This window comes from Taurulus bubalis, assembly GCF_910589615.1.
Source record: "Taurulus bubalis genome assembly, chromosome: 4".
Classification (NCBI taxonomy): domain Eukaryota; kingdom Metazoa; phylum Chordata; class Actinopteri; order Perciformes; family Cottidae; genus Taurulus; species Taurulus bubalis.
In genome coordinates this window covers 32,006,847-32,077,605 of record NC_136592.1, presented here as the reverse complement: position 1 = coordinate 32,077,605, position 70,759 = coordinate 32,006,847, and the positions used below count along the sequence as shown (strand labels likewise).

At 43.7% G+C, this 70,759-nt stretch overlaps 6 protein-coding genes across 6 annotated transcripts in view; 5 read left to right on the top strand and 1 right to left on the bottom strand.

The window, feature by feature from the left end:
• The window catches only part of LOC306735300 (alcohol dehydrogenase 1-like), a 5,471-nt gene extending 4,274 nt beyond the window's left edge, over positions 1-1,197 (top strand). Inside the window, exons 7-9 of the mRNA XM_079216759.1 lie at positions 1-34; positions 320-458; positions 552-1,197. The exon at positions 1-34 is cut by the window's left edge and continues 99 nt beyond it. Coding sequence (XP_079072885.1) covers positions 1-34; positions 320-458; positions 552-585 — 207 coding nt within the window. The 3' untranslated portion in view covers positions 586-1,197. The remainder of the gene's footprint in view (positions 35-319; positions 459-551) is intronic.
• Positions 1,198-4,732: 3,535 nt separating this feature from the next.
• LOC306735303 (alcohol dehydrogenase 1-like) lies at positions 4,733-9,978 on the top strand. The gene is made up of 9 exons (XM_079216762.1): positions 4,733-4,765; positions 5,551-5,652; positions 7,007-7,148; positions 8,161-8,248; positions 8,515-8,731; positions 8,916-9,176; positions 9,408-9,540; positions 9,631-9,769; positions 9,873-9,978. The coding sequence occupies exons 1-9, from the start codon at positions 4,748-4,750 to the stop codon at positions 9,904-9,906; spliced, it is 1,134 nt and encodes a 377-aa protein (XP_079072888.1). The 5' UTR covers positions 4,733-4,747; the 3' UTR covers positions 9,907-9,978.
• A 9,038-nt stretch (positions 9,979-19,016) lies between these two features.
• LOC306735299 (alcohol dehydrogenase 1-like) lies at positions 19,017-26,755 on the top strand. Its single transcript, XM_079216758.1, has 9 exons — positions 19,017-19,064; positions 21,822-21,923; positions 22,535-22,676; positions 23,202-23,289; positions 24,268-24,487; positions 25,628-25,888; positions 25,962-26,094; positions 26,233-26,371; positions 26,481-26,755. Exons 1-9 carry the CDS (start codon positions 19,047-19,049, stop codon positions 26,512-26,514), a joined length of 1,137 nt encoding a protein of 378 aa, XP_079072884.1. The 5' UTR covers positions 19,017-19,046; the 3' UTR covers positions 26,515-26,755.
• A 1,745-nt stretch (positions 26,756-28,500) lies between these two features.
• On the top strand, positions 28,501-32,756 carry LOC306735302 (alcohol dehydrogenase class-3 chain L). The gene is made up of 8 exons (XM_079216761.1): positions 28,501-28,625; positions 29,098-29,239; positions 29,335-29,422; positions 29,531-29,750; positions 30,316-30,576; positions 30,791-30,926; positions 32,053-32,574; positions 32,665-32,756. The coding sequence occupies exons 1-7, from the start codon at positions 28,575-28,577 to the stop codon at positions 32,193-32,195; spliced, it is 1,041 nt and encodes a 346-aa protein (XP_079072887.1). The 5' UTR covers positions 28,501-28,574; the 3' UTR covers positions 32,196-32,574; positions 32,665-32,756.
• A 2,991-nt stretch (positions 32,757-35,747) lies between these two features.
• metap1 (methionyl aminopeptidase 1) lies at positions 35,748-44,550 on the bottom strand. The gene is made up of 11 exons (XM_079216724.1): positions 44,413-44,550; positions 43,152-43,203; positions 42,829-42,938; positions 42,169-42,229; positions 38,900-38,991; positions 38,733-38,816; positions 38,125-38,263; positions 37,307-37,438; positions 36,678-36,821; positions 36,507-36,572; positions 35,748-36,117 (listed from the first exon to the last, which is right to left on the bottom strand). The coding sequence occupies exons 1-11, from the start codon at positions 44,527-44,529 to the stop codon at positions 35,951-35,953; spliced, it is 1,164 nt and encodes a 387-aa protein (XP_079072850.1). The 5' UTR covers positions 44,530-44,550; the 3' UTR covers positions 35,748-35,950.
• A 122-nt stretch (positions 44,551-44,672) lies between these two features.
• On the top strand, positions 44,673-52,996 carry eif4eb (eukaryotic translation initiation factor 4eb; the record flags this gene model as incomplete). The annotated part of the gene is made up of 7 exons (XM_079217117.1): positions 44,673-44,690; positions 45,801-45,904; positions 48,742-48,837; positions 48,984-49,047; positions 50,476-50,589; positions 52,075-52,214; positions 52,298-52,996. 7 exons carry the CDS (start codon positions 44,673-44,675, stop codon positions 52,410-52,412), a joined length of 651 nt encoding a protein of 216 aa, XP_079073243.1. The 3' UTR covers positions 52,413-52,996.
• Positions 52,997-70,759: the final 17,763 nt, after the last annotated feature.

The following is a 70,759-nucleotide window of genomic DNA, read 5'->3' as shown; positions in this document are numbered from 1 at the left end:
TCTGGACGCACATGGAAGGGCTCTCTGTTTGGAGGTGAGATGCCTGTCAGATATTGTCACAGGATCAGGTTATTATTTCTGATTGGTAGTCATCTTCAAAAAGGCGGATCTTAAAAGAATAATCGTAGTATGAGCAACCATAGAGATTTGACCTCATATGGGTCTCAGATAAGCAGCTTTTTCTCTTTGACGGCAACCAGCGTTATGTCTCTTATCTATGGCCTATTAGTAGTGGTGCAGTGACGGTAAAGGGCATGTATTTTTAAGATAATACTCCATTTGCTCTTATCTTAAAAAGTGTGTGCTCCCTGTGGTTCAGGATTTAAGGGTAAGGATGGTGTACCTATGATGGTCAAAGCCTACCTGGACAAGAAGGTGAAGGTGGATGAGTTCATCACTCACAACATGGCTTTGGACCAGGTCAACGACGCCATTGAGCTGATGAAGCACGGCAAATGGTAGATAGACGTACACTCCCACACTTTCTCCGCTCTTCAGGATTTACTAACCGATTGGACAGGGTCTGAATGTTGTTTATCTTTGCTCCGCAGCATCCGGACGGTCCTGCGTGTCTCCACACAATAAGACCACTGCATCGCTTCCAGCCACGCAAAAAAACAAACATTTCATGGCTGGCAGCTATGTTTTACCGGATCTCAACACTGTATACTAATATATGCACCTAATAAAGAGATCGATCAAATAATGCACAGTGTGCGTGTGCCTGACTTTGAACACTCAACACTATTAAAACTGGATTTCTTGCCAATTGTGAGAATCATGTTGATAATATAAATCCTTATATTCTGCAGATATTTTCCATTACTCTTCATGCCTATTAAAGTTCAGGTCAGCGAGGTTAGTATAACACAGCTATGCAGCTGGAGTTGGTTGTGTCTATGAAAGGTCCAGTTCTCAAGGGAAGTCAGTCACACGCCTGCGCACTTCAACACTCACACCTGTTTATCAGTATGTTGACATTAGTGAAGCAGACGGGTCGTTGCACGGTCCAGCCTTGTGAGAAAAGATGAGAACATGGGATTCTCCTCCTCTTGACAGGATAGAGCCAATCAGATGTTAGGACGAGGCGAGACGAACCTGTGACGATAACCTGTGTATGAAAGGCCCCACTTCCGTTTGGGGGGCAGTTGTTCTTGACCCAACCTGCGTGTTGCTGTACCACTCACTGCTTTTGCAATTGCAGCGCTGAGTACTTTGCTTGTGATCATTTAGTAAATAAATATAGAGAACGAGAGAAGGTGTTGAACTGAGTTCTTCTGGAGGCTACACCAGGCATCCAATAATTAGCACGCATTAACAATGTGCAGACAAGGACACCAGATCAGTGGTTACCATGTTGCTGTTCTTTGTCAGTCAAAATAGTTTTAGGTCAGATTTAGTCAGACTAGTAAAAGTTCAAATAAAATGTGTACATATCTGCAGCAACTGCATCCTATCATAGCAGAGTAGAGGGTCACACTACCTCAGACAGCCACCTGCTGCACCACGCAGACTTTGGACAAGTACGTTAATAATCTCTAGCAATTATTGATCCACTCCTTTAGAAAAGTGAGGTATGGTTACTTTTATCCTGAATCGGCATATTCACATGTCCATTGCACTCATGTACTGTATATATATATATTTATATACATATATACATGAGTGTATGTATATATGCATGTATATGTGTATGTATACATATGTGTATATGTACATATGTGTGTATGTATATTTAGATATATAGACAAAATGTATATACATTATCATTAAAAGTTGTTTTCATGTTGAAAGAAACAAACAATGTTTATGTGACAAAAAAACCCCGCTTTTCTCCTTTCATAGTACAATAACTTGTGATCTTTCACTGTCATATAACCGAGTTAGAAAGTTCAGTTTACTTAGTGTCTTCAGTTGAAAAAGTTGGGAAATTATCTTTCAGAGTAAAGTACAAACGAATAGTTTGAACCATTAACTGTTGAGTCACAAACTATTCTCCCACATCAATGTACTCCCTTAAATCGGGTCGCAACCTTTTTGATATGAAGTGCCATCTTCAAACGTTCACAGCGTCCCGTTTCATTATGACACCACGGTAAAATCAAATGATTATCAAATGATTGTTCATTTTATTCCATCCATATAGGCAAGATTTTTTTCCATAAAAGAGAACACGCTACAAGAAGGATGCCATAATTATGAAAACAGCATCCGAGTTGATCATTGACTCTACCGACCTCCCATCAATCTTCAGCAATAAACTTGACAAACTATGGGAAGAAGGCAACGATTGCTGGCCAATCAGAGGCAGAGTAGTTGTGGGTGAGGGAGAAGAAAAAAATTAACTACAGTGAATGACTGATTTTGGCATGTGGATGAGAGGGCACATATCCAAAGAACTCTAGCACACTCATTGTGAGCGTGCTATTGGTGAAGCCACCGCGCCTACCCCCTTGTGTCTGAGGTTGCTTACCCCAGTCCTACAGCGATGCATTTCCTCACAAGGGTACCCTGCGGGTTTATGTGCTGAAAGATGTTCACCTAAATCGATTTCACTCAAGATTGCGGTATTGTAACGCCCAGCTTAGGTGAGCCTGAGAGCAACCAAATAAGGGTCAATGCTGCAGTGTTCCAGTCCACAATTAGTATTTATTGTGATCGTATCGCATAAATTATCTTCAGGGTGAGCCTGGCCCAAAACAACAAACAGAACAATCTGTGCAAGCGACCTAACTTCCCTAGTCCCCACAGTGAAACACAAGAAAGTACAGGTGTCTTACCTATCTCCCTATCAGAAAATAGTAGACAACATGGTGGAACAAAAAGGGCTTCTCACCCCTACCACTACCGACACCCTTGCTAACCCCACCACCCAAGACACGTCACAAACTATTCACAAACTATTCTCCCACATCAATGTACTCCCTTAAATCGGGTCGCAACCTTTTTGATATGAAGTGCCATCTTTAAACGTTCACAGCGTTGCGTTTCATTATGACACCACGGTAAAATTGAAATCAACGGATTGTTCATTTTATTCCATCCATATAATCATAACCAGGACATTGTAACCATAAAAGAGAACACGCCACAAGAAGGCTGCCAGCATTATGAAAACAGCATCCGAGTTGATCATGGACTCTACCGACCTCCCATCAATCTTCAGCAATATGAGAAGAAGGCAACGATTGCTGGCCAATCAGAGGCAGAGTAGTTGTGGGTGAGGGAGAAGAAAAAAATTAACTACAGTGAATGACAGGTTGCAGAACTGATTTTGGCATGTGGACGAGAGGGCACATATCCAAAGAACTCTAGCCCACTCATTGTGAGCGTGCTATTGGTGAAGCCACCGCGCCTACCCCCTTGTGTCTGAGGTTGCTTACTCCGGCCCTACAGCGATGCATTTCCTCACAAGGGTACCCTGCGGGTTTATGTGATGAAAGATGTTCACCTACCGTAAAAGTCGGGTTATACACCGCTACTACCTTCGGTCATTGTCCCCATATACACCCCGCTGTAGCCAGCTGGCGCTCATGCTAGTTCCGCGCTAACTTCCGCTAGCTCTCCGCTAGCTCTCCGCTAGCTCCCCGACAACCACCAAAGGTAGGGACCAGCCCCTGCTCTACACCTGACTTGGGCAGAGGGGACTCGGACAGTAGCAGCAGCAGCGGGGAGCTAGTAGCAGGAGCGGGGAGCTAGTAGCAGCGCTAGCTAGCGCTGCTCCTAGCTTGCTACAGCGGGACACTGACCAGAGGTAGGAGCGGCTTGTAACCCGTCTTTTACGATAAATCGATTTCACTCAAGATTGCGCTATTGTAACGCCCAGCCTAGGTGAGCCTGAGAGCAACATAACGACGAGTCTCCCCTTCTCCCCACCTCCCAAATAAGGGTCAATGCTGCAGTGTTCCAGTCCACAATTAGTATTTATTGCGATCGTATCGCATACATTATCTTCAGGATGAGCCTGGCCCAAAACAACAAACAAAACAATCTGTGCAAGTAATCTAACTTCCCTAGTCCACACAAAGAAACACAATAAAGTACAGGTGTCTTACCTATCTCCCTATCAGAAAATAGTAGACAACATGGTGGAACAAAAAGGGCTTCTCACCCCTACCACTACCGACACCCTTGCCAACCCCACCACCCAAGAATCTGTGACGTGCAGCATGGCCAGGTTTAAAGCTGGAAAGACAGGAGAGAGAACGCCGACCCCCAAAGGTTCCCTCTTAAATATCCCTGTCCAATCACCTGCAACAAAAAGCAGCACAAAGCACGGCAAAACAACAGAACAGCACCCCCTCAGGCAGGGAGGCGAACAGCATCAAGGCCCACCGCCCTCCCATGCACTCTGGGCCATAACAGCGATGCCCTTTTTCTTTTCAATCGCCTTGATAAAGTGAGGCGTGAACACTGCCCACTCAAAAAGGACCCCTATACCTTCAGGTGCAGACGTTATAATTTTGCAAGCCCGCCTGTTATTACAGACACCACTACTTCTCTCTACTGAGTAAATTAGCTCATTTACACTTTCCTGCGGTTTGAACCCAGGTGCAGCCAAGGACAATTTAATGGGAGGGAGTGGCTACAGAGTTTGAGCAACGTATACGGCCATTTCAGGAAGTCCCTGCCCATCAGGATGTCAAGCTGTTTTCTTTCCACTATATACAAATCCAGGCGTCACTTGTCTACTGTACAACCCTGAACTCCTCTCTCCCGCTTATATACCCTCATCTTTGCAGCAGAAATGGCCACAGCTGGTAAAGTGAGTATAATCTAACACGTGGCCCCTCATATGTATGGTGTTGTTATTCTTTTCCTTCTTCCTTTTTTCTTTGCAATCTGTACATGACAGTTTGCCTCAGTCACATGATCTGCCAAAATGGATCAGTACCTCACGATTTTCCTGAAGAATATTTTTCCTTTGAAAGTACTTCTGCTCGCTGTGCAGTTCACATTAGTGAGGCTGATTCAAGGGGTTGGAGTGTGCTTTCCTGTGCAGTATTTTGCAGCGTATCTGGTTACAGATAAGTCATCTTATGTAATAAGTCTCTAACTTGTAATCTCGGTCTCTCTCTGTGCCCTTGGTCGCAGGGAAGTAGCTCATGTCCTGACTTGGCACAGTTTGAACGTATCCAAACAGTTTTGTGTTGATATTGGCAAGGCGGAGGATGGCCATGATGAAACACATGAGTGATTGATTGTCGCGTGTTGATTTATCCAATCGGACACGACTGAATTACTCAGCGGTTTAATGGCGCTTATCAAAAATGTTGTTTGTCAAATAGTTTGTGGACTTTAAACTCTTGCTTTTCATGTTTGCTTTTGCCAGGACCAGCTGTAACAGAGTTAATGAAAGCGCTTACTTTTTCCTAATATTAACATTAATAATTAATAACATGACCATGACTTATTATAACGCCTGTTTCAAAGGATCGGGACAGTGTGGCTCGTTTGCTTGAAACCCTTCCTGATAAGATTTAACAGTCCTCAGTAATAATTGCCATATTTCATTGCTGGGTAATTTCATGTGCTTTTACTACCCTGTAGGTCATCAAGTGCAAGGCAGCAGTGGCCTGGGAGCCCAACAAGCCTTTGGTGATAGAGGAGGTGGAGGTAGCCCCGCCCGAGGCTAACGAGGTCCGCATCAAGGTGAGAGACGTCCACTATCAGCGCACACACATACACACACACACACACACACACACACACACACACACACACACACACACACACACACACACGCGGTGCACGTTAAGGTTCCAATATGCTGAGTATTGCTGTGACATATATTGCAATATATTTGCCATTTATTACCTTTTTTTTAAAACTGTAAATTATGCATTTTGCCAACATGTGTTGTATTTATTAAGATGACGTTTTCACACAGGTCATCCCACTTAATTCAAGCAGACAGACTGACCAAAAAAGCCTGATGGAAATGTTGCATCAAGCGTCTGACCTTTGTATTCTAGTCTCCACACTCCAATCCCCTGACTTCCCTACCTTCCAGTTGATTTGGAAGCAATTGTTTCCAAAATAATTGCAATATTAATAGTTTATGTTGTAAGAGATTGATACTTGCGTCCGTGCATCGAAACAATATTGCCAATATCTCGATGCTATGCTTTTTCGATTTTCCCTCCCACTCCTAATATACAGTAATACACATGTATACGGTTTGAACCACAAGAAGAGCTGCTGTCTTTGAGATCATGTCGGAAGGCGTGTCCTTCTCTCTGTGGCTTCCCATAGTTCGTGATCAGCTCCTCTGTCTTGCAGAAATTGAGATGGAAGTTGTTGTCCTGGCAACAAGATATCAGGGCTCTGACCTCCTCCATCTCACTGCCTCTCACAGTCCCAGGTCTCTGAGCTGGATGATGAGCTTGGAGAGTGCGATGGTATTGAATGCCGAATCAGTCAATGAAGAGCATTCTCTCATGTGTTTCTCTCCCACTTGCATTACTTATGTGCACCCCTGGATTTTGCTGTATCCGTCCAAACGACCCAAGTTGTTGCTTTGAATTTGGAAATGTTCGCACAGTAACCTTCGCTACAACCTCATCGATGCTGTTTTCCCCCATGCTATTATCCGGTCCTGGCAGCTGAATCGAGCGACAAAACAACAACAAAACCATGGCTGACTCCGGGATCAAGATGTGCAGGAGTTGTTCTCTATCATGATTGGAAAACTAGAACTGTAATAACAGACAAATACCACAATAAAAGATGAAAATTCTGAAGAAGTTTATGACACGCCGTCCGTCCTCTGCACCATCTTTTCCCCTATATCCACGGTGTGTTACGGCACTCCTTTATGTCACTCTTCCCTGGTACTGCCAATAAGGGACAATGTGCTGGAGAGGTGTATTGGTCCATAAAGAGTGATATATTTAATGTTCCAAATAGTGTTAAAGTGTTGTTCGTGCTGCTGAACCCCCTGAGAGGAAACTGGCCCCTTGCTCGTCTTTGTCTTTTCAATGTTTGGCTACTCTCTCCGATGCAGATTGTGGCGACTGCGGTGTGCCACACGGACCTGCACCACCTTCTGGAGTATATGGAAAAAGACGGCTTCCCGGTCGTCCTCGGCCACGAGGCAGCCGGCATCATAGAGAGCGTCGGGCCTGGAGTCACTGAATTTCAGCCAGGTCGAATTGAATAGTACAATATTTTGGAATACGTACATGCTTATTTGCTTGAGATGAGTGTGAGATGAGAATATTGATATGTCTCATGTCTGTTTGTTGTGTACCGTAAAAGTCGGGTTACAAGCCGCTACTAACTTCGGTCAGTGTCCCCATTAGCTCCCCGCTGTAGCCAGCTAGCGCTCTGCTAGTTCTCTGATAACCCCGAGCTCCCCGACAACCGGCTCGGGCAGAGGGGACGCGGGCAGTAGCAGCAGTGCTAGGAGCAGCAGCGCTAGGAGCAGCAGCGCTAGCAGCAGCAGCGCTAGAAGGCAGCAGCGCTAGGAGCAGCAGCGCTAGCAGCAGCAGCGCTAGCAAGCAGCAGCGCTAGGAGCAGCAGCGCTAGCAGCAGCAGCGCTAGAAGGCAGCAGCGCTAGAAGGCAGCAGCGCTAGCAGCAGCAGCGCTAGCAAGCAGCAGCGCTAGCAGCAGCGCTAGCAGCAGCGCTAGCAGCAGCGCTAGCAGCAGCAGCGCTAGCGCAGCAGCGCTAGCAAGCAGCAGCAGCACTAGAAAGCAGCAGCAGCGCTAGCAGCAGCAGCAGCAGCAGCGCTAGCAGCAGCAGCAGCAGCGCTAGCAGCAGCAGCAGCAGCGCTGCTCCTAGCTTGCTACAGCGGGGACACTGACCGGAGGTAGGAGGGGCTTGTAACCCGACTTTTACGTTAGTTTAACTTAGCTTAGCTTATTTTAGCTTAGCTTAGAGGGACTGGAAACAGCTAGCCTGGCTCTTTCCAAAGTTCTGCTATACAGTGATCAATACGGTTGGCCCGCATGAACAAAACCTCTAAAGCTCACTATTAGCAAGTTCCATCTTAATAATTAACCCATTAGCAAAATTGTAAATATTACTAATTTGGATATTTGTGGAAGTATATGAGGCATGTACACTGAGGCCTAACTGTGCCATTCAGCCAATATTTGTTTAACACCATTCTAAAAGTTTAATTAATTTGACGTGGCAACATTATTTTCGTCTTTCAGGAGACAAGGTCATTCCTCTGTTCATCTCCCAGTGTAAAGAATGTCGCTTCTGTAAGAGCCCGAAGACCAACCAGTGTGTTAAAGCATGGTGAGCTCAATACGCACTCATCTCCTCCTTCCACTTCGTTTTCTCTTCAGTCTTAACATTTCATTTTCTTTCTCTTGGCTGTGTTCTTACGGTTATAGACAATACATTGTACAAGACATTGCATTCAACGCGTATCTCTCAGTGTCGTAACTTTAGATGCTGTCAGACGATGCCACGGTACAGATAGTTGAGATCATTCTTCCTATTTTGTTCTTCATTTCCAAGCATAAAAGCTGCATATTCATTTTAATAAATTCTCGATTAAGGGTTGGTCGCCACAACGTGTTGCCACTCCCAAAGTCCAGGTTCACCTGTAAGGGGAAACAACTGCTGCAGTTTACAGGAACCAGTACCTTCTCTGAGTACACTGTGGTGAACCAGATGGCTGTGGCTAAGATCGACCCCACTGCCCCTCTGGACAAAGTCTGCCTCCTTGGCTGTGGGATCTGCACAGGATACGGAGCGGCAGTGAATACTGCTAAGGTGTGTCTGTTTGACTGAACACAGTTTATTGTTGTAGGGAAAAAACAGCTGTTATAGATAATGCATCTGAAATGACGCATACTGTCAGTGGCACCAAAGTATCTGGATAGTAATAAGAGAACAAATGTTTTAAGAACTAAGACGTCCGACCTAGCCATGTTGACTGAAGTCTGTTGTATCGTAGGTGGAACCGGGCTCCACATGTGCTGTGTTCGGCCTGGGAGCTGTGGGTTTGGCTGCGGTCATGGGCTGCAAGGCTGCAGGAGCCAAGAGGATTTTCGCCGTTGACATCAATCCGGACAAGTTCGAGAAGGCCAAGGTGTTCGGGGCGACCGACTTCGTGAACCCCAAGGATCACAGTAAACCCGTCAGCGAGGTGCTGTCCGAGATGACCGACGGAGGAGTGGACTTCTCCCTGGAGTGTGTCGGGAATGTGGGAGTCATGGTGGGGAGATTTTGATTTTATATGGTTCAAGGATATAATGAAGAGGTGTGACCTAACTATCAAAACAGTGTCCTTTAACCTAATCAAAGTAAACTGAGCCCATGTCTTCTGCTTCTTTGCAGCAGCAGTTATTGTATCATTCATTAAGTCACCAAGCCTACATTTCCTCAGCTAGTCCTTTGAACCAGTGTCCTTCTGGTAAAAAGCCTTTGTGCTGTTTCCTCCCTCTAGCGCAGCGCCTTGGAGTCTTGTGTGCAAGGTTGGGGTGTCAGTGTGATCGTCGGCTGGACAGACATGGAAGACTTTTCGGCCCGACCCGTTCAGCTCATTGGTGGACGCACATGGAAGGGCTCCGCGTTTGGAGGTGAGACCAATATGACCATCACTTTTGGGCACCGCTCATGTTAGTTGTATTCTGGATACGAGTCTTTGCTCAAGTGATTGTGTGTCCCAGGCTTTAAGGGTAAGTATGCCGTGCCTCAGATGGTCAAAGCCTACCTGGACAAAAAGGTGAAGGTGGATGAGTTCATCACTCACACCATGACTTTGGACCAGGTCAACGACGCCATTGAACTGATGAAGCACGGCAAATGGTAGATGTCCACTCCTATACTTCCTCCACCACTCATGACTTAACGACAACACAGATCAATTAAAAGTGTGTCTCCTCATTTCTCTTCTGTTTTCCTTCCACAGCATCCGGACGGTCATGACTGTTTCGCAACAATGAGACCACTGTGATGCTTTCAATGACCCCAAAGTAATCAATTCATAATACTCGTGAAAATACTAAAATATGCAGAATAAAATCAAATTACACCTGCAGTGGGCTCAGTGGCTTCCTTGTTTGAGATGTGACTTTGTCGTGTTTATCTAAAACTATCATGTTACATGAATGCAAGTCCATTTACTAAATATTCTACTGCATTGTGTTTAGTGCGACCACAGTTTTAGGTTACATTTTCTCTCCGATTTTGTCAGTTATATCAATGGCACTTACTTCAACTTGGCATCCAGTATGGAAAATATTATTTTAATATAAATTCAACTGTAATCTTAACATCAGTTTGCAGACTGGAAAGCTGGCTATCCGGTCCATTTAGAAGCGGCTGTGGTCCTTAGACCTCATTACCACCAGCAACATCCCGTCTGCCCATGCAACACATCCTCTCACGAGAGAGGTTGATGATATCTTTTGAAGAAAAAAAAAAGTTTTCTTGTTCGCTTTGTTTCTCTTCCTTTTAATAATAATTAACTATGAAGAATACGTTCTATATTTGACTGCATAGAGGAACGGCTAAATGTGATTTCCAGTTGGGGTTTGAGTAATATATGTGGATGGTACAGTGATGGAAGATTTGCGTCTATTTCTTGCAAGAAAGGAATGAAACATGTAATATCTACGTAAGGCAGTCTGCAGCAAGGTTTCTTCAACATATGAAAAAGTCACCAGCATACTTATGCATATCAGAAGTAACACCCCTTTTTGGTTGAACACTAGTAGAACTGAACTAGTCTAAATCCGATATGGTTTCTGCCCAGTAAGCATTTTTCTCACATCACAATGCAATCAACTCTCATCAATGCTAGGTTTGCACAAGATACTTAAAACGGGTTTTCCCAGGCAAATTGCGGTACGTTTTACCTCTGCTAGCTGGGCAGGCTATGTCAAGACAGAGGCTCATTGTCTTCTCTATCAGCCTCCAAATCACGTTCTGCTTATATCGGCTTCATTAGACACAAACTATTTCTCTGTGTAACTTCTAAAACCTGTTGTAACATAAGCAATGCTGTATTTTACCATTGAATGTGACTAAACTTCACAGTGGACGTGGAAAGGGATGCTTGTTTTTACTGGTTGGTTTTATTTTTTGTTAATTATTATACCGCTCCCAAATTCAAGGTGATTCATGAAAAATATTTTTTTAGTATGCATATCTTTGGAGATGCATGAACAATCAACACGGTGTAAATTGCCCACACACACTGCTCAACAGTGTGAACTACGAGCTTACAAGTAGTAGAGATGGTGTTATAGCACTGCTCCTGCATGCTGGGAATCTGTCATATTCCAGACTGTCCCTGAGTTCTGCAAAGGGTCAATTGTTAAATAAAGTGACTGTTATTGTATTTACCTATTTGAAAACGCTGAATTTACTGTTAAATTTTCCTTTCTTTGTTATTATTTACTTCCCTGTCTGCACATCATAATTCTGTCAGCCTAGACTCTTCCCACTGTTAAACATTCAGACTGTTTAACTAAACCTTCCCCTGGCAGTAAACGGATCGAAGGGGGGTTTTCACGCTGACTGATTCCAGACCAGCTGAAGCTCTTGGATGTTGTGTTGTATGTGCAGTAGCATTGGAGACCGAGGCTTTATGGGTCCAAGACAAATTTATTATCCGATCTAATTTTGTGGACTTTCCTACCCTGTCTGTGGCTCCATAAACCCCAAACCTACTGGTTCCTTTCATGTAAAATGTCTAAAAACACCAACAAAATATAGTTGTTTTTTAAAGGCAGTCATTTCCTAAAAACAGTTGGGACACTGCAGCGTTAGGCAAATATTACTCAAACAAGAGGGCGTAACACATGTTGGGTAACGTTTTCAATGTCTGCTTGGTCCACATTTGATGCTTTGGTGTTTATTTCTTTATGGCAGCAGACGGTGTGTTGTTTTGTTTGTTTCAGAGCGCTTTACTTCCTGCATTTGTGGGATTTCCCGCCAGTTGTGTTTGCCTGCCCCGTCCTGATTAGTGCCACGTGTCCGTCATTCATCCTGCAGGCGCCTCACCTCCTGCTCATCTGTTCTTAAGTACTTCCCCTGATGGTCTTTTACAACAAAACCACAAAAGGAGCTGGGACATTTTTTAATTGCAGTAAAATGAAAGTTACGAAGGTAACTACGGTTCTATGAATCCTGGATGACCGCCAGAGGCAGTGTTTTCACACTGGATATCTTCCGTCTTGTGCAGTTTGAGTACGTATACCAAAAAATGTCACGTGTGACCTCGGATGAGTCCCCAGCCGGGTATAACTTCCGGCCTCATCCTGAGATCATGTCCTGCGGAATCTTCTCGCGAAACCAAGAGATTCCGAGTGACCAAGAACTCTGGCGGTCATCCAGGATTGATAAAACTGTAGTTACCTTCGTAACTTTCGTTCTATTTCATCCTTACTGACCGCCAGAGGCAGTGTTTTCACACTGGATGACTTATACCAACAAAGTCACGAGGAATGTACAGGAACCTACCTCGTCTGACTCAGGCAGAGGAATGTGGACGAAGAACCGCACCCAATGGGTGAGGGGTGGCAACGTTCACTCTGTAGTATCTGGTAAATGTGCTCGGTGATGCCCATGAGGCCGCCACACATATATCCTCCATGGACACACCTCTCAGGGTTGCCCATGACGTGGAGACACTCCTGGTAGAATGGCCCCTTACTCCGGGCGGCAGCGCCCGGCCGTTCGCCCTGTATGCAAAGGCAATGGCTTCCACTATCCAGTGGGACAGGCGCTGTTTTGACAGGGCACAGCCCTTCCTAGGTCCCCCATAGCAGACAAAAACCTGCTCCGACCGCCGTATACCTGCGGTGGCCTCGACATAGGCTCTGAGGACCCGCACTGGGCACAGTAGCCCTGACCTCTCCTCTCCCAAATGGAGGGTTAAACTGTGCAAGCTGGATAGGTTGGTTGAGGTGAGAGCGTGTCAGCACCTTCGGAAAAAATGCTTCATTAGGCCATAGTGTAACACCTGAGCCGTCTGAGTTCCACCTCAAACAGGATTCACTCACCGACAGGGCGTGTAACTTGCCTACCCGCTTTGCCGACGTGATGGCAAGGAGAAAGACGGTCTTTGCTGACAGCCATCGCAGCTCTTCCTCTGTTGTGGGTTCAAAGGGAGGTGAGCATAGGGCGTCCAGTACCACGGACAGGTCTCATGGAGGGGCCCTCGGGGTGCTCGGAGGTCGCAGTCGCTGAGCCCCCCTCAAGAAGAGGGACACCAGCTTGTGGCTCCCCACAGTGCCGTTGTTGATCCTAGCATGCTGCCATGAGATAGCAGCTACGTAAACCCTCAGGGTAGAGGGAGACCGGACCCTATCTAGGAGGGACTGCAGAAACTCGAGTACAGTAGGCACAGGGCACTGTACTGGGTCTTCGTTGTGAACCCCGCACCAGTCGGAAAACAGCCTCCATCTACACTCGTACTGTAGACGGGTAGATGGCGCTCTGGCATTTAGAATCGTCGTCCTGACTGGTTCTGTGCAGCTGCTCAGCAGCTGGTCGGGCAGCTGGTCGAGCTGGACGCCAGGATTCGGGCATCTGCCGAGAGACGGGAGTGAGCCTTGGGGTTCCTCCAACATGCATGCAACTCCCTCAGATAGTCCTCTGAGGGATGAACAGAAAAGGTGGCAGGGGCGGGAACGCGCCTGAAGAAAGCACTAGCCGTGCGGGTTCCGGCTGCTTTAAGTCCAGTTGCAGGTGTGCCAGTGCCATGCGAATGACGGACCCCATGGAGTCGTCGACTGGCCCCTCCGAAGGAGTATGGGCTGAGGAATGGGAACCAGGCCCGGAAGAATGGGAGGCCTGCCCGTCAAGCCTAGTTTATGGTTCTCCGTCACGTCGACGCCGTAGGTACGCCGTCAACGTGACGCCGTCGTTGAGCATTCGAAGTTCTGCGTCGAGGGACCGCGTTGGTCTGCAATTAACCGCCATGCCGCCAGGGGGGTGTGTCTGTGTGGCTGTGTGGTTTCAGGGGTTATAGCCGAATTCCGGTCACAGTAAACAATGGCGACCAAGTTGGAGCGGCTGCATTAAAGTTGGAGCTCATCAATATTGAAGCGCAAATGCTTATATTGCAAATGATGAAGCGCAGGAGACAGAGAAGACGTTTGCGAAGGTGGTCTGTACGACCACTAAACCGGTCGAGGCTGGGAAAAGGCAACTGCCGGAAATTACGTTCTGAGCGGACCAATCACAACGCTTGCGGTCCGCATCAACGCGACGCGTAGTTAGGATTTTTTGGAGTTGCGCGTCAGGCTACGGCGCAGGGGTCTGCGTCGACGGCTTAGGTACGGCTTAGGTACGGCTTAGGTACGGCGTAGGTACGGCGTAGGTACGGCGTAGGTACGCCGTCGACCTGACGGAGAACCATAAACTAGGCTTCACTGTATTCAGTGAAGAAATTGCCGGACGCTGTTAATGAGACAATGTCCTCCTCTAGGACCGGTTCCTCTAGGACCGGCTCGGCCAGGGGTAGATCTGATGCCCCAGTCCCCCCCTCACTAAGGTGGAGGGTCAGGAGAAGAGACTTCATCTGAGCTAGCTCGGCAGTCAGCAGCTCCAACCTAGAAGTCAACCTTCCGGATTTAGCTCTCCTGGGGGGGGCCCTGCGGCCCCCGAGAGCCGGCGTTTGACCCGAGTCTGTTGGGCTGGATCCGGCTGTCCTGACGGGGGAAGGTCACCCCCACCCATCAGGCGTTCCACCTCAGCCAATCTAGCGACCCTCACTGCTTAAGGCATAATGCCGCAGTTCATGCATGGGTCCGCCGAGAGACCCTCCCTTAGGTGCTCGAGGCCCAGACAGGAGGGGCAAAGGTCATGGCCGTCTTCAGGCTGGAGGGGAGCCAAACAGGTCCCACAGCCGGCAAGGTTAAACATGACCGTGACTCAATGTTCTACCGGTAGCTCCAGCGCCTCTTCTAGAGCACCGAGCTAGTGGTAGGGAAAAGAAAGAAGGAAGCACCGTCCTGTGGCAACAGGTCAGGCACAGTCTGTCTAGGAGAGGGGAGCGCAGCGCTCTCTTCACTAGTCCAGCAGCTGTGTTCCTCGGTTTCCTCCAGTAAGCTTCAGCGAGAGCACTGAGCTACTGGGGAACCGGTCGAGTGGCAATAGGTCAGGCACAGTCTGTCTAGGAGAGGGGAGCGCAACGCTCTCTTCACTAGTCCAGCAGCTGTGATTATTGGTGATCAGCCAGTAAGCTTCAGCGCTTTCTTCAGAGCAATGTGCTACTGTGGAGACAGGCCGGCACAGTCTGTCTTCTGACAGCTTCTAGTCTAGTAGCTGTCAGAATTAGCGTGGTCTCGGTTAGTCTGCTTCTTCCTAGCTTGGAGACACTTCGCCACTATAACAGCCGACATTGATGCACGCGCTCAGTATCGTCAAAGACTCACCCCGCAGCGCCACCGAATCAGTCCGCACGGGACGCTCTGCTCGCTTAAGCCGGCCGCGACGGTGTAGCAACCTAGCCGCGCCGAGCGGCGCGCCCGTTAGCACTCCGCTAATTAGCCTTAGCGCTCCTCAGAGCGCCCTGCCAATCGTGGGATCTGCTGCTGTCGGCAAATAATGTTAGCCGATCTCACCCGATACTTCACGGTGTAGAGGTGATGACCGGGGATGGGTACGCTGCCCGGCTCGACGGTCCGGATGCCGAGCGCACCGTTCCCTCCTACGAGGGTACAGCTCGTCGCAGCCTTTGGAGGGCGAGAGACCCGCGACTCCGACCGGAGGTCACAAGGCTACCAGCGACGAGCTCTGTTTACACAAGTTCAGCTTTAGCTGATACTAACACGTTCGTCAGCCTGCATAGCGAGAAGATGAAAAAGGACATGATCTCAGCATGAGGCCGGAAGTTATACCCGGCTGGGGACTCATCCGAGGTCACACGTGACATTTTTTGGTATACGTACTCGAACTGCGCAAGCGCAAGACGGAAGATATCCAGTGTGAAAACACTGCCTCTGGCGGTGAGTAAGGATGAAATAGAACTCAGTGGCATCAGGCCATTGAGCCTTTGGAGCTTCAGTTCATTGTAAGGGGCGGGACATTTCCGAGGCATGCAATACGTGGTTGACCAATCACAACAGAGTGGGCTCGCTGACCATTTAGGGCAGGCTGGCCTGGAGGGAGGGAGGAGCAAGCGCTCAGACAGAGATGGTGAGAAGAGGTGCAGCAGGACAGTAAATTGAGAAAAGGTTGAGAAAAGGTTTTCTGAAAAGGTAAGATATTTATGGAGTTATCGAGATCCTGTCATTGCAGTACTGTGACAAGAAATAATTGTGTGCATGACGTTGGATGCCAAAAGTTGGATGCCAAATTACCCAGATTGGATTCAGTCACATCATCGTCACATCACTCAGCCCCACGTCCGTTAGATAAATAGTCACAAAATGCAAACTGTTAGTTCCGTGGACAAGAAACAATTTTTCTGTGTCGCTTGGAACAATTTGGTTTTGGGTGGGGAACAACATTTTGTTAGGTTTAAGAAAAGCATTGTGGTTGGGCCTAAAATAACTACGTACAGTATTTCTTGGGCAACGAAACGAACGCAAGCGTTGGATGCCAGTCTCTGGGTTCAAAAGTCCTGTGGATGCATTTTAATCTGTGTGTCCACCACAAAAAAGGATCTTAAATTAACTTTCCATTGTGATGGCCCTGAGCGACACAACAACATCCGGTTTTCAATTCAGATATTTTACAAAGTAAAAGTTCTACGTCGCAAAATCTAATTCCTGAATATTTAATGACTGATAAACATGTTTTAACTTAAATATCTGAATTGGTACAGTTAAGATGTTTGATGATCTCTCCGCTCGTTTGAATGTGTTTCCTGAAATGGAGCTTAAGCGGTAGTTCAGGAAGGAAGACCCTACACTACGGGTCGTTCATATATCGCAGTCTGTGTCTTCATTACGGAGATCCAAGACTGTTACCGGCGGCACTCTCAAACAGAACCGTAATGCATTGTCACATATGGTGTATTCTGTTTGGTGCGCTGGGTACTTTTTGTTTACATCTAACTCTACACTGACCTCCCTGATGGTGCAGCCCACCTGTTCTACTTTATTGTTTGTTCAGTTCTTTTGATTTATGTATGTATAATTTACTCCATCCCTCCCTTTTTGTGGTCTACATTTGGGCCTTCTATTGAAACTCGTTTTTATCACTTGTTTTTATTATTTCATGCAGGGTCAATAATAAAATCTATGTTTTTGGTATAGTGGTCTCTGGCTCCAGTTTATTCGGGGTTGTGTGTTGTATATCACCGGGTCACATTAAATCGAAGCAGTTGTTCTTTCTTTTTTTTATTCTTGTGAAGGTCTGGACCACTGCTCCACTCGTAAATTTCTCTGGCGTTCCCTTTTGGATCCTGTTTTGGTCAACGTCCCTTGGAGATTTATTACCATCTTGAACTTTCAGATACCTAATGCCAAACCACTTTTAGCTGGAATCCAGCTTGAACCCATGCATGGCTTATCAGGAGATGAGGCTGCAGCTGTGTAGTCTCATCTGCTGACAACCTGTGAATGCAGTCCAACACAAACAGACTCTCTAGCCCAAACACGGCCCCAGAAACATGTCGTTACATTCGTAGCACTCTGAGGAACAACCAGGCAAACTAGTTTGGGAACATGGAAGAGCAAAGGTAGCATATTAATTACTTCCTGACTGGTTTCAGTCAAACCTAGTGGTGGTCTTCTTTTGCCTGAACTGACTTCCTGTGATGAAGGAAGTCTATACTATACGCCTGAAAAGAGGAAACTGACTCGCCGTTCTTGGCACGTCGAAAGCTGACGCCAAAAGGTGTAATAAAAAGCACCACAGTTCAGCGCTTAGGACCACTAACCGAGCGTCGGTATTTTACATGTCGTGTTGAAGAATCTTTGGGTGCACTCGAAGTTCAGGATTCAGAAAGTTACAATAAAAACAGATATAATACAAATTCAATGGTGATACAGTGTATAAAGCTCTCAGCTGAGGGTCATCAACAGCTGTCTGTTAACAGTTAACTGTCTACGCTTTAACTCAAGAACCACGAACTGTGCATTAGATTTGATGATATAGTTTAGTGCATTGGCCGTGCGTTGTTATTCAGGGCTATCTTAGGCTTCCATTTGAGTAAAAACGGGGGGTCCCATCTTGTCTCACATTGCTTGCATTCCTGAAGTGGTAAAACTAGCTGTGACTTTCTACCATGTTAAGAATATACATTGTCATACGGCTCGCTAATCCTTATTGTTTACGTCCTTCTTAAGTATCGTAATTTACACGTAGACATTCTTTATTTACAAGTGCAAGTCATAGTAAGTTAGACTGTTCTTCCTATTGTACCTATTTTATCTCCAAAGAATTGTGCCAATAAATGAACTAAACTTGTTCCTTCGAACCCAAGACAATATTCTCCCATGGGAGACAATAAAGTCACCTTTTATTTGTCCCACAACAAGACGTGATGTTTTTTTACACTTCCGTTTTTCTAAGATTTACAGAACAAATATTTCTTTAGGTCCTGCAGTGCCTGATGTCCAAAAGCTGTCAGAGGAGAACATGAACTTGGAGCTGAGAGTGAATGGATTTGTGACTCACACGTCTCATCTACTGTATATACTGTCCCTGTCGTATGTGTCACTGCTGCCCTCCAACGCTGAGACGGGATTCTGGGATGATTTTCCCTCTGAGGACAAGTTGTGTGAGGAATGTGTGACACGTTTAGAGTGGAATAGAGCTCATCATCTGAGTCTCAAATGTATTTCCCAAACTCCTTTTCTCTTATGTTGGCCATGAAGTCTTGATAGCTAAGTGTTTAATTCACACAGGCTCCACATCTGCTGTCCAGATGTGGGTAGGAACTCAAGACACCGATGACACGGCTGCATGGGCTTTTTGTTTTCCCACATTTAGTGTTAACCAATCGTAGTCTCAAACTAAAGTTTAAAAAACAAAGTTGTCCTCCCTCCGAATGTTTACAGATGCAATAGAAACCACATGTCCGGGGTCTCTTGTGCCCTGCCCTCTTTTTCCTGCTGCTGCTGCTGCTGCACTCTTCTCTTAACTCCTCTCCTGCTTGTTTGCTCTCTGTGCAGCAAAAATGGACACAGCTGGAAAGGTGAGTACAATTTGACTGTACAATGTGAGCAGTCGTATCTTTTTGTGTTCATCATTTAAATAAGGTGTGCATGAATATTTGCCCATGACACTCCTATGCATGCACACACACACACACACTAAAAGTTAATGGAACAACATTATTTCATGGATATTTCACATTCATATAAATGACACAATTGTTATTCGTTTGATATTATTCTGTGCTCCTGGGTTGTGTGAGGTTTGTGAATGTGAGGCTGATTGGAGCGGAGCTGGGTGTGAAACTAAGTTGATACCTTCATTGCTTTCCTGTTGTGTATCTGGTTGATAATATGCAGGGGACCACTTAAAGCAAAACATCTTCATTTTAGAATAGGTAATAAAAGCTAAGTTTGAGGGTATCTTCACCTAAAATACCCTGTCTCATATGCCCTGCTCTGTTCCCTCTGGCTCATGTCCTGTTTCGACTTGTCCTGTTTTGACCTGTTTTATCAGGCGGCCTGCGGGCCATTTGCAGCTCCCCTCCCCCCTCCCAACGGCCCGCTACATAATGCCAAAATGATCATATTTCCAGGCCGCAATTAATTTTTTCTTCTTCTAAATTCAAACTACCCCTTAATATACAAAACAAAATTCTATTAAAATGTGTTATTTCGTTTGGCTCAAAGGTTACGCGGGGCAGCTGTTTGCAGACCCCTTCTCGGCGGATGCAGAGAGCGTCCGGAGCAGTGTTGGGGTAACGAGTTACAAAGTAACGGATTACAGTAACGATATTACTATTTTAGGTAACGAAGTAAAGTAACGCATTACACTCAAAATATTGGTAACTACACTACTTTCCTAGACCTCAGGCACGCGCGTTCCTGCGTTACTCAAGACATTTTTACCAGTCCGAAAAGTTCTCTTTTAGTGGCGCGCGAGTCACACGACCCTTCCTGATGAACAGTCTGTCACAGGTACGTCCCAAGTCTCTAAACTGCATCCCCGTTTCCCTCAACCAAGCGCGGAGAGAAGACGCGAGGAAATATGTTTTAATAGACATGAGACGTCCTTTCCTCTGAAGCGTCACGTGATGGTTTCTGATGACTGACCGACTGACAGCGGATCACATCTGATCACATCTGATCACATCTGATCACATCTGATCAGCTGTCAGTCGCTTTAACAGCTGACGGAGTTTTGTCCGGAGAGTTTTTAGCGAACATTCCAATAAAAATGCACTTAAAATAGTTGATTTAATGGTGTTAAACTACTACTTATATTAATAAAGACACAGGTATCATGATGTCAGAGTGGAGATGTTTTCTCTGTCGTCTGTTACCGTTTAATAATCTGCATTGCAATATATATATTATTATATATAATATATATATTTTATATACTGTCATGTGTCCTGCTTATACGCGCAGGATCCATTTCTACTGGCGGAATGAGTCTGATTGTGACATCATTATAAAATAACAATATAAATATAGTTTCTCTTCATTACGTGTTGTAAAAAGTGTTTCCTCTCTCCAGCTCTCTGATTTTAATGACATGCATAATACAAGTTATTGTGGGAAACAACAGATACAATCTTAGAAGACAGTAGTTTGTGGTCCTTTTGTGGTTCAGACCTACAATGAACATATTTTAACCAGATGGTGAATAATTTAACAGATTTAATATATAACTTGAGTTTAATCTGTGATCGTCTTCACTCTAGTATGAACCTCCAGCGATCAGTCCGCTCAGCTGCAGCGTCCAATCACCAAAAGTACCATTTATTTTTCTATCTTTCTTAAACCACTACAATGATTCCTATAACAAGCTGGTTTTGTTCTTAAACATTTGGTTTAGTGGGTCTCATGTTTCCAAAAGCCTGTTTTCAATGTGTTCTGCTGTTTGACCTGAATGTCCCCACCATACACAGCCTCTTGTATCCTGTTGTTTGTGGATTTTAAAGTGAGGCATATTTCTTTGGTCAGACAGTGTGAACAGGGTTAATGTTCGTTCAAGTTAATGGCTGAGTTGTATCTGCCATTTTTTTTTACATGTTTACAATTACAATACACTATGTGAAAAGGCTAAGAGATGCCCTTTATTGAACATTGTAAATAAAGTGATGAAAGAGCCATGATGTTTGTCCAGGTATCTTTACGGTTAATTTGTACATTTGCTTAAAAAAATGGAAAGTAAAGTAACTAGTAGTGAAGTTACTTTTCAAATGCAGTAACTAGTAAAGTCATCTAGTTACAATTTTCAGAAGTAACTAGTAACTTGTAACTAATTACTTTTTCTGAATAACTACCCCAACACTGGTCCCGAGTCTGTTGCAAATGGAACTTATTGACCTGCAGTGCAACAGTGACCTACAAGCTAAATTCAGAGAAGCACAAGGAAAACCAGACATGACTGGACAATGTATGAGAGAATTGCCTCTATCCTTCCCTGAGCAGACTAAAGTGATCAGTCGGGTAATGTGCCTTTTTGGAAGCACATATCTGTGTGAGAAACTTTTTTTTTCAAGTGAGCAGAAGCGCTGCCAGGTGTCTGAGAACGGTCTACATGTTATTTACAATGTAAGGAGGATACTATTCAGCTATTCTTGATAATGTGGCATGCTGTCTTTTTATTTTTACATTTACAAGCTGACAAACATGCTATCTCCCGCTTCCCAGGGTCTTGGCACTGTGGTTAATTGTTTGAAACCTTTTCGAGTTTGATTTAACAGTCCTCAGTAATATTTTTCATATCTCTTTGCTGGGTCATTTCATGTGGTTTTACTACCCTGTAGGTCATCAAGTGCAAGGCAGCAGTGGCCTGGGAGCCCAACAAGCCTTTGGTGATTGAGGAGATCGAGGTAGCCCCGCCCGAGGCCAACGAGGTCCGCATCAAGGTGAGAGACGTCCACTAACTATCACTACTTTGGGGCGGCTGTGGCTCGGAATCTAAAGCGAATCGTCCTTTAATCACGAAATCCTGCTTAGTGAAACTTACCAGGTCTATTTCGTAACATGTTTGATACCGCTGCATGAAAGGAATTTGATATTCCTAGTTGTATTTGAACTGGTTTACAAACTTATTCTGCATCTATTGCCTGCATTGCATGACTAGGGGGTCATGTATCAGCTGCTCTGATGGTATACGAACCCCCGTGCCTGGTGTGAAGTAATCAATCACTTGTGAGGACAGGTCATAAATTAAGGGCAGAACGAAGACCTTTGGATGTTTTGATTCCCATGCTAACCATATGTCCCTTTGCGACCCCAACCTTTCCTCTCTGTGTATACAGTAAATGTGAATTGTCACTCTTCAGTGCATCCCTGGGCAGACTCGTGTGTGACTCTGTATAATGAAGCCAATTCTCTACTCAAGGAATAAATGATCTAAAAGACAAGTTTTGTTATTATGATATTCATTATTTGAACACGGTGAGAGTGAACTCTCGTCAGTCTGTCCCTTTTAATCCTTTGTATTTTCATTGTTTGGTTACTGTCTTCGGTGCAGATTGTGGCGACTGCGGTGTGCCATTCTGACCTGTACCACCTTTTAGAGAGCATGCATGAAGACGGCTTCCCGGTCGTCCTCGGCCACGAGGCAGCCGGCATCGTAGAGAGCGTCGGGCCTGGAGTCACTGAATTTCAGCCAGGTCAGTACGATATTTTGGAATAAATGCTTATTTACTTTCTATAAAAGAGTGAGAGTGTGTTGAGTACGGAGCTTAGACGTGCTTAGCTTAGCGTAAAGTTTGGAAATAGCTACCTTGGCTCTGTCCAAAGTTTCAAAATAAAGGGTCATAGCTGTCACATTTCATAAAAAAATGTTTCGACTTTTTATTAACGAGTTGTCTCCTTAAACTGTACATTAACAGTTTTACAAATATAAGTGGAAAAGGTTTTAAATGGTTCTAAAAGCTGTAAGGTTTCTTCCCTATTTTTCCCTGTGAAAGGGTTTTTACCATCTTTATTTGGGGGAGTTTTTCCTGATCCGATGTGAGGTCCCGGGACAGGGATGTCGTATGTGTACAGACTGTACAGCCCTCTCAGGCAAATTTGTATTTGTGAGTTTGGGCTTTACAAAATAAACTGAACTGAATTAAATTGAGGCCACTCTGTGCCATTGTTTGAAACCATTATGAAAGTTGGAGATTAATATAGTTGTTTTTGTCTTTCAGGAGACAAGGTCCTTCCTCTGTTCATCTCCCAGTGTAACAAATGTCGCTTCTGTAAGAGTCCAAAGACCAACCAGTGTGAGAACGGATGGTGAGCTCAATGAACACTAATACACTCATCTGTCTCAACTATTGAATTCATTCCTGCTGGGTATGTTCAAAATGTATGTTAAAATGCTTATAGCAATGATTGTATTCAACATGTCTCTATCAGTATAGCCTTTATACTTGTGATACAGGAGAACAGGAATTGGAGGCAAATGCAAACAGTTGTAGGCTGCAGAATGAAGTCAGTGATTTATTGGAAATAGCTTACAGGCAGAGAGTCCAAATTGCATGCAGGTAACAGGCAGACAGAACACAGTTGCCACAATGATGACTCAGGCGAGTACCCTTAACACCGTAACAGATGACTGTGGGATGTCAGGGTGGCTCCCCGAACAGTTCATTGAAGGCTTGGAGTATTCAGGGGAAGCAAGCATCGAGATTGCTGAATCACAAACGAGCAGCTGCTTCAACGACTCAAGAAAGGCCAACTCAAGACAGGAAGGTAGCAGACTAGCTGGGCTTGGGCTGAGGGCTGGGAATCTGGAGCTAAGTAACAGGATTGTCAGGGAAGTCCGTGACCTACAAAGGTAACAAGTTCCTCAGAGAAAGCTTTGAGGACACTGCATTTCCCAGATACAGCATTTACTAATAGGGGCCTTCTTCCAACAATCTATGAGGCACAGGATGGTAGAAATCAGCTCATATAGTGCATCAAATACAGTGTCTGCTGGGTACAGGACTGGATCGATCACATAGTTGGTATGCAGAGATGATTAAGGAACTAGGAAAAGGTGTGTGGACAGGTGAAGATGGAGAAAACAGGGAAAGACCCAGATAATTTGGTGGACAGAAAGAAAATGTCAATGGTTTGATTTGGGGAATGAGAAATATGTCTGGAGAGGAGGGACAGAGGGACAAGTGTGACTGCTGGAACAGTAGTTACTGACTGATGACACCACCGGACAGATAGTTTAGATTTTGATTTGTTTGCTTTTACATTTTAAAACATTGTCTTGTTCAGGTCCAATGGTCGTCTGCATGTGATGTCACCGTCAGAGTCCAGGTTCACCTGTAAGGGGAAGAAGGTGCTGCAGTTTACAGGAACCAGTACCTTCTCTGAGTACACTGTGGTGAACCAGATGGCTGTGGCTAAGATCGACCCCGCTGCCCCTCTGGACAAAGTCTGCCTCCTTGGCTGTGGGATCTGCACAGGATACGGAGCGGCAGTGAATACTGCTAAGGTGTGTCTGTTTGACTGTTGGAGATAGCTTAGATCATTATTTAAAACCCGTTGAAAACTGTAGAGCCCCTAGGGCAGGGGTGACCGATACGTCGATCGCGATCAACCAGTCGATCGCAGAGGTAGTGCGGGTAGTCACATGCCATTAAAATACACATATATATATATATATATATATATATATATATATATATATATATATGTATATATATATATATATATATATATACATATATATATATATATATATATATATATATATATATATATATATATATATCGACAAAACCCAGCTCCCAGTGTGCAAATCAATGTCAATCACCATGAACGGTGCGAACGCAATGGTCGGTCACTTGAATGGATTCATTGCCAAATGCAGGGAGGACGATGTTTTCCCCAACTGCCTTAATTACCACTGCATAATACACCAACAAGCATTATGCGCTACAATGCCAAACATGAAAGAGATCATGGATGTGGCAACGAAGATCGTCTATTCTATTCGAGCGAGACCTCTTCAAAGACGGCTGTTGCGTGCGCATCTGGAGAAGGACTGCGGCCACTCTGACTTCTTCCACACTGATGAGACGGCTTATAGAACTCTGTCCGGAGATAAAGGAGTTGCTCCATGTTGTTAAACATGCAGAATACAACCAACTACATGACGATCAGTTGCTGCTAGACTTGGCATTTATAACCGATCTATTGATGAGCTTTATTTAGAGCTGCAAGGAAAAGACAAAACCGTGGTTGATATGATCAGCTCAGTTAATGCTTTCAAACGGAAAATGCGACATCTGTCCTCAAAGCTGCAGCGCCATGATTTGGGGAACTTCCAAATCTGGCGTCAGAGCTGGAAACGCAAAGGCGTGTACGCAACTTGACAGAGCAGCTTGTGTCTGTCAGAGTTTATTTATGTGAGTCAGCCTTTTCCCACATGAAAAATATTAAGTCCAAACAGCGTTCCACCATGACTGATAACCATTTGGTCTGCCTGAGGCGGGCTACCAGCAGCTACAGTCCAGTGGCGGGCAGCTTTTATAATTATGACAGCTTTTCGATTAAATATTACAGTTTGGTGCATTAGTACAACCTAGTCCGACCTAAAGAGCCATGTTGACTGAAGTCTGTTGTATCGTAGGTGGAACCGGGCTCCACATGTGCTGTGTTCGGTCTGGGAGCTGTGGGTTTGGCTGCGGTCATGGGCTGCAAGGTTGCAGGAGCCAAGAGGATTTTCGCCGTTGACATCAATCCGGACAAGTTCGAGAAGGCCAAGGTGTTCGGGGCGACCGACTTCGTGAACCCCAAGGATCACAGTAAACCCGTCAGCCAGGTGCTGTCCGAGATGACCGACGGAGGAGTGGACTTCTCCCTGGAGTGTGTCGGGAATGTGGGAGTCATGGTGAGGCAGATACAAAAAGGTTTGCATGAAGATTTGAAATACATTGGCTCATTCCTGCCATTTCGTCCTCTAGCGCAGCGCCTTGGAGTCTTGTGTGAGCGGTTGGGGCGTCAGCGTGCTGGTTGGCTGGACGGACATGGACGACGTTGCTACTCGCCCCATTCAGCTCCTCTCTGGACGCACATGGAAGGGCTCTCTGTTTGGAGGTGAGACAGATATGAACATCACCACCGCCTTATGAATCTCTGGTAACTAATTGGCTGCAGTGTTTTTGTTCTGGAACTCTCTAGTTGGTCGTATTCCAGATGTACTCTTTGCTCTTACTAAGTGATTGTGTGTCTCAGGCTTTAAGGGTAAGTATGCCGTGCCTCAGATGGTCAAAAACTACCTGGACAAGAAGGTGAAAGTGGATGAGTTCATCACTCACACCATGACTTTGGACCAGGTCAACGACGCCATTGAGCTGATGAAGCACGGCAAATGGTAGATATCCACTCCTATACTTCCTCCACCACTCATGACTTAACAGCAACACAGATCAATTAAAAGGTGCAGAGTGTCTCCTCATTTCTCTTCTGTTTTTGTTCCACAGCATCCGGGTGGTCATGACTTTTTCTTCACAATGAGACCACTGTGATGCCTTCAATGACCCCCACATAATTTTGTCATTTACCACTATATTCAACATAATAGTCACACAAATAATGCAGTGCACATAATAAACTGAACACTTTCAAAGTATGCACACTACACATGCCTGACTCTGACCACTAAATAGTAATTTGTCAGATTTATGGGAATCATCTGCAGTGTTCATAAGCATAAGCTAAACATATCAAACTGTTTTAAAGAGCAAAATAAACTTTATAAACAAATAAACTCTGTGGCTTTCTTGTTTTTCTTCTGGTTTTATTGTGTTGTATGTCATATGTACAGCATTTACATGGTCTGTGATGTCTCTGAATGCTCAATTAAACTATGTTTAAAGTCTCATTGAAGCAGTTTTCCCTCACATCTACTCAGATTAGCCACATTTTATCAGTGTTTGTTTAACTTGGCCGACAGCATTGTAATTATTCTGCTAGGACGGACTCCAGGATTTGTCCCTGAGCAGTGCTTCTGCTTGCTTCTTGAAGAATATATAATAAAGGATACAATATTGCAGTTGAACAACAGGGGCACTAAATGAAAAAGGATATGAGACCATAAAAGTACATATAATAACAGCTGATGTTTGGCACTGGGAGATTTTACAGAGACGATTGTTCTCTGTTTGCACTGAAGGTTGAGCGGATGGTTTTATCCAATTATTCTTCATTGTTATGATCTTGGGGAAATAAAAGCGCATTCCCTTTTCAGGTTTATACACTAGATTTTCTGTGATTGCCTTGAGTTAATTTTAGCAATCTGACACAATATAAAAATGATTACCACCTGGGCTGCTCCTGCTTCCATTAAATACAAAACTGGAACCACAAATTTATAGGCACACTTCACTTTTAAAACTGAACCACACATTGTCAACAGATTCAAAAGGGCTCGTCAAATGTGACCTAACTCTTAATAGTATACACTATTCACCTCACAGGGCTAAAACATACAGGAACTGGATGAATTATAAATCATAAATACTCTAATAATAAATACGTGTTGTCTCATTTCAATTACAATAAGGGCTGGATTTAAAAATGAAAAAAACAAACATTACAGAAAGCTTTATAATAATGGTCATCTTTCATTTTTGTAAATTAATTTAACTGAATTGTCTTTTCCCCTGCAGCTTCACATTCAGTTAATTCAGGTGTGAAACCACTATGTTATGTCATATTCATCTTCTAAAAAGAAAAAACATGTGTGCAGGGACTTCTATCTGTGGTTTTTAAACAACTTTTTCCGCTCTATTCACATTTCTGTTTACATCATTGTTGGATAGTTTGTGGCACTCCCTGTTGCAAGGAACAGGAAGTGCTACAACTCGATTGCTCTTTCCCCATCTGGGTCTGAATCCCTGATAAGACCTGCACTCCTATCTCACCCTTGTGAAGGAAAGACCACTCGGGAAACAACATGGCAACTGCAGGGAAGGTAAGCAAGCTGGCTTCTCCTCACGTCGGAATAATGAACTTCTGCAAAAATGTTAACAGATTGGAGCTAATCTACAAACACAAACACTCTCGTTTGTGGAGCAGAAGGAATGCTAAGAGAGACGGGGTCTGGAGGGTGGGGTTGAATCTGCTATTCATATTGGAACATGATTTATCATTTAGCTGTAATGAGAAACCCTCCTGAGCTCTACAAAGGAGGCAAAGGAGGTCATTGGAGAGTTTGTTGTTTTTCCTGGCCGACTCTTGCAGAGCTTAAGTTGAGGCTTCCTGTCGTTGCAACACGTCTGCAAAGCGGGGGAGGGAAAGGTCAACGTCTGCCTTGAGGACCGCATTCTTTCATGGGTGTGTTATTCAAAGCCCGTTAAGAAACAGAGACGAGGCGATCTGACTCCGATCCTGTGTTCAATCGACTGCAATGACGTAGCAATGTGTTTTCCTCCATCCCATTGACTCGGCTGCCTCTCCACTAGAACGCTGTCCACAGAATTGTTTTCGTCTGCTGGCTGAAGCTCCGTCATGTTGTATTGTAGGTCATCCGGTGCAAAGCTGCCGTGGCATGGGATGCTGGGAAGCCTCTGGTGATGGAGGAGGTGGAGGTGGCCCCTCCGAAAGGCGGGGAGGTTCGCCTCAAGGTAACGGAGCGGGGGTCGACGTGTTTGCTACGGAAAGATGAATTAAGATTGATGTGTTTCTGCAAACTCTCACTTCAGAATTTAAATCGGTTAAAGGCAATGCTGCAAATATGGAGTTGTAGTTACAGTATATCATGTTCATAATCTACACCATATGGTGAGCAGCTCCACCTGAAAGCTCATCTATAGTCACTTCTTCCTCATTTAGTGTTCGTGCAGTCAAACACTGCAGTGTACTTTGCACCTTTTAGTTGTTTCCGGTCATATGTTTGCTTTATTGTTCCTGTATGCATAATTTACCATGAACGAGAAAGACCTTCTCTTTATATTAACACAATCTTTACAATAGTAATATAACGAAACTCTCACAAATCAGTGCACTGTTTCCCACACTGCAGCAAGTCTTTGTCTTTGGTTAAGAGCATGTAACAAGCGGATGGAGCATGGATTAGATCACAGGTCTGTATTTCAGGTTGTGGCCACAGGGATCTGCCACACTGACTCCTACACCCTCAGCGGGTCCGACCCCGAGGGGGTTTTCCCTGCAGTGCTGGGCCACGAGGGAGCCGGCATCGTGGAGAGCGTTGGAGAGGGAGTCACCAAGTTTCAGCCAGGTTGCCCCCTCTCTTCGGTTCACTCGTCTTCACGAAGGGTTGCTGCACCCAATGTGCACGCTCGACTGAACGTGCTTTTTTTGTTTGGGTTTTAGGGGACACGGTCATACCCTTGTACATCCCACAGTGTGGAGAGTGCAAGTTCTGTAAGAATCCCAAAACCAACTTGTGTCAAAAGATCAGGTAAATGTCCTCGGCTAAAGACTGCGCAGATCCGCTTCTGACTAAAAGAAACTCTTGCCTCGTGCAGCCGATCAGCGGTCAGATCTGCGCTTGTGTCTCGTTCCCCAGGCTCACTCAGGGCAAAGGCTTGATGCCGGATGGGACGACCCGTTTCACCTGCAGAGGCAAGAGCCTCTTCCACTTCATGGGCTGCAGCACGTTCTCGGAGTACACTGTGGTGGCGGAGATCTCCCTCGCTAAAGTGGACCCCAGGGCCCCTCTGGACAAGGTGTGCCTGCTGGGTTGTGGCATCACCACGGGTTACGGAGCTGCTCTCAACACCGCCAAGGTGAGGCCGCCGCCGCCGCGAACGTCAACTGTACCGGACCTCGGTTCCCCCTCTGTGAAACCACAGTGATCGGTTGTCGTCAATGCAACGCTCGCTGAATCCTTTCGTTGGCAACCAAACAGAGGAACGTCTGCACTTGGCAGAGTTTGGTCAGTAACATTTTTTATTTGTGTTTAATTAATATAAAAATTGCGATTGCTTGACGCAACTATTTAAAAATGGTTTAGACATTTTTTGGTCTCGGGATGGCAATGTTGGGTCAGTCAGCCAATTGAGACCAACATGTTTCAACAATTATGAAATGCATTGCCATTAAATTTGACGTTGACATTGATGTTTCCCAGAGGATGAAGCCGAATGATTTTGATGACTTTTCCTCTCATACGTCCAGCAAGTCAAACTTTTTACTTACCCAGTGAATTGTCTGAAAGTCTGCTGGGTGAATTGGCACAAACGTAAAGGACTGACATGTATGGACCCTAGAATATGTGTTCTTATGAGTCCACCGTTCAATCATTAGCTGCAGAAACGTGCTGACCTGTATCTGCCTCTAACCCTCACCCAGGTGGAGGCCGGCTCCACCTGCGCGGTCTTTGGCCTGGGGGCGCTGGGCCTTGCGGCTATCATGGGCTGTAAAGCAGCCGGAGCAGCCAGGATTATTGGAGTCGACCTCAACCCTGATAAGTTCCAAACCGCCCGGGAGTTCGGTGCCACCGACGCGGTGAACCCAAAGGACCACGGCAAGCCGATCCAAGACGTCCTGGTAGAGATGACCGATGGCGGCGTGGACTACTCCTTTGAATGTGTGGGCAATGTGGCAATCATGGTGAGTGGGGAATTCATTATTCCACCTTATTGACCATGTTCCCTACTAAACAATTCACTTGTGCAAGCTGAATAATCACATGGCCCTAATAAATATGGTAAAACCACGTCCACTCCAGGCAAAGGCCTTTTAAAATAGACACATTTAAGCAGTCCAAATGTATTAGGGTGAGGTTGTGGTGTCCAGCTGATGTTATACTGTCTCTTGGTGGCAGAGGGCAGCCCTGGAGGCCTGCCACAAAGGATGGGGCACTAGCGTCATCATCGGAGTGGCAGCAGCCGGACAAGAGATCTCCACCAGGCCCTTCCAGCTGGTCACCGGACGCACCTGGAAAGGCACTGCCTTTGGAGGTACCACGCTAGTTGCTCCGGGAATTATTTGTTTAGGGACGATGTGATGAAGATTCAACATGTTAAGACAGTTTGGTTCAGACATTCACGCGCCCTCAGGAGAAGTTTGCCTTCATGGCTTTCTACCAGAGACGGTTTATTTGAACTCGTCTCTCTTGACGTAGACTTACATAGACGATTGTGGGGGGGCGGAGCTCATTTGCATACAAGGGCACAGAAATACAGGCTGAAATAAATGAAGAAATACAGAAATGTAGAAATATATTTATTTAATGATGTCCTGTTTAGTTATAACTTATATTTATATATTCCTGTATTTATTTATTTGCATTTATTTAAGCATGTATTTATTCATTCCTGTATTTATTTATTTACTTATACATTTATTTAAGCATTTATTTATTTATTCCTGTATTTATTTATTTACTTATACATTTATTTATTTATTCCTGTATTTATTTACTTATACATTTATTTATATATTCCTGTATTTATTTACTTTTATATCTATTTAAGCATGTATTTATTTATTCCTATATTTATTTATTTACTTATATATTCCTGTATTTATTTATTTACTTATACATTTATTTATATATTCCTGTATTTTTTATTTACTTATACATTTATTTAAGCATGTATTTATATATTCCTGTATTTATTTACTTATACATTCATTTAAGCATTTATTTATTTACTTATACACTTATTTATTTACTTATACATTTATTTAAGCATTTAATTATTTATTCCTGTATTTATTTACTTATAAATGTATTTATTTATTCCTGTATTTATTTATTTATTCATACATTTATTTATTTATTCCTGTATTTATTTATACTTAAGTCATTTTCTGTCCTCCATAGTAAACAGTCCTCGGTTTTGTTAAACTTTTATAAACCGGATCTCTTTTTCCACATAAAAAAAGAAACCTCTTTTCTAAATGAAAGGAGCTGACAAATAGCTCAGCTCACATCCACATTTGCACACTTCTACTTTGTAAATGCGTTTTCTTCAGCATTCTGCCGCGGGCCCCTGCGAGTATAGACCAAAAAATAAATAAATAAAAGTGTGCAACCACTACTTTCCTCCACTTTAATGAGCTCATTTACACTTTTCCCAGGATACAAGAGCGTTGACAGCGTTCCAAAACTGGTGGAGGAGTACATGAGCAAGAAGCTCAAAGTGGACGAGTTTGTGACTCACACTCTGCCCTTTGAGAAGATCACTGACGGGTTTGATCTCATGCATGCTGGGAAATGGTAAGATTTTTTACGTTTTTTTTGTCAACGCACGGCGTCCCTCTGGGTTTGGTCTGTTGAAGGCGTTCTGCGTCAGTGCCGTCTTCTGTTGAGGACGGAGCTGAGATGAGTGAGACAGGGTTTCATAATAACGTGCACCATAAGAGGTCATACAAGGTCTTTCCTCAAATATGAGCTCTAATTCAGTCAGTACAAAACAATCTAATCCAATCTTCATCTTCCAGCATCCGCGTCGTCCTTCAGTTCTAGAAGCGAAGCAAGCACAGGAATCTCACTCTACACTGCTCTGTTTAATAAATAATCTTTCAATTCCCCGTTTGAGTGTTTTATTTGAACAAGACACAGCCAGACACCTCTTTGATCGGCGCTGCTTCCCCCCGAAGGTACGTGCATACGCAGAGAGAACACCGTGTGAATGGGGGGGGAACAGAGGAACCACAACAAGATTATTGTGCAATATTCTTTGATTTCAGCTGAATGAATAATGAGGCGGTGAAATCACAAACGCCCGAACGGCGCGAAGGACGGAGGGTCGTTTTACCCAACGAGGATATCGAGTGCTTCTCGACGTCGCTGTGGGGGAGCGCCGCCGAAAGGCCGAGCAGCCCAAGTGGAACAAGCCTCTTTATTGTTCTCCCTGAAGGATTTGAGAACGCTGGTTTTTGTTGTCAAGAGTCTCTCCGAGCTCGGGTGATGCGCCTTCCGTTTCCCCCCTTTCAAAAAATGTAATAAAAGTTGACTCAAACTGGAGCGGACTCGAGTGGATCGCGACGACTCGCTTGTACTCAACGGTGTCACACCCGGTTAGGCCGAGCATGTCAGCGGCCATGTTTTCCCCCCAACAGCTCAGTACATGCTCTGCAGCTGGAACCCAGAAGCTAAATGCTTTTTCCCCCTCAGTATTTCTACTGTTTTCTGAGGCAAACATGAAGGATTCTTCTGAGGACACATGAGCTTGAAAAGGATGGCTCAAAAGGGACTGAGGGGCTTTTTAAGCGTCATGGGGAGATTCAACCTCAAACTACTTTGGATTCTCAGCTGGGCTTTTTGTGGACGGGAGGTGAGGTTTCTGCATGTGTGACGGGGATTTGGCGTTTTGCACTTTTGTGCAAGGAGAGTTCAGAATTTAGCAAGTCAGTTCTGCACAAAAACGGGGAAATTCACTAAAGGATTGCGCACCTTCCGCGACCGCTGACCCTGCACAATTAGGACAAAAAAAACAACTGTTATTTGCATGTATTAAAATGAGGCTATATGCAGACGATCGGCCCCTTTCTATTCAGATGAGCCCCATTGCAAAAACAATTCACAAAGATCAGTGCAAGTAGCCAAACGCAGTTACAGTGAAGCCTTTATTTAGGAAGTGACGGGGTGTAATGAAACAGTTGTCATGAAAAATATAAAACTCCCCGACGTGTCATTTTTGAAAATACATGAGAAAAACAAAGATTACGGAAAAATAAGTTTATGTAAACAAATGATTTGTTCTCTCTACCTCCATTTATGAGAATCGGGGATATTGTATAGTTATATACGCGGACCTCGAGAAGTCACCTTACAAACTGGTCGACACCTGCACCTCTTCTGCTTGTTGATGTGTTATGAACAATAACACTGAGTACTTCATTTCCACTGAACTCCAGCCAACCTCTGTCCACGAGATGAATCACCATTCATTAGTCATTGCAGACTAATAACTAATAATATACTATGAAGTCATGTCTCTGGGCCCTGAATAGAGTCATGTATGATTAGAGAAGTAGAGAACTTACATCGTAACTATATGAAGCTAAAAGTTTACTGATACATTCACAGTTAACGCAACTCGAAGTAAAATAATACAATCTCAAATGCAGCTTTGACCCTTACCGTACTCCACTTAGTTTAAGGGCGTTAAGGCTCCCAGGTACCCAGACAGTCCTTTCTAGTCATAAAAAGGCTGGTGAATTAGACCACTTTCGGGATTAAGATCACCAGCGTATCCAAGGACAAACTCGCCCACACAGAGCTACAGAAGAGTCGTTTATTACTCCATTAGAAGAAATACAAAGATGGCAGAGAAACCGGTGATCACATTAGTCCTCTGAAAATAGAAAGAATGAAAACGATGCTCACGCCGGGGGAGAATCCCCCACGTCAAGGTAAATGGTGACCGCCGAGACGAGGGGTTAACGCCGGTTAACGTGCCTCGAGATACCCGCCGTGTTCTTGATTCCTAGAGTCACACATTAAGGCTCATTTTGCTACACCAGGGCCGTCGGGTACGCGAGACACAGAGGGAGACTTCCTCGAAGCCGGGTCAACGAGCGCAACGGCGCCTCGTCCTGGGAACCTCTGCAGGACGCTCGGCGGCCGCGGCACAGACCTGACTGTTAAAAATAGCCACATTCCAGATGGGCAGGACCACTGAGGGAAGAGTAATAACGGCTACTACTGCACAAGTCACCAGGTGGATGGGACAGGGACAGTTGCCCCTGTGCTGTGGTTAGCTAACATGGTGCAATAAAACTATCAATTCATGTGATTTACCAACCTGCACTGAAATGTCTTCATGTCTGGAAATGTGCTAATTTTGCTTTTTTCCTCAAAGTAGTTGAGAGTAATACAACTCTCATATCTGTAAAATAAATATGAGGTTACAACCAGGAGAGGTTAGCTTAGCCTCGCTTAGAATAAAGACTAGAAACGGTAAGCCTGGCTCTGTCCAAAGCTAACAAAATCCACCTCCAGCACATCCACACTTCATTAATTAACAGGTTATTAACATGTACTACAACACAGTCTGTTTAAACCCTATAAAGAGAAGAAAGGTCAAATGTACAACTTGTGGTTTTAACAGTTATGTTTTCACTACATTTTCTTGTACAAAATAAACAATTGAGGTATAACATAATGTGTTAATTATTGTGCTTTCAAGACCCAGGCTAGCTGTTTACTTCTGTCTTCATGCTAAGCTAAGCTACCCATCTCCTGGTTGCAGTTAAATATAGAGTGGTATCAATCTTCTCATTAAACTATGGAGGAAAAAAAAGCCACCAAGTGTATTTACTAAAATATCAAACTACTCCTTTAGATACGTTTGCTTCTGTTGCAGAAAAAGGGCCGAAGGATCATTTTTTTTGGGGCTGGAATCTAAACTTAAGAACCGTTTTTTAACCTAGTGTTATTTTCTCGCTCTGAAACGACTTGTTGACCCAGTTTCCAGGAAGCCTCTTTCTTCTCGTCTTTAGTATTGCTGATTCTTTTCGATCCGTCTCTGGAAAAATTCATATGAATTTTCATTAAGTTAGCAGAGTTTGAGAGAAAAGAAGCGAAGCATGGCGTACTAGTTGGATTTGCCCTGAGCACACCACACACACACACACACACACACACACACACACACAGTAAGAAACACCGGGCGACACGACCCAGAGGTCGAAAACAGGCCTGATGTCGAGCCCGACCACTAAGCAAAACCAAATCTCATCAATACGTTCATGTTTCCTTCAAAGGATACAGTTTTCACTAATAAAGCGATCCACGTGTAATATAAGACACATTCAAGTACTTCCATTTAATTTGAGGAACCGATATTTAATTCAAAGAACAATGAGCGCCGCAGTTAAACTGAGCTCAAGGTGGTGCCTCTTTTTTTGAGATGGAGTGTGTGTGTGTGTGTGTGTGTGTGTGCGCGTGTGTGTGTGTGCTTGTGTGAGGCCCAGAGGTGCTGGGTGTCAGTGTCTGGAAAGTCCAGTCCTTGGTGCGCTCCAGTCCGGCCTACACTTGGTTGAGGAAGTGAGCGCGCCCGTTGTCCTCCAGGCGGCGGGTGAGGATCTCGCAGCCGGTCTCCGTCACCAGCAGGGTGTGTTCGAACTGAGCCGAGCGCTTCCCGTCTCTGGTCACCGCCGTCCAGCCGTCGGGCCACGTCTCGTCTTGCCAGCCGCCTGAGAGTGTGACAACACAGAGGGTCCGTTAAACAGAGCGGCAGGAACAAACACTGCTGGACGCCCACGAGATTTTAATCACTCTAAAACCTTCTGAGCCAGGCAACAAATCAAGGTCTGAGTGCAACAGTGACCAATTTTTCCAAACCACACCTTTTATATATTTTTCAAAAATAGGTTGGGAACACCAAATAAACCATTTACAACCGCAATAAATCATCTGACGAAGCTGACATTTATTCCATCGACAGCAGAGTGATATATTACTTTACACTCTAGCCTGGCTATACTCCGTTTTAATTTGTTTTATATAATTGTGCCATAATTGAAAGACTATTACCCTGTAATGATCACTATTGTTGTTCACACTAAAGTGCAGACACACTCACCTTCACATATCATGGGCTCAATGGTGAACACGTGGCCGGGCTTCATTACGCCAACTGCTTTGTTTTCTGGGAAATGAATGAACATGGACATCATCCGGGCGTGAGAGGGCGTGCGGGACATTCCACGGGCAACTTTCAAGAGATTTAAAAAAAAAACACGCGACTACTCACTGGCATAATGTGGCACATTGGGAGCGGTGTGGAAAAGTCTATGGATGCCGTGGCCGCAGTAGCTCCGCACCACAGAGAAGCCGTTGGCCTGTGCGTGCTTCTGAATGATGTTACCTAACTCTCTGTAGCGAATGCCAGGCTTCACTGTAAAAACAGGAAGCATGAGGGTTATATGCATTGGATATATGAACTGTAGTGTATAGCCGGAAGGACACAGGAATGCAGGGGCTGATGAGGGAGTAAAAGAATACAAAACATCTGATCATGACTTATTGACGAAATGTCTGATACCAAAAGTGTTTTTAAAAAGGAACCATTACAGAATTAATACTAGAACTTCGCCCACGTGAGCTTCAAAGTTGAGGTGGAAAGTTAATTGCTGACTGGTCAGAAACATGAAACATGTATCTTCCAAGGTCAAAGATTACCATTCAATCTCAACCGGCTCTGAAAAGTCGGTGCTCTCTGGTGGACAAACTATGTAATGCCCACACTGTTTCTTAAATTAATTCAAATGGATCTTCTGCATCTCTGTACTGCAATGTCTTTGCTAATATCGAATTATACCCGACTATCCATCCATATAATGACAGGAGGCGTGCACAAGATGAAAGAAACTGGGTTCCTACCTGAGTCGATGGACTGCATAAGGCATTCGTATGTGGTCTGAACCAGCTTCTTCGCCTCTTCATCCACCTCGCCGATATAGAAGGTTTCATTGAGGTCGCCATGGAAACCATTGTGGTAGACGGTGATGTCCACTGCGCAAAAGGGGGAGACGGTGAATGCGTCAGAGCCATTGTGTTGCACGACACTAGACTCTATTGTGTCTAACACAAAGAAAAAGGCACCGTCATGAACAACCTGAAACGTCACGGTAGACACACTAAAATGTGTCTATCTTTTTTGGGAGGGGGAGACTTCTGATGCTGCTGGGCAAACTGGGACTTCTCCCACTTATGGAGAAATATAGAGAGCAGCAGAACTGACATGAAATCCCCACTGCTAAAGGTTAATGAAACAATTTGTCTTGTCGGGACCACGCAGCGAGAGATGAGTTGTTGGCAAGCGCTCCATCAGAGGCTCTGAGGGGAGTGGCGGATGGGAGACATCGCCTTGGCGGAAATATTCATAAAGAGACTAAAATTGGCCAAACTCCCGCTGACACCATTTCAGGATGCCGGTACAACCATTTGTCATGGAGGAGGATTCTTTTTCTCCTCCTACTTCACTCTCTTAAATAAAACATTTCCCTGCATCCAAACTGAACTCAACTTTCTTGAGCTGGGTTTGAAATTGAGGATATGACAATAGCGAGAAAAAAAATTGGTGTTTAAAAAAAATAAAAGGAAGAATCTATTTTAGGTGCGTTTGTTGGGAATGCAACAGTGAAGAAAGTTAAATAAATACATAAATAAAATGAGGCACTGCAACTCTAAAAACTTACCGTTGAGAATGTCTCCTTCTTGTAATAGTCTTCGGTCCGGGATGCCATGGCAGATGACCTCATTGACAGACGTGCAGCAGGATTTGGGGAAGTTGTAGTAGTTGAGAGGGGAGGGGTAGCAGTTCCTGGCTGTGCAAGCCTGAATAGACAAAGCATGTTCAGGGTTCATACACATTTTAACCAAAGGATTTCCATGACCAAACATTGTGAAATCTCGGTGTATACATGAAAAATGTAGTATTTAAACTAACAATGACAATTCCAAAGCATACAGTCAACCTTAAATGACACAAATGAATGAGACAATAGTTTGATTAAAAGAATAAACATTTATATAGATGCCTGTATGTATGCCTGCTTATATTTTGAGCGTCTTTCTTTTCAAAGCATATTCATTATTTCAAACTCGTCGTAAATGAACGTCATGAACACATGAATATAACACATTTACATGACTTTTACTAAACTTTTGGGATTTTTCCCAGGCCTGGAAATAACCATTTTAAAATTCCATGGCTTTTCCATGAGCGTAAGAACCCCGCATGTTGGTTACAGCGATAGTGAGGCAAGTAAAGGATTAGATGCCGGTCGAGGGAGCGTGCACATACCAGGTGCACGGCGTGGTCGATTTCTTCTGTTGTAACGCCCGCTTTCACCATCAAGGCTGCGATGTCCAGGACTTCTCGCGCCAGCTGTGAATAACACACCAACATTAAACTAGGGGGGGAGAAGAAAAACTAAAATCGCAAACCCCCGTGACGGCCTGCGTCGTTACCTTGCACACGACTCGCATGCCTTCGATGTCCTCGGGACAGAGGATCTTGATCTGCGACGTCCCCTTCAGAGACTGCTCCGACTCGGAAATCCCTGTGTGACGGAAACGAGGACAGACGAGAGGCGTCATTCACGCGTCAGCGCTTCGGCGATGCCGATGAGCCGACTGTCGGAGGTCTGTCGACCAGATTTACAAACTCCTGCTGTTGGTTTTACATCGTAAGTGACGACAGGTCATTTATTCGAGAGAAGGGACAAGCATCATCGCCCCTTTTTTCATTTTGCAGTTGCACTGCATCTTTACAAAACATGGAAAAAACCTGCTTTTTGTCCTCTACACGAGTCACGGGCTCGAGTCGTAGACTGAGCTCAAAACGATCGGATTTGTTGGTAAATCTACATTGTGAAAAAAAGAATGAACATAAAAGGTGATAACTAGTAGTGTTCAGTTATGGAACAACGCTAAAATGGATGTAAGAACTGTCAACTCATTTCTGGTTTTCAAAAGGATTATCTATAAAACAATTTTTGAGGGTTACAAGTGTGAATGAAACATATGTATACGGAAGAATATATATATATATATATATATATATATATATATATATATATATATATATATATATATATATATATATAAACAAACATACATAAACGTATGTATATGGAAGATATATATATATATATATAAAATAAGAAAAGAAAAAATTAAATAAGTATATACTTATTTAATTTTTTCTTTATTTCAAATTAATTATCTGATTTATTTGATAATAATAATAATAATAATTTAGGATTGGAATATATAAGCATTTTTTGCTTCTACCTATACCTTTTCAGTCTTTCTGTTTTGTATATTATATAGAATATTGTAATGATTGACTGAATAAAACACAAAACAATTTCCCACCAGTGACCACGTTTCCAAATTTGAAAAAGGGACTTCTGCATAAATTCCACCCACAGAATGCTCAAAATATGATTTTCTTTCTTCCATTTTTTTTTTTTTTTTTTTTTTTTAAAGCATCCATGTACAGTTTGAGACTTAACTTCCACCATTTGAAGCACCGTAACAGATTAAAGCGTTAAGATCATTTGTATCTGTAGTCTCTGCAGTGAAAAGCAAAAGATTGCCTTTTCGTCTGACGTCTGTGGAACTCCTCGCTTTAAGAGCGCTCGAGGCACGCGACGTCGACATCGTCTTTCAAATCCCTTCATCAAAAGTCACGGCCCTTTCTTCCTAATAGTCTACAGCTCCAGCGTTCTTTCGCTATGACATCCATGAATCCCACATTTCTAACCAGCGCTACGGCACTAGGGGACGACTAGCTGCTGCTACACAGGACGAGGTACGACAGCAGCAGCTGAGCAGAGGCAGGCTGCGATGGCACTCGCACCGTCGACTCAGAAGGGGGGACGGAGCAGGACCGCCGCCGCTGCATGGAGGAGAGCGGCGGCGATGGCAGTCTGCGCAGTCGGCTTGGCAACGCGTGAGACCGCCGGCAGTTTAAGTACAGATTACACGAGATCAGAATTCTTGGCCTGAAAAGCACATTAAGGGCCGTTATTTAACCAGATATTGTTCGAGGCACTGGAGTCGTCAACGACTCGCTGATTTATAATTCATCAATTCAACAAGATGACTGCTGGATGAACACCAACAGTTGCCTGGCAACGCAGACTTTCGACAGGTTCGTGTTAACACAGCCCTCCTTTTGACCCGCAGAGCCGACAGTGCGAGAGCAACAATCAATTAGACTTACTTACGCTTTGATTCAGCTGCTCAGGAGAGAAGAAAGGCATGAGAATCACAGAGTGTGCACATTTTTAGGTCCTCAGAATTGGGTGCTCCACTTCCCCACAGGTTTATTTGGGGGTAATAACCGCGATTTAATGTGTAAAAATAAATACATAAATAAACACCACCGTTCCAGATTTGACTTTGGCTCAGTAGCAGTGAGAAACACCAGCTTGCAACAATTGTGCTTCAGTCCCCGAGAAGGCATCACAGGAGGAGACTGAAAGGAGACTGTAACCATGACTACCCGAGTATGGATCTATGCAGTCAGATGACAAGGATGTAGAGGTTGCCATGGTTGCACACTGGATGTCTTTCCCAGAGAAACAAGACCAGGTAAATACGCAGGTTGTAATTAGAGGAGTCTTGTGATTATTAACACCTGCTCATTGAAGCGGCGTGACGGAAATAAACCTGCAGCCGCTGGCTTTCCAGAATGAGGTGTTGAGCCACAGTGATTCAGTTGAAATGCTAAAACAGAACCTGAGGCATGAAAATATTATGTACGTGCAAAGAATTATTAAAAAAAAAAAATCTAATTTTTTTTTTGTTGAATGGAACCAGTGTCATGATACTGGTCCTACGGATCCTACTGAGAATACACACCTACATCTGCAGCTGTGTACAGCTGTCAGCCAACTGCTCAAACCACATAATAAGGGTGCAAATGTGCGACTGTCCTGTTTGCAGAGCACAACACATAAAAAAAATAGAAAAGCACAAGACACATCCATGGATGACTGCTTTGTCTACCACGGAAATAAACAGCCCCTCAACAGCTTGCAGCTCAGGATGCGCCCTCAATTTTTTCTCCCGATACCTGAACTTGTGCATCGCTTAAATATAGAGATATTATTCCTATTTTTAACAGCCGTATACTACTAACCTTGCATGAATCTAATACGATTGGTCGCAAGGCCTGGTTCAGGTTAAACCCTTTGTAACACATGAACAAATACAGACAGAATAGGACTGTCTTTCATCTTGACAGATTTCTGTAATTGTGTAAATTTCGCCAGTGCTGGCTGACGCTACTCTCTCTGCGCTCGCACCTGCTGGATCGATGAAACTCTCGACAGGCGTGAGAAAGAAGCGAGATGGCTGGCTCGTCGCATAATTTCATCATCGATTTCGGACGCAGCTGAAAAAATGGTGCGATAACGTGATTAATGGAATTTGCCGATACCCGACGGATTTCAAAAAAAAAAAATTACATTAGTATCTCAATCCTTTTTTTCTACTTGTGGATTCACAAAGGCCAAAAATGAATTTGTATAAAGAACGTAAATAAATAAATACTGTTATGTCGATCAGTCAGTTTTGGGCATTTACAAATACATTTTTCTGGTGATGTCAGGATGTTATGGCTATTTTAATGGCAGTTTTAAAGAAAATACCAAAGTTTCCCAAGTGGACGATGAGCCAACGTGATCAGCTGAAAACATATTTCCTTGAGAAAGGAGCACAGGTACCTCTGGGGTGATCCGCATAGTCAGGTCTTTGGATGTCACCAGGCACGTGCCTCATGGGAGTCTACAGCAGGAACCAAGGAGAGGACAGAAACATTATGGGATTCACATAAATCAGCACATGCACAAGGAAATAATTCCCTGTTACTCTCTGTCCGTTCCTCCCCCCCCCCCCACCCCCCCAGGGCTGTTCTCCATTCTTTATAGGAGGCAATTTGGTGGTACAATTTGTTCCGGCACATTCGGAACAAATGTGCACCGACAGATCTCAGTATATGGCCCCGTTTTGGATTTTTCCATTGTTTTAACTATACGGTGTGGCGTGTAGCACGGACTGTTCTTCATCTCTGCTTAAGGGAGTTGATGGAACTTGCCCGAGTATATTCAACCCACAATTGTGTCGCAAGGGAGAAGTTGATACTTAAAACATTGTGGTGAAACATACAACAGAGGTAATTGTCTCTTCCCAGTTGCCACCGTTGTTACGGCTATTTGCGGTTAATGATTGGTGAAAATTGAGAGAATTTTGCAACTCAGTTTTGCGCCACTGAGAGCAACCAACTGGGAACAAAAAGGCCGTCATGGCTCATGCATGTCCGCACTCGAGGCTTCTTTTCATGTTTCACTTGAAAGTGAACGGGTTACAACTCTGTGAGAACTTACCAGTGGGTAATGAGGTTGTAGTTTCCCCGTGTAGCGGTAGCCGGGCCACGGGTCTGTGTTGATGTCATTCTCCACACAGTTCTTGGATTCATTCTCGTTCTGGTCATCCTCTGACAAAACACAGGACAAGGCATCTGAAACCACCTCGTTTCTTCAGTCAAGGGGTATCTTGACCTTCAAAACGAGCACTGATTGAATACCACGTGTAGGTTTAGAATGTTGCTTTAAAAATAAATAATCCATGCAACGTATTCACATACTGAGAACGATTCCGCCTCAGGTGTAAACGGTGCACGGAACTGACAACGACCAGTAATACATACTTGCTTTTTTGTGCAGCAACTTGTGAGACACCCAGCTCCCTTTGAAACATTCCTGGAAATGAAAACAGACAGAAACCCTAAATGGGAGCGTGCAATGGCCGACACCGTGCAAATTGAGCCCAAACTTTCACTTAACTAACGTTCAACCCCAACACAAAAATATGATGTTACGTGCACACCGTGACAGACAAAAAAATGGGGGATTTTCACTTAGCCATGTATCCCCCCCCATCAATGGTGTCGTGTTGTTGGGACAGAAAACAGCAGAGAAAGATAGACGTGGAAATATAGAAAGCGAGGTCAAGTTGCACGGCCGCAAAAACTGCAACCGCAGCAAAGATCTTCGAGGGTCAAATACCATGTCACCGCAGGATAATTTAAACTGCCAACCCAACTATTTATAAAGCTTTTGACTCAGAACATCGCAGGGCCCTTCTGCTGAGAGAGCAGCTGCTGCAGCTGAATGTTTAATGCTTTGTTGGCAGGGACATTGAAGAAGAAGAAGAAGAAGAAGAAGAAGAAGAAGAAGAAGAAGAAGAAGCATTGCCCCCAAAAGCAGCAACTGTCAAGTGTGATTCAGGCGACTTCTTAAAAGTCCTCTTAGTATTTATTGACAGGGAGTCCATCGGTACTTGTCCCAATGCTCAGAGAAGACAGGGAAGTAGCTTCTCTCAATCCAAGTGTGAGGTCCTGTCCTGTTTGGGAATCCCTCGTTAAACTGACGTGTGAGTGGGGTTTGGTCTCGTCAGAGAGAGAGAGAGAGAGAGAGAGAGAGAGAGACATCGTGACAACAAACGCTCTGTCACGCGACATCCCTCGTCCCTCCTCTCAGTTTGTGTAATCATTGCAACGCAAATACACAAATGCACGTTGTCACACAGCTGTAGCTGTCAGCGAGCGAGCCCCACACTATGGCTTTTTTTCTCTCCCCCATTTTGAGCAAGGGACGATACCGGGGACTCACTTGAGCTAATCAGCCGACAGTTAGCTAGCTTAAGCGTTTTCCCCTCGGCCAACAGGCTCAGATAGGATGGATGAATGCATTATTCCTCCTCTGAAAATTGTGCAACTCACCGGCAGAAAGCATATTCGTTGACGTTATTCAAATACGTTATTAGCGGTTTACAAGTCCCTCACAGTTACACATGTCTACTTAGCTTGACAGTTAGCAGCCGCGTGATGAGACAGAAAGGCCTAAAGCTAGGTGTGTGTGTGGCTACAGCCGACGTTTAAACTGGACAAGCCAAAAATGCAGCAGTACCTGGGAACAGAAATAGGAGCCTTGAATACCAAGCTTGATACATGTGGGACACTGGAGCTTGGCGTCCTTGCTGCAGCCCTCTGTCTCACACTCCCTTCTAGCCTCGGTGCTCGCCATGCCTTCGTCTGCCGGAGGGGTGGAGTCGCGTTGAAACGACCAGCCAAGCGACTGCAACACTGCGCATGTGCGCAGCGGGGGGAACGTCACGTTGAGCAGCTCGGCCCAATCAACAGAAACTTTTTCCAACAGAGATTTTTAAGATGGCGACCGCCGAACCGGTGAGTACTTTTACGAGACATATCAAAACGTTTGCGTGGGGAGGGGGGAGGAAGCGGCTTATTGCTGTAATTACAAGCCGGTAACTTTAAACAGTTGTCTACAAAAAGGAAACAGAGTTGTTACGATCGCATTTGCTGTTTTTTTACTAGTTGCAAGTGTCTCTCTTCTGTGCCGCGACCTGAGCGAGGGACGCTCGTGCGTGTGGAGATCTCCCAACTTGAACGCTGACGTTAACGTTACAGCTCACCGACGTGCCGTTCACCTTTGCCATTACAAAACGAGTTACCGAGCTATTACTTAGCTTAACCGCAATACTACACACCTGAGTAGGTATTATTCAAGGCGGGTTTGACTACTGTGAACTAAAAGTAAGTTCGGCATACGATATAAATCGGCAGTTTGTTTTTTTGTAACTACAATTTCAGCTGTCAAACACTCAATGCTGACCTCTGCAAATGCAATGTTGGCTAGTTAGTTGGTTCACTTTAGCATAACGGTAGATGACCGTGAGAAAGCTAAAGTGGCCGTTTTAAAAGTAGTTTTAAACACTATTCGGTTTATGAAACGTACGCCGAATTCAACACTGGGTCCAACGGGTTGCTGTCACGTCGCAGCCGGTAGCTGGTTACGTTAACTTTACGTTTTAAATGGCGGATCGAGCTATTTGAATGGGAAATGTGCGTGTGGTGTTCTTGACGTCTATTAACAAACATCCGGGGCCTGACACTAAAGTTAACGCTACCCGTTAGGATCTTCTCTTGCCACCAGTAACGTCACTGAGTACAAGTTGGCACGACCGTTGACGTTAAACTGTGACGTCACGTCACGGCGGAATGTGCTCCAGATGTTCATATCGGGTTTCACTAGTTATCGATTACGTCACGGATTTTTTTTATGATATATTTTTTGTGACTATAATTCGACTTTTATTTTGGAGATGGGCTCTTTCTAAATATTAGCTTGTATTTAAATGTACTAGCTATGGCTGAAGTTACATCAGAGATACCATGTCCTACTACTATTACAGAATAGTGTACAATAATAATTATAATAACAACTATAGACCCACTCCCTTATATGTATCTCACCTCCACCTCATTGCTTTTTAGGGAACCAACTCCAGTCCAACCCTGCCTGTTGAAGATGGAGCTGAGGAGACCGGACAAGAGATTGTGGACCCAGAGTCCTACATCAAACACCCCCTCCAGAACAGGTTGGGGTCATTAGAGATAGCCAGTTCAATTGATCGAAGCCTTGGAACATGCATGTTTAATTTTTCAAAATGATGTCACGAGTACGGTGTTTAATGATCCCTCTCTAAAGCAGTACATTCATAATCACTCGGACGGCAAAGGATCATGTTTCAGGTTTGCATAATGTACCACATTTTATATTACTATTGCAAGCAGTGAGAAACAAACTAAATATTTAAATTTTTGGTTTCATAAAGCACTTAAATTATAGTCTGATGGGGTGAGAAAACATGGAACGTTTTAGATCCTTTTCACTATTTTTCCATTTGCCTTATCATAACTGTTAATGGATGTCTTTTTTTTATGCCAACTTTATTGAATTTTCACAATTTGTCAGTTAATTGATCACAGGAACAACACTCATCCAATACTGAATACTTTTCTCAGCTTTGTATAATTAAAAAATTGTAAAAAAAACATTTGGGTTTTCTATTTTTGATGTGCGAGGACATCATCATGGTCTTTCAGAACTTTTTTTGACTTAATTAAAGAATTGATTATTTAAAGATGTTATTGACAGATTAATTGGTAATAAATAAAAGTAATGCTTTTAGCTGTAATAATGCTGAAGTAATAGCTTTGGTGTGTCTGTTGAATTCAGAAGGTTTTGATTGACACAAAATGTAAATGAAATGAACATTTGGCAGTTGTTTCCACTTCCACTTTTGAGGCAAAATGGAGAAAAATCACATGTTCAGATATGTGTGTTTGTGTGTGTGTGCGCGTGCGCGTGCGTGTGCATTGTATAAAACATGGAGCTGGGGCAATGAGCGACTTCAGTGAAAAGATTTGTGTCACAAATATGGTTTGATCCTTAAGCACAGCTGAACTTGTGTTCAGCCGAGCAATTCAACAAATGGTCTGACTTTTTTTATTTTTTAAATGGTGCATTAAAAAAGGTGTAAAAAAAAAAAAAGAAGAAAAAATACATTTTATTTAAATTAAAAACTGGCCCACTTTCCAGATAGAAGCGGTTGATTAAGAAAAAGTTTTATGAAAATATATTTAATTTACTTATCTTATAATGATTTCTTAGTTTCTGGGCTTGTTCTGGCAAGTTATTGTATGATATTTAAGAACATATTATATATGTTCAATGGTTGATTATTAATATTATTATTATATGCCAGTGGCCCCGGTTCCGTTTGCCTGTTTTCGTGCTCTCCATGTGTTAAAGTGGGATTTTCCGTCCCATCCCACACAAATGCAGTCTGCTGGAGGGGAGACTCTATTTCCTTTCTTTGATTGTCTGCGATGGTCTGGTGACCTGTCCAGACTGTTTCAGTGCTCTCCTTTCGATCCTAGAGTCCAACTCCCTTCTGTGCCGAATACAAATATGCATCAAGTGAATATTTTACACATATTTAAATTCCACAGGGATATTTATGTCCAAAAGGGTCAAGAAGAAAAAACAAACTCAACAGAAAGCCCAGTCAGCTGAAGGAAAAGTTGGCTTCTCGCGGCTCAGCTCTGACTTTTGAAATACGTTGGTGGCGTTCCAATGACAAATAACTCCCACAGATTGAACATTCAAAATTAGTTTGGATAAATTAGTACAAACATTATTTTCCAGATAGCTAATTTATGCTAGTGCAAGTCAAAGAACGTTGGCCTATTTGCATTCATCAATTTTATTGATCTGCTTATTTCTTTATAGGTGCATGAGGCTATCCCAGCATGCATTAGAGGGAAAATAAACATTCTGTATAGGCCCATCTAAGAGATTATACAATACATGTTGCCTCAGATGAAGGGCCATAATCAAACATTCCAATATTTCCCCAAACAAGTTGACAAGGAATAACCTCAAGGCTGCCAATGGTCGAATTGTCATATTTGCTCATTAGATCTTCGGTTATGCATGTACGATGCAATTCAAGGCCATTCAATTAGTATCTGTTGGCTTATTCCATTTTCGGGCATATATCTGGACCCAAACGCACTGACGGACGAGCTGCTTTAATGGCTTTACAATAAACTTGTGCCGAATTTGCGATCGGACCTCAGGCGATTCTGACTAACAGATGTTTCTGGTGGAGCGGCATGACCGCCCCCTGAGCTGCTAATCAGCACGAGTGACGAGGGAGTTTCAAATCTTTAATTACAAACCAGTTTGCAGTCTGTTTTCCATGAGTATCTTCTTTATTCTCTATATGCCTGCTCTACATAGGAGTAATTCACGGTATGGCTCTTCTTTTCTACATTCACAGCTTTGAGGTTTTTGAAATATATTATTAATTTTATGTCTTCACCCATTTAAAAGAAAATTGGAAAAATATGATTTAGTGTTATTGTGGTTATATAAATGTAATTTCTGGTGCTGTTAGATTGCTGCTGGACAACCCCGTTAATAAAGGTGCGAGCTTCAAGGCTGCATGCATTTTTTTGGGATTAAAATCATGTTTTTTAAAATATTTTGACTTTTGTATTGCGGACAGGCGATTACAAACTATTCGGCACGGCCCTAGTTCTCAATAAGATTTGGATTGTGATAGCAAAGATTAGATAATGTTACACGCAACACGATGCTGTGATGTTGCCGCACCGAGCGCAGACACACAGGCAGTTGCTGAAGGCAGTTGCTGAGCCATAAGAAGATTCAGTCTCTAACAAGCGTGACACCACAATCGCAATTAATTGGGCTGTTGGACGGTCGATGGCACGGTATGCGTCGCTCTGTACGTCGCTCATTTGCTCCGAAAGCGTCTATGGCTTTTGGTTTCTGTCGGTTAGCTCGCGTTCAATTAGGGGCTTGTTGCATTTATGCTAATTCCTCTTCTGTTTTTCACCCCAACAGATGGTCCCTGTGGTTCTTCAAGAACGACAAGAGCAAAACATGGCAGGCCAACCTGCGACTCATCTCTAAATTTGACACCGTTGAAGATTTCTGGGCGTAAGGAGCAATAAATCCCTCCCAAGTCTTTTTTGTTTTCCTGTGCCTCTATGCAGTCACTGAAGAAGTAAAATGTCGTGCTAGTTTGTTTTTTTTAAATACTGTTAGAGCGCCATGTTTTTAATACTTTGCTCTCTGCCTTTCAGACTCTACAACCACATCCAATTGTCAAGCAACCTCATGTCAGGCTGTGATTACTCCCTTTTCAAGGTACGGTTGATTTATTTGCCATTTATGTGAAAGCACAGAAATTAGTTAAAGTACAGGTAATACCATCTTTTTATATATTTGTGCATGCCAATATCCTCTCTGGGTGGACTCAATGAACATAAAAGAACCACATTGAAGGCTATAAACAACTTTCTTTCAAAGTGGAATTGCACATACAAGACGATATGTTTTGCAAACTAAGCAAAGACCTGAACACACACACGGCTGATATCATTCAGACTTGGAGTACAAGGAGGAACAAAATCATCTTTTGCTGGTTATTTATAACAACTAAAAATAATTTGTTTCAAACTGATAAGTGAGCTTGAATTGCAAGGCTGTAATGAGTCAAATAAAGCTCCCACGAACGGAGCGATAACAGATTGAATTTACAACCCAGCCCTTCAGTCAAAACAACAGCGTCTCTGACTAAGTCTGTCTCGACTAAAGTTATCTCATCTGCAAAAGAGCTCATTTAACCAGATGTGATGACAGACGAGGAGACGGGTGTTTTGAAGTTCGGTAAGCTAAATGGCAGTCGGTGGTGAGCAGCCGCTAATTACACTGTGTGAGACAGGGGATGACTGCGGTGGCAAAGGGTTTGAACATTTCCAAGGGCAGTTCAGCGTGGGACTTTTTGATATATATCTATATATAGATATATATTTTTGCTGGTCAAAAGAATACCCATTTAATTGGATTGTAACCACGAGTCACATGCGCAGATCCTTTGCCTACATCCCATTAAAGCCCACCCTGCTGAACTGTTACTGGAATTAAAACATTATGTATATGAATGAATATATTTTTGATGACATTTCAGGTAGCCTTAAGCAAAGTACACATTAAAACTTGATAACACCTTCCGCTAGTTTTTTTGGTCAGCTAGCTGTTACCATGTAAGATGTAGCTTGATTGACTAAACGTACCCAATTAGCGTGCTCAATCTATTAACATTTATTCTTTATTGAAAAACACCTTTTTATTTGTTCACTTTAAACCCTTTTAAAGTTTGCACGCAGCACACATTGTTCGCTCAGATTTGCAAAGTTCCTTCCCCACTCACCTCCCCACTGCATTTTATAATCGGCGAGCTTTTATTGTAACCATGAGAAGGATCGCCTGGGGCAAAAAGACTAACGAGTGAACTTCAAGTCACTGCAGTGCAGAGCCGTCACTATTGAATATCAATACGATCTCCCCTTCACACTTGAAATCTTCTGAAAAAACACTTTGTCCGAATGTTGAGGCAGAAATGCAATTTGAGACGAAGACGTCAACCAAAGTGTATATTCATCGCTGGACACATGTTGAGTTCATGCTACCCTTTCAGTATTACATCTGCAAACTTTAAACCCGATTCCCAATTCGAGGTTTTCGGTGCAGTGGCTCAGAACAGCGCATTGACAATTTGTGCCGTCCCTGCAGGATGGCATCGAACCCATGTGGGAGGACGAGAGGAACAAGCGCGGCGGGCGCTGGCTGATGACACTCAACAAGCAGCAGAGGAGACTAGACCTGGACCGCTTCTGGCTGGAAACCGTAGGTTTGGCTGTGGCCGCGGTGCTTTGTGTTCTGCCCGGTGTTACGCAAGATGAGTGACGCCAATGCTCTTTTTCTTGAGCCCCATGCGGTCATTACACGGGTGGTTACATCCTCTCATACCTGCGGCGAGCCACGGATCGAATTGTTGTAATGACATCCTTTTGCACAAAAGCAGGGTTCTTGCAGTCATGGAGAACCTGGAAAAGTCATGGAATTTTAAAAATGGTTATTTCCAGGCCTGGAAAAGTCCTTGAAAAAAAATAAAACCCCAAAAGTTTAGTAAAAGTCATGTAAATGTGTTATATTCATGTGTTCATGACGTTCATTTACACTGAGTTTGAAATAATGAATATGCTTTTAAAAGAAAGACGCTCAAAATATAAGCAGGCATACATACAGGCATCTATATAAATGTTTATTCTTTTAATCAAACTATTGTCTCATTCATTTGTGTCATTAAGGCATAGTGTATGCTTTGGAATTCTCATTGTTAGTTTAAATACAAAAACATTTTTTACGCCGAGATTTCACAAAATGTTTGGTCATGGAAATTTGGTTAAAGGTCATGGAAATCCACTGGTCACAATGTGTATGAACCCTGCAAGAGGGTTCTATGATTATTTCAAAACTCTCTATATATGTATGTATGAATCTGTAGGCTGAGCTGATGATAAGGGGTGACAACACAGTCAAATGAGAGCAAGTGAAATGTGGCTGGCTGCTGCTCAGTCTGCACGGGGTTGTGTTGAGTTCTCTCGCCGCTCTAAAGGTCACTGACAGTGATACAGACGAGCAACACTTGCCAGTTAGCAGGCGGCGCTTACTTTACCGTCAGTGCTGCGACTGCTGGTCCGTCTGGGCCGATAGGGGTCTCTTTCTTTCCAATGACATTCCCGCTAATTGTATCGCCATATGTTAAGCCAGAAAAACATATGCGTTTTAATGATGGTGGACGGTTTAAAAACTAATGAGTTCTGTGGAGCTGTGAGACTGCGTTGTCTCTGGGGGGACGGGGGGCTGCTTTGTCGCGCTGGTCCAGGACCTGCATGTGCTTGAACGTCGCAGATTTGCTCATGAAATGTGTTGCAGGAAGAAAATAGAAAATTCCGGCTATAAGCTAGGAAATAAAAAAAAATGTCCGGGGGGCCGGAGCAGCAGTCAGTATTTAGTAGTTCAGAGGGATCCTGGTCTGGACTGAGCAGGTATGATTGCTCACATAGTCCTGGATCTGGCCTCGCAAAGAAATCGGCGGGCTGATTATTTTTGATTTGTCCATTGTGTGTTGCAGCGATGCTTTGATCACCACCAGAACGCAGATTTAGTCCATTTACTTGCACACTATTATTCCACTATTATTCCAAATATGACAATATTCAGAATTTGTTCTGGCTCATGTAAACGGCATATTCCGCTTGTACATTCCCAATGAGGTCTTATTCCTCATGGAGCATTTTAACAGCAGCTTTCGTTCCCCTCCTCCAGCTCCTGTGCTTGGTCGGAGAGGCCTTCGGCGACTGTAGCGACCAGGTCTGCGGCGCAGTGGTCAACATCCGCACGAAAGGAGATAAAATAGCAGTGTGGACATCGGACTACGAGAACCGGGACGCCGTGACGCTCATAGGGTGAGTTATGTTCATTCATAAATGCAGGTGGCAGGCATCCTCCTGCAACCCTCCTCCTCATGGTGTCATTTACCCGTCGACAGGAACACTTACAAGGAGCGCCTGGGGCTGCCCACCAAGATGACTATTGGCTACCAGTCTCACTCCGACACGGCCACCAAGAGCGGTTCGACCACCAAGAACAGATTTGTGGTTTGAGAAATGCCCAATGTGCCTTCCTTTTATTCTTATTTGTTGTTGGTTCATATGTTTACTTTGCTGCAAAGACTCTGCGGAAATGCAATCTGGAGGAGGAAAGAAAAAAAACAAGAAATAAATAAAACAACTGTCAAATGTTTCCATAACCTGCCCAGGACTTGAACCACGTGAAAGAAACAAACATGGACGAACAGATGAACATGAATCTTCCAAAACACTAACAATGAGAGGTTTACATAATAATGGGTGATTTAGAGTGCTGCATACCTTACTAAAGACATTTGTCTTGATTTTTTTTTTCTTTAATGTCAAGGAATCCTGAAATGCTTAAAATATACATACATACATACATACATATGTATAGTTCTCTCCCATTTACTACAGCACCGTTGGTTTCCTGTAAGCCTTAATGACGTGAAACTCTTAATTTATTTTTAATTTGCCTGCATATGATTCAATTTAGACCTTTTTAGTTTTTTTGCCTTTGCCTTGAACTGTTGCACGTAATCGACCTTTAAGAAAAGTATTTCATGACTCATATTCATTTAAGTGTTAATATAATTAAAACATTGGTTTTGCAATTATTAGTTGTTACTGTGTAATACTTGTTTATTTGCATACCTGTGATCGGTACATTCCTTGTTCTAAATGACTTTCTTTTGACTCGGTGGTGCTGCATTGTAGGATATAGACTCTTAGTAGCTGTGGACGTTCACAGCAGAGCGTCCAACAGATTCCTCCCAATGGTCGACGTTCCCACTGTTAAAATACTGAAGGAGACACAATGGATCTCAGGGGAGGGGGACAGGGAAGCCCCTTCTTCGGCTTTCAAGTAGCTTAAGATCCACCGCTCGCCTCCACCCCATCATCCCCAGATCCCTCAAAATGTCAGCAAAAAAAAAAGGAACTTCGAAAGAAAAGGTTACTTTGGGCAACACAGCTTCCCATCTCAGTCCATTGCCACCTTTAAAAATGTCACTTCGGCGTCACAAATGTCATCACGTTCACAAGGATCGGCGTGATTTAACGGCAGCGGGGCGAAGCGTCCGCGACTAGATCCCTCTTGATCTGATGAAGCGCTAAGCGACGGCCCGGAGCCTCCTTCTGTCCTTCAGCCTCGTGCTGGTGACCTTTAAAGGCCAGCTGATCTATCATGTAAGAGCCTTTTCAAAAATATAAACACGTTGGCGATTAAAATGTACATGTTTGTAGCCGCTCTCAAAGTGCCTCCTGCTAAAAGCAACAGACAAAAGCAATGAGTGCACATAAACTATAAACAATTACAGAGTGTTATTTGTAAAGATACAGCATGTGGCACATGATGAATCCTTTTATAAATGCAGGTTTGTCCACATGTCCAACAGATGAATGCAATACATATCATACCTTTGTTGTGAATAGTCACAAAACCAAATTCCACAGTCTGCAGACGGGTAAACACAAGGCTACTGACTCGGACCACTTTATTAAATGGGGTTACAGACTAACCTTGGCAGCAATGAACGCAATCAATGTGGTAAATTGAATTGGCCGCAGTTCCTCAGTCTCCAGTCGGCCCCCGGCTGCCGCGAGCGGGACCTCCTTGTATTCCAATCAGGGGCACTTATCGAAATCCCAAACCCTTTCAATGTGAAGATAACCGGTCAAATCAATCTGGCAGAAAGGGGCGTAATCCGGCAGGGGAAATCTGAAATGAAAGGCCTTCATCGGAGCAGACTTCTAAGAGAATAGAGTATTGCGAAAGCGATATGGAGTCGCTGCCCAAACAAAAACAATATCATGACTGTGGAATATTTATGCTGCCGTCTTGTTTTTAGGGCTGTTGGTGCCGTGGCTCCGGGCAGGTTTGACTAGATCGTCAATACACACTGCTGTCCATCACTTCTCACTGGAGGGAGCTGCAACCCCACTTAACTTTAAACTGGCCCTCGCTGAGCCCAGTACGCAGCACAGGGACGGATCTTGTTTACTGCCGTAAATCCACATCCCGCAGACTTTCACCTTTAAAAGATTACACTGTCGTCTATTTTTCTGGGTATTTTTCCTATCTGGGGCTTTGATGGTGGCGGCTCAAAATACAAGAGGAAAAGGGAATCAACTAGGGAGGGATTTCAGATGATCAACAAAAGCATAAAACACCAAAAAGGATTATAATTGTTTTGTTGGTGGATGAATAATGTCTAGACGGTGAAGACCTGTGTAATACACGTGGTGTATGTTGAAGGCGGCTATAATTACGACATCACGTTGTGTAATGCAACCCAAAAAGGATCTAAACCGCGGCCGTTCATGGAGCTCAATGCTTTATTAGCTTACCGTTCTGTATATGGCTGATCAATTTCCCCAGGGTCCGTTTGGGGGCTTTCCCCCCCCCCCCCTCTCTCTATGGTACAGGGATCAATGGTGGGATTTGTTAACCCAGATGAAATGCATGTAGAGGGTAATCAGAGAGGTAGTTAACCTTTACGGCCTCGAGATCAAGAATGCTGAGATTACATTTGAAGCCCCGGACACATTCACTTAACTGATATAGAAGGACCCATAAGACAGTGGTGCCATGTAAGTCATTGTAGACATGGTGGGGTTTTAAAAAGTATTGATCCGAGCCCATGCGTGTGTGTGATATAAAGCCCAACTCCTGACAGAAGCGCAGTATAATTCCCATATAAGCTTGACGTTCCTGGCTCCCAGTGCGGTGTGGAATTGATTAAAAAAAAGAAAATATATTTTAATGATCACTTTTATGGCATGTCTTGGGAGCGTTGAGTTATTTCTCTTAACTTATCCTGGGAGCTTTCCGGTAACCCCCGGGCAGCTTTCCGCCTTTGTGTTGCATTTTAATGCACACTCTTGACAAATTGTGAGAAATTGTGAAAGCTCAAAAAAATGTGTAGCCGGCCAGGGAATCATTTGACATTTTGGGAAATAAGGTTATTGTATTTTTTCTGCCAAGATTAAAAGATGAGCACCACTGTGTCCGTTAAATATGAGGCTAAAGCTAGTCGGTCGCTAGCTTGTTAGCTAGGGGGACAAACCTAGCCTGGCTCCGTCCAGAGCTACAACAAATATGCCTTCCAGCATCTTTAAAGCTCACAAATCAACATAATGCACCTTGTTTGTTGACTTGATTCTAAAGCCAAAGTGTATAAACGATGAATGTTGTGGTTTTAAAAAGGACTATGCTGCTTTGCGCTAGCCGACAGCTAGCTATATACTATAGACGTCTTCTCATCTTACTCTCTGCAAGAAAGTGAATAACTGTAATTAGTCAAATTATTCCTTCAAGCCATCTGTAATTTCCCAACTGCTTTGGTATGTGGTAATTTTGTGACTTTCAGAATCTGAATTTTGCTTATTTAATCATTGCTATAACCCCCTTTGCTAATTGAAAAAAAAGAAGACATTTAGTATGCATGGTGTTAATTAACACAGTGATTTGTTCCTGTAATACAGTGGTTCTCATCTCGACCCCAGGACCCACAGTGCTGCTGGTTATCGGTCTTACCAGGTGGTTAATTGCAGTTGATCACATTGACCTGGCATTGCAGGTGTCAATTAGTCCCTCAATAGGTGGCTGGTATGAAAAAAACAGTTAAAAAAACAGCAGGACTGTAAAACCACAGCATGGAAAACTTTGGCTATGAAGAGAAAAAACACTTGAATAGTTGTTTCGGAGAAAGGAAGTGGGTCAGTCAATGAGATTGAGCTCTTTGGAAGCAGCTTGAAGATGGAGTTTCTCCTGCATTTGAGCTGTGCATATATCTAACCTTCAAAGGATGGCGAAGTCACAACTGGCAGGTTTCACACAAACCGGAGCTTCATTAGCGTTGCCTTTTGTGACGTTTCACAGTGTTTGCACTTGCAGCTATGTATTAAATTAGCTGGCAATAATAACCCCATGTGCACTCCCTGCCTCGTTCATCTGTGACAAATGAGCTCCAGAGATTCAGTTGGCATATTTAATTTGCTGTCTCGATTTATTGAGGTGAATATTTTCCGTACAATTAATTTCATACTATTGTTATGTGCTACCCACATTCCACTTTTGTAAAATAACATAGTGAACCAGACATATACTGCACACCTTTTTGTGAAACAGTTTCTAAACTACCTTGTTTTATGTGCTGAGGGTCTGTAGAATTTTATTATAACCAAAATCCTGAAGCTGCATTAATTAGTTATTTTTGGCCACTTTGGAGCAATATATAAACGCTGAATATTGTCACCTTATAAAGTTTCTATGGCAAACGTGTTCACATGCAATGTGCTATGTACACATCATGCAGACATGTCAATTGCATTGCCCCATATCACAGCATATGACACTCTTCATCCTTCGTCCCTGGATTTCGATCAGTAAAAACTCCCCCAAAAAAACCTTTAACAAAGTAAACAAACCTCAGCAGGCTTGATAGGGAAAGGTCCCGCCTCCTGACTTATCTCCAGGGTAAAAAGTCCTGTATCCTGAGAGCTCAGAGTGAAATATGGGGCCAATTTTCAGCCCGGGAATTTCAGGCTCAAGACCGGCCCACTTTTTCCATGGTAGTGGAAATTGGATAAATGAAGCAACAGTTCAGCTCTTACTATCCTGTAGTTTTTTTGTATTAATACCATGGTCCAACAAATAATGTAAAGGTTAAATACAACAATAATAATCCGCTTAAGATGAGAAGTTAACAAAAAATATTCCACTATTCCACAAGGATAGGTTGATAAATTAACAAGAGCAGAAATAAATAAATAAAACATTTGAAACGTATCCCACTCTTCAACAAAGAGGCATATTGAACTAATGTTTACAGTTCAACTCACAGTACAGTATACAGTTACATGGTGAACAGCATCAACAGCATCTACAGCCTCAGTAACCGCCTAAGCAGTGCACTGCTTTCAGCCACTGGATCTATAACTGTGGCGTTGCTTATAGACATGAGGATTTCCTTCTTTGTGCACATTAACATGAACGCCTCCAAGTTGTCCTGCCTCAATGAGCTTCATATTCTTCACACATTTTAAGGTTGAGAAGCTTCTCTCACATGCAACCTGTGTGATGGACAAAGTCAACATAAATGTATATGCTAACCCAATGACAGGATAAGCATCTGTGAGGAGGTTGTACTGTGAGAGAATTAAATGGACACAAATGGACACATCGTATCTGCTGCTCCGAAGCTACAAAGAAAAATTAAGTCATATTACTGCATACTTCAATATCAATATTATATATCAATATTTGCAAAGTCCATGGATCGCCATATTTTAGGTGATATAAAAAGGCAAATATTTTAATTCAATTTAATGTTTTGCTTGGGAATAGGTTGACAACGCTATAACGATATTAATCAAGGCTACAACGTTAGCCGAATAGTTACGTTGCTAATCATTAGGCCTTTGTCTCTCTTTACCAGTTGCCACTTGTGTTTATCCTCTTGAAAATAAATTGGTAAGCTTGGCACATTTGGCATCCTCCTCCTCCTCCTCCAATGGCTTTCTTTGTTTCAACCTGGCTTCTTCAGCCCCTCCTGCCCTCTTCCTCCCGTCCATCCTCCCTGACGCGTATCGTTGCGGTCGGGCCGGCCCAGCTATCAGTAGCTTATCTGAGAAAACCCGAACGCTATTTGGGAGGGGTGAACTTCCTCGCATGGTACAACCCATGCAGAGGCTGCGGTGTCAGAATGCGGAACGTGTGTAGCCCACTTTAAGAGAAGATGGACTAACGTGACAAATGTCAACAAATAAAATTCTCGACCGGCCCAGAAGTGAAGCGGCCCAACGGGGAGTTTCCGGTACTCCCTATGGCCAATCCACCGCTGGAGACCAGCAGGGCTAGTCATCAAAAGCACCGTAAAGTGATTTGATATGGATACTGAGCGAATACATTGAAGATCACATGGTATTATATGGTCAAATCTTCTAGGTGCAGCATTCTGAACCATTTCAAGACTTTCAAGCATGTGGCAGGACCTCTGCATCCGCCGTGGAGAGAAAAGGCCGACATTTCTGCCATGAGGTGTCGGTGAAAAGGTGTGTCGTGTGTGTGGTGATATTTTAAAACAGAAGGTCGGATCAAACATAAAACCGCGATCCTCGCCGATCAGATATTGAGAAACAACCCAGGTGTTGAGAGCCACTGTGACTTGGTCAAACTGGTTTCTATGTCAAGTATCAATGACCAGCATGTCAGATTTAGAAGAACTTAAGCATAAAACACTGACGTCCATTTTTCACAGCAGACGAGCGGGCCTCCAACTCATTATTTGGGAACGATCATCCGCCTTCACAGCCGACTGTCATCAGCGTAGCAGCGGACATCAATTCCACGACCCAGAGGTGAAATAAAGGGAGAGAAAAGCAGAGCGCCATGAACAGATTCTTCAGGTGCTCCATATTTCATGTCAAACTAATTAGATGTATTATTATTGTAAAAAAAAAGAAAAACACAAAATGAGCTGAAGGATGCTAAAAACCTTGTAGAGCTGAGAGGGACTGCAGAGCTGGCTAATAACCCATTGTAGGTCCATCCCTACAAAGGACTCCTTTCACACACACACACACATTTGATCCATGATGGATGAACACGTGGACATGTGCAGCTAAGAGCTGACGCTACTAATTAGAACCACAAAGAACCAATCAGGGAAACCACCTGGATTTCAGCGCAGGACATTCAAGGTCTCAGCCCTCTGCAGCTAACAGTCTATTAAATGTGTGTAGCCCACTATAACATACAATAGTTTAGTCTTGTGTGGATTGATTCCGTTCTACATACGAGTTCTAATCACGTTCCAGTGCGTTTCTAGAAAAGTGTTCATTCTCAAACAAAACATGAGCCGTTGCCTCACAGTCGAGTGCATGATGGAAAAAGACACAGACTGATTTTCATTTGTAATTCTTAAGTTCCTTTTCATACAATTTGACAAATACTGTATTGTAATAATGTATTGTAAATCTCTAGGAGAGTATTAATTTAATACCATGGGGCCAACTATGGAATACAAACTCGTGCTGACTGTCTCTGTCTATCTTCAAAATGGACTCAAAAGTGCTTTAATTATGACAAATTAGATAATCCATGTCCTTATCAATATTAAAAAATAAATAATTTTGATTCGTACTTTTTTTAACAGTGCTGTCTTTTCATTATCTGCAATGTGATTAGTCATGTAAAAGAGATGCATGTTTTGCATCATTATTAATATCTTTTCGGTGAGGTTTTTAAATAATCCAGAAGTTGGTTTCCTCCACATGCATTTTCATATCTATGTACGTTTTCTTTCTGTCTGACCTTTCTTTTTTTTAAATGTGCAAATAAAACCTAAAACATCTATATTGTGTTAAATCTGCCTTCTCTTTGTGAAGTTTAATTGACAGTTGCAGTTTGATTGACATCTGTCGGCGCACCCATTATTTCTTGTCAGTACAAAACTGCAAACTTCTCTTATACTAGCTGCAAAAACGTGATAAGCCTACTAAGACAGTCATAAGTACAGTTAGTATGAATCAAAGAATAAACCTTTTTCACTGCAGACTTTGACTCAGAGCAGGAAATCAGCGCAGGTGAAAGTATTCTTGTTAACGATGAGGCGCTGGAGCCAGCTCACTTACACAGAATGAATTAAACCTGTGCTTTTCCTGCTATGACGAGCGCTGTGAAGAAGGTCTATTGGGACGCCGGCAATAATCCAGTTGTCTTAAAATAATAAAGAAGTCTTCCGAGATGCAATTTAAGACACGCACAGAAAATAAACAGAATGTTGCAACAGTTAGTAGAAAGTGAAGATATTACTGGCATTTTAAAGCACTAAGGTTGCACTTTATGCAATAAAAAGGTTGAAAGCGTATTATGCTGCCTGCACAGTATTGTAGATCATGTATCCTTGAGGCCACAACTGCCCTGAAAGGACCTCAGGGATAATATTGCTGCTTTTAAAAAGCACGGATGCCCTTTAACTTGTGCTTTCTTTCCAGTACCAGTGGGTCAAATGAGTCTTGGGTGACGCGGGTGCAACCGTAGCACAAGTGTAGTGTTGTTATAATATGCAGACAACGTTTTTACATACATAACTGTCTTTAATCGAGCCTTTGGAAAAATGGAAACTTCTTTTCATCGTATAAAGAAATCCCAGCGTTTATCTGACAGTTTACACATAGTTTATCTGACAGTTTACACATGGTTTATCTGACAGTTTACACATAGTTTATCTGACAGTTTACACATGGTTTATCTGACAGTTTACACATGGTTTATCTGACAGTTTACACATAGTTTATCTGACAGTTTACACATGGTTTATCTGACAGTTTACACATAGTTTATCTGACAGTTTACACATGGTTTATCTGACAGTCTACACATGGTTTATCTGACAGTTTACACATGGTTTATCTGTCAATGTACACGGTTTATCTCTTCTGCTTCTTCTTCTTTGTTGGTGCTGCTTGTGTTCATTGCCTGGAGTGCTCTGCAGTCTGCCGCTGTCTTTCTGCACTTGTCTCTCGTTCACCGACTCAATGCAGCCTCCAACTATTCAACGCCCACCTCGGAGCCACTTGTCACTTATTCATGGTTGTTATCTCTCTGTAATTCTCCAAACATGTGCATTTGTGCAAGACGGTATAAAGGATCGGGTCGTGTGAATTTCATGTGCGCGGCAAATTGACTTTGCTTGTCGCTTAATTGCTCCTCGGAGGCAACACAGAGATGTGCTTGAGTTACAGCAGTGCAGCTGACATGAGACGATGTTTTGGCCTAACTCCTGTTAATGAACATTTAAAGACATTATAAACACGGTTGTTCGGTGTTGCAATATGGAAGGAAGGATGAATTAGGGTAATTTGATCATTTATGTTCTCTTCAGCATCGTTGTTGTTCTACAAACACATTTCCACTGAGCAGACAAGACGTTTAAAAGATTTATATTTGCCAGTTATCTTGAAATTATCGCAAAATGCTAAATATTTTATTGGCGTTAAGCTCACTTTTTTGTTTAGCTCTGTGGTCTGAATCCTCATCATCTGATCACCGCCTCCCTGTTCTCCCTTTTCTCATTCTCACCAGGTGGCTAAAATGATTTCACCCCCGTCTTGAAACCCGGCCCCTCGTTATTAAAGGCGGTCATCGGGTTCTGCTGCTGTCTCCTGACCAATTTGCCTTCACACAACACAATAAAAAAGAAACGGTGCTGTGAGGTCATGTGGCGCTCGACCGGCTTTCCAGGAACCTGCAGCTGGTGGAAAAAAGCCACACCATGGTGAGCGAAAACAGGAATTGTGTAGATAAATAATACACAGCAACTGAAGCTTCTTCTTCTTATTTCCCCTTACATGGTATTTTGTACACACACATGCACGTTCATATACACACACCCCTGTTCTTCAATCTTTGAGAGGACTCTCAATGACATACTGCATGTCCCAGCCCCTTACCCTGATGGTCACCACTTAGTGCCGAACCCCGGCCAAAACCTATTGTAACCTGAACATTAAAATCCAAGTCTTAACCTTTAAAAAAACGCCTTTAGAGAAGTGAGTGATTTCCACAACGTCCTCACTATGTAGCAAATACAAGAACACACACACACACACACACACACATACATATATACATATGGTGGTCAGGTGGTTTACTTAGCTTAGCATATTAACGGGGGGCAGCTATACTGGCTCTGTCCAAAGGTGCCGGTTGCCGCTGGTTGCCTGGCAACCACACGGTGAAAGACTAAAGAAATAGTGCCAGCAGTCAATTTGCACTCTTGAACTGATTGAACAAACAAGGTTTGAAAAAAGGGTTAATTAGGGAGCTTTTTTGTATTAATAATATTCTTACCTGTGTACTGAGCTAGGCTAACTATTCCCCTTGTTTCCAGTCTTTATGCTAGGCTAATCACCTCATCCATGTTCTCATCCATCTCTCTGTGAGAAAGCAAATAAGTGTATTTACCAAAATATCAAACTAATCCTTGAAGAAAAAAATAAACCTGACCACGAGGCCCACCCATGGAAACTATTCAATATGAGTCGAGAGGATTTCGCAATTACTAAATGTCAAAAAACATTTGACTTTTTGCCAAGCCCAGAGCCCACGGAACATCTGTGTGTGGTGTGTTTACTGCGGGGCGTGACCTTTTGAAAGCAGAGTTCTGGCTGCTGCTCCGAGTGGCGATAAACAACCTGATTCAACCCCTGGACGGCAGCAGCAACCGCGGCGGAGCACATCAGCTGGAGGCGTTGCCGTTTGCGTTGAAGGCGAGTTGTCACAGAGAGGAGAGGAGGATGGCTTACGTAACGCTTCCCACTCCCTGCCTTATCCATGTGTATCCCAGGGTTCACTCTTTCACCGAGGACCCCTGGGAACCATGAAGTCGAGAAGGCCCAGTTGTTTTCTCCGAGGGGCCCGGGGAGACGAGACCAAATGGCGTGCCGTCTGCCTCTGTTGTTTCTGCCTTTCTGCCTCTGCGTGAGCGCGACATCCACAATGTAAGCCAGATGCTCGTGATCCCCGAGGCGCCGCTGCCGCCACCAGGCTCTGTGCACGGCGGGAAGCGAGTCGTGTTAAGAGGAGGGACCGACCGGCTGGTCGCTTTGCCGCCTTCAGATCTCCTAAATTAGGTTTAATATTTCCTTTTGCTTCAGCAAGGTGTTCAAACACTCTCACTATTAGCTGTTTTTAATATTTCATCTGTGACAAGAAACAAGGTCTGTGTTTCTTTTTGCTTCCTCCCAGTTCTTGGCTTCACGCGTTTGTTTTGTTTTTCTCTCTGCTAGAAAGAGTGGGTGAAGCAAACAGATCATAATTACCACGGATATTAATTCAGGACAAATTGGATGATTGTGGAAGTGACTTTTAACTTCACGAGGAGTAATTACTGTCATCCGGATCTACTCCTCGTTTATGGACGGGCCGTCACTCTCAAATTAAGTTTACGGTCTCCTCAGCTGACCTTTTTGAGTGAGATTAGAGAAGAAGAAAATTGAAATGCCATCTACCCTATGTTTTAATCACTTGGGATGTTGGTACAGTGAAATAATACTTCCTGTTTATCGATATGAAATGTCAAATTGCAAGTCACCTATATTTTTCACCCTGCCTCTGTCATTTGTTGCCATCAGTCAGGAGAATATTCAATTGTGCAGGAGCCTGCAATTGTACAGACATGAGAAGAATACTGAGTATACCATTGGATTATTTATTCCCTTATATCTGCTTCACGGCTGCATCAATCTCCATAGATTTTAGGACCCTGGTTTTCATTGTGGGCGGATTTCCACCTGGTGAATTTAATTAACTAATGAACACAGTAGACGATTAATGTGAACTCTTATCTTACTGGGCTATTTTATTCTTCTCAATATATATGGTAAATCAAATATATGATGTACAAAGACTGGCTTGCCTAGTCACATATCACACATCATTTAAGTTCGCTAGCTGCAGGTGAGACAAGTTCAGACGTTTTTTTCTATCAGAATCAATTTGAAGTTCCAAAAAACTTTTACATTTTGTTCTTCTGCTACTCGTCGCAAATTTGGTTTGAAATGTAATACATTATGTAAATAATACATCATATATCAAGGTTAAAAAAGGATCTTTTGAAGTTCAAAGCCTGTAAATTGTAAGCAAAAAGGACGAATGTGCCTCCAAGTACAAGAGGAGTGAACTGCAGGCCTTCAGCTCATCCACATACAGGGTATTAATTTCATATATTTCATAACATGCCAGTTTATGAACGTACTTCTGGCTTACATCAGAACAGGTATTCTGTCACACATATGAATTACACAGAAAAAAGGAAATATATATATTTGTGCATGCAGAGATGGGAGAGCAGAGTGTGTCCTGGACCCTAAATTCAGACAAAAAACAAGCTAATGGAGAAATGAATTCCTTTAATTCATTCCTTTAATGTGACCAGTTTAGTCTTTATTTAAATTTTTTTAATTGAGGTGGTTCAGTAATGTTCAATCCATCAAATAAAATGTAATTAAAGTTGCTTTACAGCGGGAGAGCAGAAAGGAGGACGATGTGTCAAACGAGGACGGGAAATATGTGATGTTGACATCGTGAGTAATGGGAGTGTAATGAATTACGGGGCGATGAAAACGGCCACAGTTTGTAGGTGAGGCTTTATTCCTTCCTCAGCGTGGTTGCCATAGATGCCAGAACTGTGTTCCTGTTTGGTCTCTGGTTCTTTCTGCTGCTTCTATTTTGGTCTCGCTCTCCGTCCAAAGTGTCAGGCGGCGCGGGAGGGGGAGTGGCAGAGCCGGGCCTTCGCCACAGGACGGGAGAGAGTGTGAGGTTGTCTCGCCAGATCCCCATCGAGACATTAACCCCACAGGTGTATGCTAATGAGGACAATGGAATCAATATTCCTGCCACGCCCCCCACGGTGACACACACACACACACACACACACACACGTTTGTATTTCTGTCCTTGTGAGGACCGTCCATCCATTGAGTAAGTCCTCAAGTGCGACCTTGATTATGGCATCCAGCACATGTCGGGTGCTGTGGTTATCACGGTCGCTCCAGGTTCAAGGTTCGAACCCCGGTCTGGGGTAAGGGCCGTATTCTGCACGTTTTGCATGGGTTTCCTCCGGTTGCTTCAGTTTCTCCCACCACCAAAAACATGTCTCGTAAAGTCTGCCTTCCATCCCTTCTAACGCTTACTAATCAACTTTGGTTGTTGTCGGCCTGTGGCTTAAACAAACCTGATATCTAACATGTCATATGTCACGGTAACACAATGGTGATGCTGGCTTGATCTGTCGGCACACGATCTAGATCCCCAACCCTCTATAATGGCTTCCTGTTCTCACTTTGGAGGATTTTTTCCTCCCTCCTTCCTCGTCGTCTATGCCAGGATGTTCGGTCCCCATAAGGATAGAAGTGTGAGTAAAACACTCTCACTCACAGCTCATATCTTCATTATGCCACATGTGAGTCGGGGGTCCCCGGTGACTCACTGAGTGTATGAGGGTTTTTCACAGAAGATTAATACGGGAAAGATAAGGGGAAGAGTGTGTGTGTGTGTGCGTGTGTGTGTGTGTGTGTGTGTGTGTGTGTGTGTGTGTGTGTGTGTAACCAGGATAAAAAGGGTAAGAATGGATAAAAGCTGATCTCAAAATAAAAGTCACGCCTGGTGAGCAAAAAAAAACAGAAGAGAACTGGAAATGAAATAGATCCCATAGGCACTCCTCTCTTTTTTTGCCTCATGCTGTGAGCTGCTGATGGCAGACTGATTCACTTGGAACACTGGATTCCAAGCATGAAGCCAGCCAGAATATGAAACAGTGCTTCCTGGGAAAACTTTCACAATAAAACATGGGGAAAAAAATGTGTGCTTTTCACCAACGTCATTAGTCTTGTAAGGAAACACAACCTACAAATCCAGGTAAGCTTATCTCAAAGTCAGCGTCGTCCGCCCCTCTGACGTAGTTTCAACAGAAATGTATTGAACTCTGGTTGTCTATGTAGAAGCCTTTCAGTTGATGTGAATGTGGCATTTTGATTGGACTCCACACTCACGGAGGAGCGAGTTGTTGATTTGTCCAACACAGACGACCAATAATGACTTATTGGAAAATGGATGGATGGATGGTCAAAAAGGCAATAAAAAACTTGACACATGACAAATTAAATACATAAATCAGGGTAAAGATCTCTGATCTCTAAATGACCATACAACATTATGATAACACTTTATTCATATAGCACTTTCCATAACAAAGGTTAAAGCACCTCAAAAGACAGAGATGGTGGACAAACTATGACAAAGTTAGGCAAAATATGAAAAGATAAACGCACCATGTGATCGGAGCGGGTAGCGAGACGATGAGGTCTTCTCTGGAATTAAAAATATGGACGAGAGTAAGACAATCAATATAAAGAGATTAGACAACATATAGTTTGGACCGGACCCGACACGGTTGCTAGGAACCATCCCCTCTGCTGTTGGGTCCCGTTCTCTTTTTCCTTTCACCCAACCAGCTCCTGGTGTTCACCAGTAGCAGCACCCTCAACCCTCCAGTCAGACCCTCTGCCCCTACGGACCTCCCTCATGGTCTCTCTATCCCCGGCATAAACGTGCCCTGAAATGAATATTGTCTTGTGTCGTTGCTTTAAAAATCTCACTGTTGAGCAGCACTTTCTGTATTCACTTGGCTGAACCATGAGCACTTGTTGCTTATATAATGGAGCAATATTCCCACATCGGAACGTATGTTCCGTTGCTTTTGATCCATGAGTATCTGCGCTTTATCAGTTATCTCTATTTCCTTCATGCATTTCCTTCAGTTCGGTCAGTCATTCCTCCACATGACATTGCAACCATGGTCCCCGGGGTGAACGGAGTCCCGCAGGTGTTTGTCTGTCACCCTCGACCGTTTTATTTTTTTCTTATCCATGCTTTTATTCTGAAGGCAACGCGCCCCTCAGCAGCAGCTGGCGTGACGCGTCTCTCTCTCCTCTCTCTCTCTCTCTACCTCTCTCTACCCGCCGTCACCCGCTCTGTGCCGATGCCTCCATAAACCTGGAGCCGCCGCCAGGAAGGATGCGCGTCCCCGCTACCGTAGAGAAACTACAATTACAATTATTATGTTTTAAGCAAAATATTACAAAGAAAGAAAAATACAACGGATTTTCTTTTCTTTTTCTTCTTGATGGTAGTTTCCCCCCCACATGGAAGACAGAGTGGAAGTAGACCAACTCAGTGAGAGGATTGCGTTCCCCACAGTGTGCCAGGCAGCGCGTGTGCGCCTCGGACTCCCCGCGCAGTGATGTAAAACGGGAAGGTGGATTTTTGGCATGTAGAGGAGAAGGAGCAGGTGAAAGAAAGAAGACACATAAAAAAGGTAAGACTCATCGTGACACTCTGAGCATCAAACAGTTTTCTTCTTTTCTCACCTCAGTTTGGAGCTCTGGTGGCTTCCGTCTGCTGCCCACATGAATGAAAGATCTCTCCTGCACGACTCAGTGTGAACTAACTCGCAACAGGGGGGCTGGAGGAGAAACGATATTGACACTTGGTTTCATCAGCAGACTAATAGGCGTAGTCCCGATCTGAGCGCGCGAGGTGTGAGGATTTTTTTGGGGGGAGTAAATATATAAATAAATACAACCGGTGAGGTACCCGGCGGCGTCTGTGATGAATGAGAATGGAGTAAAAAAAAGAAAAAAGAAGCTCTGCCTCAGTTTGGAAGTGATAGGTAGGTGTTGCAAATGTGCTGCATTCACTGTGTGAGTTTGGGAGGATGACGACACACCTCCACCCCCTCTACACACACACACACACACACACACACACAGCATTGTGGGAGGAAAAAAAGGGAATCAATTAAGTGATGTATGAAGAAGAAGAAGAAGAAGAAGAAAAAAAAAGTCTGACATCTGCCCCTGGTGAATGGCTTGGTGACGCCTGTGGTTTTTTTCTTCTTCTTCGTACTGAAGAGTGATGCAGCAAAGAGATTGCATCTGCGCCCCCGACGACAAGATGACACCAGCACACTTCACAAGGTGGATAAAAACCCTCCCGAGCTGCACAGCGGGGAGGGGGGGGGAGGGAGGGGGGTGATGACACATGCACTGTATGAAGTTGGCGGCTGGTGCTCTGCTGTGAGTCAAAGTGGCCCTGCAGCAGAGGAACAGTCCTTTCTCTTCTTCTTCTTTTGTACCCCCCTGAGTGGATCTCTAAAAGCCTGTGGGGGGAGATATAGTGTAGATTTATCCTTTCATGCGGATGGAAAAACTCACTTTACACACTTCTTTCTATCCTGACCTTAGGTATGAGAAATAGGGACTGAATTATAAATGAGTTATGCCCCAGCTGAGGGACTCGGCTCCTGTCTCTCGGTCTGACGTCGGCGGGCATCAATTGAGCGTGGCTGCGCGGTAATTGCGCGCAAATGAAATCTGCTTGTTCCATGTCTTCATAATGAGAGGAGAGTTAGGGGGGGGGGGGGGGGGGGGGGGGGCCTTTGTAAGCCGAATCTAAAAATAAAAAGAAGTGAGCGCTCGGGAACAACAGTTTGGTGAGCCGTGTCAAATAATTCATCACACCCAAAATTCTCACAATCCCACGAATCCAGAATATCAAAGTAAGTTGTTCCGTCTCGTGGACAAATGGAGACTTCTCCGTGCGTCAGGGGTTTCGACGACCGCCGCCCCTGCTATCTCTGAGCAAGAGGGATGCTAATGGAGGAGAGAGAGAGTGTGTGTGTCTGCGAGAGAGCGTGTGTGAGGCGTTTCCATGGCAACTTGTCAGGGGTGTGTTTGGTCCCCGGAGATGGAGAGGAGGGGTGGAGAGAGATGAGAGGAGAGGAGAAAACTATCCCTCGTTAAGGGTGAGTGGGGGATGGGAAAGGAGATAATGGAGGGGAAAAGGGGAAGGTGGGATTGTCTCTCTCCCATTGTAACTGACGTGTGTGCGTGTGCGTGTGTGTGTGTGTGTGTGTGTGTGTGTGTGTGTGTCATGTAGTTGGGTTTCACACTCATCATCAAGTGCATGAAAGTGTTTGAACTCGCCGCCCGCGATCATTTTCTGTCGACTTTGTTTGAACACTTTCTTGATGTGTCTTCAGCGGGTCGAAACCCAAACCGTGACCTCGGCAGCGTTGAGGTCAGACTATGGGTTCAAAACCCGGCCTTCATCACTCACTCCCCTCGATGAGCGAGCTAATGATGCAACAACCCGCTGGTTGCTTTCTCAACACTTTTTTTGCTCTCCCTCAGATGCCGGCGGTAATGTGCGGGGTCAGGGCCTCCGTGTGCCGTCAGGGCCTCCATGAAATAATATCTTTCATATTTATTGTTATGGTTAAAGGACAAATGCAACGTGTTGCAGCAACAAGTGTCACCTCAGAGTCCAGATTCCCCCCCAGAAATGCTGAACTTGTCATAAACTGCGTTATTTCACACAAGTTGAGCATATTATGCCTTTGTGAATAGTTCAGTCTCATGAATGTTATGCATTAGAAGAACATTTTGAGATTTGATACTATGGTTACCGACTCGTACCCGTGCTGCTCGTGTGGTGTGAACGCTGGAGAAGGCATAACTTGGAGAAATGCAGGGTGTGCCAACATATTTCGAAGGACAAGAAAAGCAGCAGTCCATCCACTGTGATGTAGGGATTATTTAAGTAACGGCTGCTGCAGTAAGACTGGCACGAATGAACAAAAATGAGAATAAAACTGTTTGTGTTCCGACCAAGAAGAGCTGAGCGTACTTCCTTATTATTAACTCTCTGCTGTTTGTGCATACATCTAAATCATTGTTCTGCAATCAGCTGTTATACCCACAGTAAAAGAACAGCTGTCCACCGAACAGCGCTATTATAGGACTTCTCAAATCCACAAACACAAACACACACACACACGCAGCCTTAATTGCTTTAATAATTATCTTTTGAGTTTAATTTTTCCACAGCATAATTAATAAATGAAAAGATGTTCAGCAGCCCCCTCTCGCATTGCGAGAAGCAGAAGTTTCCCACCAGCATGTGAACATGCTATACTTTAAATCAGAATGGGCCACATGTATGTCGTGCATGTTCTTAATCTTAATGTGTTGACATTGCTGAGCACATCTACTCCATTCACCAAGATAATTACAGAAGCATTATACATGCATTCTCCTCAGGACAGAACAATAAACAAAGCAGAAGGTTCATTATAATGTGGTTTAAATTATACTTATTCATTATCAAGCCATACACTTCCATCGGCTGAACCGGCTAACTCCTGGTTTAGCCCTGCGCTAACTGGAGCGGGGATGAAATAATTTAAATCGTGCGGCTCTCCTAGAGTTTCCAGATCAAATCCTACATCGTGTGATACGAGTCATTTGGCGGGAATTGTGACGCTCAACACAATTGTCACAACATTAGCAACGAGCATTAGCGAACTAGTGTTTTGGCACGTAATGGAAAACAAATAAAACAATTTTATCTCATAACTGTATCATCGTCGTAGACTGTATATAAGAAGCGGCCGTAGTCGTCCAATCGTCACCCGTTGGTTTGTGGACTGCTATTTCAATGCCTCGTATTTTTGGCCATCGCCATCTTGTATTTTGTCAGTCACCATTTTGTTTTCTTTTGCAAGACTGTATTTTGACTGCGGACGAGTGATGTAGACACGTTGTATACGGCGGCAGCAGCGACCTGTCAATCACAGGTAGCCACGCCCTAAAGCATACTCTGCTTTCTGATCTATTTCACTCTAAAAAGGTACAATCATTTAGTATATAATATAATAAACATCCAGCTTTTTGAAGAAGTACTAACAATTCAGCCCATTATCTCATGTTTACAGTGTTTACTGAGGTAATAAATTAAGGGAGAAGTAGAA

Excerpts from the sequence above, each read along its gene's own strand:
- LOC306735303 (XM_079216762.1), top strand. Across the intron at positions 8,249-8,514 it reads AACCAGTGTGTTAAAGCATG|GGTTGGTCGCCACAACGTGT; the intron begins GTGAGCTCAATA and ends TTCTCGATTAAG. Across the intron at positions 9,770-9,872 it reads CTGATGAAGCACGGCAAATG|CATCCGGACGGTCATGACTG; the intron begins GTAGATGTCCAC and ends TTCCTTCCACAG.
- LOC306735299 (XM_079216758.1), top strand. Across the intron at positions 23,290-24,267 it reads AACCAGTGTGAGAACGGATG|GTCCAATGGTCGTCTGCATG; the intron begins GTGAGCTCAATG and ends TGTCTTGTTCAG. Across the intron at positions 26,372-26,480 it reads CTGATGAAGCACGGCAAATG|CATCCGGGTGGTCATGACTT; the intron begins GTAGATATCCAC and ends TTTGTTCCACAG.
- LOC306735302 (XM_079216761.1), top strand. The coding sequence starts at position 28,575 with ATGGAGGAGGTGGAGGTGGCCCCTCCGAAAGGCGGGGAGGTTCGCCTC. Across the intron at positions 29,751-30,315 it reads CTGCTCTCAACACCGCCAAG|GTGGAGGCCGGCTCCACCTG; the intron begins GTGAGGCCGCCG and ends ACCCTCACCCAG. Across the intron at positions 30,927-32,052 it reads GAAAGGCACTGCCTTTGGAG|GATACAAGAGCGTTGACAGC; the intron begins GTACCACGCTAG and ends CACTTTTCCCAG.
- metap1 (XM_079216724.1), bottom strand. The coding sequence starts at position 44,529 with ATGGCGAGCACCGAGGCTAGAAGGGAGTGTGAGACAGAGGGCTGCAGC. Across the intron at positions 43,204-44,412 it reads GCTCCTATTTCTGTTCCCAG|GAATGTTTCAAAGGGAGCTG; the intron begins GTACTGCTGCAT and ends TTTCATTTCCAG. Across the intron at positions 36,573-36,677 it reads CAATGTGCCACATTATGCCA|AAAACAAAGCAGTTGGCGTA; the intron begins GTGAGTAGTCGC and ends TTCATTTCCCAG.